Source organism: Bubalus bubalis, chromosome 1 (assembly GCF_019923935.1).
Source record: "Bubalus bubalis isolate 160015118507 breed Murrah chromosome 1, NDDB_SH_1, whole genome shotgun sequence".
Lineage (NCBI taxonomy): Eukaryota > Metazoa > Chordata > Mammalia > Artiodactyla > Bovidae > Bubalus > Bubalus bubalis.
In genome coordinates, this window is record NC_059157.1 from 31,247,135 (window position 1) to 31,318,318 (window position 71,184).

The following is a 71,184-nucleotide window of genomic DNA, read 5'->3' on the forward strand; positions in this document are numbered from 1 at the left end:
TCCCCCGTGGGGCGCCCCCTAGCCTTTCAACCATTCGGCTGTAGCAGCCGGGAAAGGCTGCGGCCCGGAACTTTCCCTGGGGCGGGAGACGGGGGAAGACTCGATTCCCGAGCCCGGAGCTCCGGACCGCCGGGGGAGGGACCTCCCCGGAGGCCGCCTTCGCAGTCCGCCCTCGCCCCCTCCCCCCCAGCACGTTCCAGTGCATCTGCGCTCAGGGGGTGGGGGCCTGAGGCGGGCTGGGCTGAAGGAAGCCCGGCCCTGTGGGCCCGCGGGAGTCCGGCCGCGGCCGGCCGCTCACTCCCCACGGCACCCCTCCCTCCACCGCCCGGCTGCACGCTCCCCGGGCCGGGGCGCCGAGGGGTCTGCGGCACCCGGCGGGCGAACACCCGGAACAAATGAGCTTGCTGCTTAAAAATGGCTGATTTCGTCTTCACAGCGGCTACAGCCGCTGGGTCTGCAGCGGGGGCTGACGAGCGGCCACCGCTCCCTTCCACCCTCAAGACCCCCCCACACAAGAAGTCCGCAGCGGGGGAAGGGGGAGGGCCGCGAACCCCACCTGCGGGGGCCCGCTGCCCCGGGTCCCACATGCCAGACCCCCACACACACTGTGTACACTCGGAGTGAGCTGGAAAAGTGGCACTTTCCCTGGGGCAGGCTCCGAGCGACCGTGCCCGGGCCCCGAGTCGGGGTGGAGGACCCGCGGCCCCTACCTTGATATTTGTTGTCCAGCTCCCGCAGCACGGACACGTTCCTCTGCATGTCGTGGGGCAGCGACTCCACACACTCGAGGTAGTCCTGCACGTAGCAGGTGAGGAGCCGGCTCCGCTCGCCGGTCAGGAGCGCGGCCGACGAGTAGAGTTGCTGCTGCTGCTGCTGCTGCCCTAACATCCTGCCGCTGCTGCCGCCGCCGCCGCCACCGCCGCCGCCGCCTCCGCATCCAGCAGCCACACATGCAACAGCCACGGCCGCCGCGGCTCCTCGGCTCGGCAGCCCGGCGCCGCGGGGACACCGGCCGCCGCTCGGGAGGGCACTGCTGAGTCCCCCGATCTCCGCTCCCTCCCCCCCGAAAGAAGCCCTCACTCCCCGCCCCCGCCGTAACAAGCCCAGGGGCGGGGCGAGATCGCGGCTCCCTCCTTCCCCCCTCCCTTCCCAGGACTAGAGCAGCGGGGACCCTCCCACTCCCGATCTCCCTTAGCGGAGCTGGCGCCGGGGTCCCGAGCGTTGACACTTCCGGTCCCCCCGGGAGGCCCCAGATGCTACCAGTGCCGCCCCGTAACTCGGATCCCTATGACAAGCCTCTCGCTGCCCGCTTTTCCCCCAATCACCCTCCCGCGCCTGCCGAAGAGTGTCTCTCGCTGGGCTGCCCCCGCCCCTCCGGCTGCGGCCGCCTCTGCGCCTGCGCAGGGCTCCCTCCAGAGGAGGCCCGGGGGCCCGCCCCTACCGCCCTACCGCAGGGTTCGCATTCTCCCGCCTTCCCTCCGCCACCCGGGCGATTGGTCTGTCAACTCTCGGCCCGGGCGGGGGGAGGGTGCGGAGGGCGGCCAAACGGCAGGCTGCGCCCCGCCTCTTCTTAAAGGGGCAGCACGGCCCGGCCCGCCTCTCTCCGCTCAGTGTCTGAATGGGACAGTAGCGCGAGGGCGGGCGACTGCTTTCCTTCCGCCCTTCCCTCAGGGAGGGGGAAGCTGGGTCCCGCTCCCTCGGCCCGGTGTTACCGACTTTCCGCCCCGCCCCCGCCCCCATCTGGTGGGGCCTAGCGCGGCTCCTGGAGAGCCTCAGAAAGCGGCAGCGGGCGGCCGCTTCCCGCCGCGACCCTGAGGGCGGCTAGCGGGGACGACGCGGCGGGCGCGGCTCTCGGGCATGCGCGGCGGCGGCGGCGGCGGCGGTGTGTCCGCCGGGCCGGCGCAGCGCTCGGGCCCCGTCCTCCTCCCGCCGCGGCCTTCAGGCTCCTGGCGCACCGGGGGCCGATCGCGGAGGTAGGCGGTGGCGCCCCCGCGGCCCCCTGCGTCTCTTTCTGCCTTAGGCCGCCGGCCTTTGGGATCTTCCCTCTCGGCTTCGTCCGGCGCCCGCCCTTGCGGGGGGTCTCCCGCCGCCCCAGGACCTGCAGGTTTGGTCCGCCCTCCAACTTTTGAAGACTCGCGTTTATGTTAGGCAGATTCTGCCCTGTACCTGTTTGTCCAACAGACAACTTTTTTTTTTTTTAATGTTTTACCCCCGGGGATCAGAACGTTTAAACTTGAAACATCGGAGGTGACGGCTTCCTGGCGGCGAGAGGGGCACGGTCAACTTAACATTTCGACCTAAAACAAAACCACTGTGGGCCCAGCTTGAAGGGGTGATGGAGACGCCAGGATAAACCTAATGAGTCAGGCACTTACCCTCGTCTTACGTGATCGACACTCACGGTTTAAATTTCTGTCTGGTGTTAAATGAAATGTCCAGCAGAGGAGTTGATTTGAATTCCGTATGGACTCGGTGTATATATAACAGCGTGTATCTTTTCAAAGAAATGGGTGTAAAGAGAACAAATACACGGGGAACTTTAACAATTGCCTGTGTAAACAAGCACTATTGTGAGTAGTACCTCTGCGTTAAAAAGAAAACCTGAATGGGCGATAAATTTGAATTTCTCCTTATATGCAGTTGGTTCGCAATGGTGGGCCACCTGTCTGGTGACCTATTTAGAGCCTTTTTGAAACAGCTGTTAATAGTACATAACCACTGACATGCAAAGAGCAATCTAGACCTTGATCTGGAGGATATTTTAAATTTCAAACCGAAAAAAAAGCACTCTTGGAAATTTGAGTCTTGGAAACAAGATAACATGGCTCAGGACTCAGAAACTGTCGTGTGTTTGTGCTGTGAGGCTTCAAGGTTTTGATCACTCTAATATTAAGTCAACCTAGGCAGTACAGTGTATTGTGTGATATTTTTGAGAACTGCGTAGGGATTTTCTTGTTGTCATTCTGGAAGTCTTTCAGATTAAGTGGCAAGGTCTTGTCAAAAAAGTCACTGCTAAGAATTGAATTTTAATCACCTTTTTCTTAAACTCTGCTAATTTGTGTACTAATATATTTAAATCAGCCAGTTTTTAATGAAGGACCCAAATAATACAAGATGCCCTATAATTTACTGATTCAGATTTGACACAAAATGCGCCTATAGATTTTATTCAGCCTAAGAAGTGATTTGCAGGCTGGTATGACACATTGTTAGAAACTAGAAATGAGAGAGAGAAAGCAATGATTCATAATACCTAAAGCACTCCCTCCAGGAACTATGAACAGCATGCGAGGAAGGAAGGATGAATATGGAAATGAAAACATTAGTTTCACCTTTCACAATTCTGTTGAACAGGCTGAAAGGAAGCAAAAAATCTAAATAATGACTTTTCAGCTTGTGTTGCTTTAAACCTATAAAGAACACTCTGATATGGTAATATATGTGTGTATGTGAATTGTTAGAGATGTGCTTTCTTGCTATGCTGATTTATAAAAGATAATCAACATTTATTCCTACCATAGTTGTGAAAGCAGAGTGTGGGGGGAGATTAAAAAAAAATCACTTACTCCCCAAACTCAGCCCTTGACCTTGGTTATTTATCATGTCCTTTTCTTCTCAATAGTCACTTAACTGGAAATTTGGGGCCTTTTCCTTTACCCTGCTAAATGCAATATTTAAAAGTCCCCAATTCTCCAAAATATAGAAGTTAATTGGTGACGTTTAATTGTATGAGTAAAGAAAAAAGGCATCTTATTTGCTTTTCGGTATGAAAGTGAAAAAGTACAAAAGTAACCTTAAAAAAGATAAGTTACTGACACCTTCAAATTAGTAGAACTGTCTGATGTTAACATTAATTTATAAATCTGTTACTGTAAGAGGTTCCTGGTAGGAAATTTTTAAGAGGTCCCTGGAAAAAAGTGAAAGTGAAAGTTGCTCAGTCCTGTCCGACTCTTTGCCACCCCATGAACTATACAGTCCATGGGGAATTCTCTAGGCCAGAATATGGAATGGGTACTCCTTCCCTTCTCCAGGGGATCTTCCCAACCCAGGGATCGAACCCAGGTCTCCTGCATTGCAGGTGGATTCTTTACCAGCTGAGCCACAAGGGAAGCCCAGGAGGTCCCTGGAGGCCCTTATTTATATTGTAAAGGGTTGGCAGGGTATTCGGGAGGCCCCTTCAAACTATGAAGGAGGGTTCCCAGGTGGTACAGTGGTAAAGAACCCACCTGCCAATGCAGGGGATGCACAGGTTCAAATCCTGGGGTCAAGAAGATCCCCTGGAGAAGGAAATGGCAACCCACTCCAGTATTCTTGCCTGGAAAATCCCGTGGACAGGTAACCTGGTGGGCTACAATCCACGGAGTCTCAAAAAGGTGCAACTAAACACACACTGAGCAACTAAAAACACCACTGAGCAACTGAACACACACAACTCTTAAAAAAAAACAAAAAACAACTCTCTGCAAACTGATGGAAAACTATTAACTAGCAAGCAGTGCTGAAGGTTTCCTAAAGACACCTCTTGAGAAAACTCAGCTACTGCTTGAGTTAGGCCAATTAAATTTGAAATCCTTTTCTTTTTTTCTACTTTTTAATATTTTTAAAAACTTTGGAAAATTTCAAGCACACACAAAAATAGAGGTAATAGTACAATAAATCCAAATATACCATTCACCAGCTTGAACATTTATCAATATATGGACCATAATATTTCACTCCCTTATCCTTTATGCATTATTATTTTTCTCCGTAAATACTTTAAATATGAACACAATCTACAACATCATTATCGTATTCAAAAGTTATCTATCATTTAATATCCAGACAATTGAAATTTCCCTATTGTCTAATTGATGCCTTTCACACTTGGTTTGTTTGACGAGTGTACTTGGCACAGTTGTTCCACACTGCATTTGGTTAGTGAGGCCTTTTTTAAACCACTAAAGCTAAGCTAAATCACTTCAGTCATGTCCGACTCTGTGCGACCCCATAGATGGCAGTCCACCAGGCTCTGCCGTCCCTGGGATTCTCCAGGCAAGAACACTGGAGTGGGTTGCCATTTCCTTCTCCAATGCATGAAAGTGAAAAGTGAAAGTGAAGTCGCTCAGTCGTGTCCAACTCTTCGAGACCCCATGGACTGCAGCCTACCAGGCTCCGTCCATGGGATTTTCCAGGCAAGAGTACTGGAGTGGGGTGCCATTGCCTTCTCCATTCTAACCACTAAGAGGCAGTTAATTCCCTATTTAATTCAGTGAAGCAGATAGCAGTGTTTTTCTAAAGATGTTTGGATTGTTGGAAAGCATTATGTAAAATATAGTGAAATTCAAAGAAATCACTTTTAAACAAAATCTTCATATTGAAAGTTTACTAATTGATAGCCCCCTGTAGAAATGCAAATTGATAGCCCCCTGTATCTATTGCAAATAAATCTTCTAAAAATCTAGGCATTTGTTTTAGAGTATAATTTGTCCTAGAAGTCCAAATGAAGCATTTTAATTATACTGAAAAAAACCTAAAACTTGAAATCAGTTCATTAGTACAATAGGCAACAACAATAACCGCAAATACTAAGAATCTACATCTCCAGTGAGCTCAATTTTAAAGCATTTTTGATTGCTTTATTATGTAAGTAGCATACCTTAATTGTGGGGCTTCCCAGGTAGCTCAGTGGTAAAGAATCCACCTGCCAATGCAGGAGATACAGGAGATGGAGTTTCAATCCTTGAGTCAGGAAGATGCCCTGGAGGAGGAAATGGCAACCCAGCTCTAGTATGCTTACCTGGAGAATCCCATGGACAGAGGAATCTGGCAGGCTACACAGTCCATGGGGTCACAAAGAGTCAGACACGACAGAGCACGAGAGCACACCTTAATTGTAGGAAAACAGAGCAAAAAAGAAGACATATAAAATCACTAAAAACTGGAAATGAGTCTTCTTGGTATCTAAGCAGACCCCCAAGATGATTCCATTTTAGTTTTTTGCTTTAAGGAAACACTTTGTCTAGGACTAAAGGACGAAGTTAAGAAAATACCAGATTCTCAGGATGGAATATTGCTAATGTTAGTATTGTTATCCTGTATGTTTATGAGGTAGACAGCACAGATTGGTGTACACAATCAATCCTGCTGTGGGTTATCGTGCTGTGCAGCAATTAGAATGACCACTAACAGCAAGAGACGATCCTAAAACCTTTTAACGGAGCTACTGTGAATGACTTGGTCTATCGTCATAGAAAATTCAGTATGATAAAATGTCATTCCCATAACTAAGAAGAAAAGCAAGCATGTATTATCCACTTTGGTTATCCCAGAGAGAAAAATAAAACATATGGTATGCTTTGCATATTGCTGACCAGAAAAACATTCAATATTCCCTGGATAGTTACCATAGTTACACAAGCCATTTATAACACCAAGAGGGGGAACTAGGTCACAGTATTGAAGGAGTTTGAATTATGCAATTATGTTTCCTAAAAGCAGGGGAAAGGGTTTAAAATTTAGGGAAGAGAGATTTATACTCATGTTCAAAATTGAAACTCTGGCCTAATTTTGCTGGGGAAACTTAGTAAATCTGTCCAAAATTAAATGGTTGATAATTGCAGGTGTAAATCATTTAACCTGTACAAATAATGAAATAGCTTGATCCATAAGTGTGGTAAAAGAGATGCCAGCACATTTTGTCCTTGTCCATACCCCTTTATCTCAGTGAGTGGTACCGTACCTTAAAATGTTTTTGCAGATATGCAATAAACCCAACAATAGCCTAGAATCGTAGAGTAGCCAAAATCTGTAAACTGAAGTTTTGACCTCTTACTTTTGCAAGTTTGAGATTAAAGCTTGGGGCAGTGCTTGACATATGCTATGCTTAATTTGTTGTAGAGATTCTCCTATTAATTTCATCAAATGGACAAAGAAGTGTGGTGAAGAGGTAATGTATTGAAAGCCATGGTAGCATAGGCTTAACCCTCTTTAAATTATGTGGTTTTTTTCTTTTTTACTAAGTACCTCAAAAAAGATGATTTTATTTAAGAACTGCCTGTTGTCTCAGAGCCCTGCACAGTGCTGAGTAAATATAGGTTGAATGAAGGAAAAACAAAAAAATTGCTCTCAAGGTTACACAATTTCAGATGGTCATTTTTAATCTGATCACTATAGACTTGTATAAGTAAAAGTCATTCAGTCATGTCTGACTCTTTGCAACCCCATTTTCCAGGTAAGAATACTGGAGTGGGATGCCATTTCCTTCTCCACAGACTTGTATAGTTAACACTAATCTTAGATCAGTGATGTCCCCCAAAGGAAGACAGGACAGGCAACAGGTGCCCTCACCCAGTAGCTGGGTGAGCCACTACTGATGTTAATTCATCGTAACCATTGTGTTGTTGCAGTAAGGGGCACCTCTTCCGGGTCCTGAGAGTGGGCTCTGTCTAACACTGGGAGATGAATTGTCCAAGGAGACACATGCTGACAAAGCAAGAGGATTTATTGGGAAGGGGGGCCCGAGTGGAGAGCAAAGGGGTAAGGGAACCCAGGAGACCAGCTCTGCTACGTGCATGGCCCACAGTCTTGGATCTTATGGTGATGGGATTAGCTTCCTGGTTGTCTCTGGCCAATCATTCTGACTCTGGGTCCTCCCTGGGTGTGTGAGCATTGCTCAGCCAAGACGGATTCCAGCAAGGGGGATTCTGGGAGGTTGGTAGGACAGGGACTGGCTTCTCTTCTCTGCTTTAGAACTTTTCTGAATTCTTCGGGTTGGTGGTAGCTTGTTAGTTCTGCCTTCCTTTGTAGGACCTCCTGTTTAAGATAACTCATGCAAATGGCTACTATGTGGCCTGGCCAGGGCAGGCAGTTTCAGCCAATGGTTCCCCTAACAATGTCTGTAGGGAAAGATGGTGAAGACGTTGAGAATCCCTGTTAAAGATCAACTCTAGACTAACTTCTTTTTACAGGTGATAATATGGGGATCACGGGCTTCCCTTGTGGCTCAGCTGGTAAAGAATCCACCTGCAATGCGGGAGACCTGGGTTTGATCCCTGGGTTGGGAAGATCCCCTGGAGAAGGGAAAGGCTGCCCACTCCAGTATTCTGGCCTGGAGAATTCCATGGGCTAGTCCATGGGGTTGCAAAGAGTTGGACACAACTGAGCGACTTTCACTTCACTTCACTTCAATATGGGGACCCAGATAAGTTAAGTAACTTGCCCAAGGTCACACTGTGATACATGAAATAATTATACACCTAAAAATTTAAGAGTAAAACAAATATTAGTTAATCTTGGCTCATAATCTTTGGAAAGGAGAACAGTACCCATAGAGGGGGTAAAAAATTAAGAACTTGCGATATTATAAAATTACTTTTTCTGAGAAGTCTTGCAGCAAATTTGACAAAATCACCTCTAAAGGAAAATTAGAATTTCCTGAATGGTAATTATCCAAATAATCACAAAATCAAAATTATGAGAAATCCTCCTATATTCCTTTAGACTGTTACTTATTTTCAAGGGCAAATGCCTCATGCCTTCAGCTCTGGTTAAAATAAAAATGGTCTTTTAAAAATAAAACTTATGCTACTGGCCCAGCTTCCCAGGTGGCTCAGATGGTAAAGTATCTGCCTGCAATGCAGGAGACCTGGGTTCAACCCCTGGCTCAGGAAAATCCCTTGGAGAAGGAAATGGCAACCCACTCCAGTACACTTGCCTGGAAAATTCCTTGGACGGAGGAGCCTGGTAGGCTCCAGTCCATGGGGTCACAAAGAGTTGGACACAACTGAGCGACTTCACTTTCACGCTACTGGCCAGGAGCTTTCTGCTAAATCTTTTGTTCCTTGTAATGATTCTAATTGATTACTTAATGAGGCTTTATTGGAGCTATTGTTTCATTAATTGCTCTTGGCATGATTAATTTAATGCACCATTTCAGTGAATATTGATTTAGCCTCTGAGGGTAACAGATTTTTAAAAATTGCTTATCTAATTTATTTCCATAAATTGGGGTTCTCTTGATTCTTTAATCTATGGAAACCAGTGTATCTCGATTTACTCAGTATATATGTTTCTGGAAAATTATAACCATATTTTGCTACAAGTGTTTTTAATTGGGCTAGTTCTATAAAATAGCCACATTTTGGAAATATTTATTTAACAAATAATTTATCTCATTTTCTTTTGTCTTCTAGACTGCCCTCAGTTTTTCCATTCTGCTGGAGAAAACACAAGATTGTGTTCCTCATTACCTACCTGCAGCTGAGGTGTGGCATCTTTTGCATGTTCTAACTCTGGTGTACATTCCAGATCCTTTAGCATAATACCCTTTGGTCATGGAAATGACATCATCAGGGAGACAACCTTGAAGAAATGCCTGAAGTGACAGTAGAAATATTTTTTCCTGTTACCTGCTGAAAGTAAATACTAGAATTAGATTAAAAGAACAAAGATATAAAAGATATGGGGGGAAATTTATGTGGAAAGTATTAGAGGCTGAAAAACTTTCTGTTATAGGAAAAATAGAAGAATCAGAGAAAGGAATGATTATTTGAGCCATTCATGGTGGTAGGTATAACATGAGAATTAAGATTTAGGGATCATGACATTTAAATTATATCTGTAGGAGCTATTCATAACACTTATGTATAACAAAAAATACAGTTGTAATTCAGGGTTGGACTAATAGCCTATCTAATGTAATCTTTGAAAAGTGGCATGTTGATTCAAAAATAATTTCAAAAGAGCCTACTGACTTCCTTACATGTTAGCTTTATTATTATTTTAAGTTTATTTTACTGAAGTATAGCTGATTTACAGTGCTATATTAATTTCTGTTCTACAGAAAAGTGATTCAGTTATACATATACACTCTTTTTCATATTCTTTTCCATTATGGTTTATTAAAGGATACTGAATATAGTTCCTTGATGTTAGCTTTAGAATTATTACTATTTACCATTCACATTAAGTATCTCTGGAAGAATAGTCCAGTGTTAATCTATAGTAATAGTTGCCTTGGCTTTACAGCCTGGGGATCTGGAGTCGGAGGGAGCACTGTTTTCACAAATATTATTTTGTACATTTGATTTTTTAAATATATTGCTTTAACAAAATATAAACTTTATTTTTAATATGAAAGAAGCAAAAAGATGTCCGTGCATCCTACAATAACAAAATGTATATGTATACTATTCACTGGAAAAGGAGCACATAGTGTTTAGCTTCAGTTCACTTTTAATGAGGATTTTTCTACTACTATTGCTGGTAATGTCTGTACTTTGCATACCAGCATTCTAATTGTGCACATATTGTTATACAAAGTTAACATTAAGAAATACCACAATTAGTAAGTTTGAAAATTTGAAGACATCACCCTTTAGAAACTGATCTAGACAGTTTTCACTCAGAAGTACATTTTTTGTGTGTGTGAAGTTTTTTTTAGCAGTTTAGGAGAAGTTCTGTTAGCTTTTTCCTCATTAGTATAGCCTTCAACTTGTTAAAAGCTTTCTTAATTTTTGTGCAATCTTACTTGAATACCTTAGGTTATCATTGTTATGCGTTAAATGTTTGAAAGTTCATATTCAGGCTGATGTTCTGTGTTCATGCCACGTATAAGTTGTGCCTACAACCACAGAAGGGACCTATGAACCGTGTCTACCACAGAAGGAGTCCGTCCCTGCTGTCCCTTACTGAGCTGTGGTCTTTACATGATTGAAATTTAAGCAGAAGTACCTAATGAAGAGGACTCTGAATATAGCAGCTGAAAAAGGAAAAAGATTGGGAGAAGAGTCCAGATGTCATAAAGCAAAGAGAGGATGAGGTACAGGAAGCAGTTATTATTATTTCTGTTCCATGGTTCAAAGGGTTCCAAGAGATAGATTCCATCCCACTGGGCATATTTTTCAGTTTGGGATAGGAATCAATTAATTTTTTAATAAAATTGATATTATATGTGTTACATATATAACACACAGGAAAATAACTGAATATAGTGACTTGAGTGGTTATGATACCTCATGTAAGGGATCTTTTTCAGAAACTATTCTTCGGTGTGTGATACGTTGCTTTCTAGAAAGAATGGGGCTGACAGCGCTTCTGTAATGAATAATGACCTGGGAAGAGAGAGATGGAGAAGCCAGGAAGGAGCAATTAACAAGGAAGTGAGGTTATAGGAAATAAAGGAGCTAGATATAGAAAATTTCCAGGTGGTAATATCAATTGGGTTTAGTAGGCTTCCCTGGTGGCTCAGATGGTAAAGAATCTGCCTACAATGTAGGAGACCCCAAGTTTGATCCCTAGGTTGGGAAGATCCCCTGGAGAAGGGCATGGCTACCCACTCCAGTATTCTTGCCTGGGAAATCCCATGGACCGAGAAGCCTGTAGGGCTACAGACCATGGGGTCACAAAGCGTCAGACACAACTGAGCACGTATCCTTCTTCCAAACAGCATTAACTGTTGCTTCCTAAATGTAGCCTACTTGTTTGTAAAGAACAGCCCACTGTAGAAATTGGAGTCTGGGAATGTGTTGGGAAGGGTAGATAGCCTAGAGGAAATGATTTAGATGTGCAGTAGTCTTAAAAACATTTTCCCACATGCCAGGACTTAGCTAGCTTCGTATTACTTCTGTCAGTAAGCTGGGAGTTGGTAATAACGGATAGCAAGGACGTACAGACCCTTGGGAGAAAAAGTTTCTGCAGCGGGTCTGGTTGCTTATTTCTTGCATGTCTCCAAGGAAACCATGACTGACCTGGCAGGCCCTGGGAATTTGGCCTGTGGAATGTTTTTTTTAGTGACGATTTTGTGGTGAACCCGGAGAAATGGAACACACCATACTGGCTTGTCAGGTTCCTTTGCACAACATGGTCACCTGGTCTCACGGCTGGGGACCTGAGTCTCAGCTGCTGTAGCTGATTGTACTGCATAATGTGTGTACTTTAACAGCTCCCCATAAAAATCTTGGACCCTGAGACTCAAATGGGCTTCCACAGGTAGAGGTATTTAACATATGCCTGTAGTTTGCTGCTAGAGAGAGAGAGAGGATTCTTTGCAGCTTCAGACCAAGGACATTGGAAGCCTGTAGTAACTTCTCTGGACTTCCCAGCTCATCTTTTCCGGTTACTTTGCTCTCTATCCTTTGCCATAAGAAGTCTTAGCCGTGTTCGTAATCTGCTGTTGACTCTTGTGAGTGGTTCTGGGCTCACCAAAGACAACAGCCACATCCAGAGTTCTGAAGAAATTTAAAACCCAATTTATCCATTCAAGTCTTGATAGGATTCACTGAAAAAAGAATAATTGACATATGCAAGTATGTGCTGTGTATGGATTTAAACAGAATCAAATCTTTGATCCATGTCCAGGAGACATTTATAGTCTTGTAGGGATACAGAAGAATGAATATAGAGTGTTAGGGAAATGCTTATAAGTATAAATAAAATCAAATTAGGAATAAATGTAGAAGCAAGGCAGAATAAGAGAAAATTGGTAGAAGTCAATCATGGTTTATGGAAGATGGTGCATATTCAAGAAGAAATATGGGACTATGTTGTCAAATAATGGCTTTTTTCCCTTCATATCTATTATGGCAGTATGTAAAAAAATATGAAATAAAACACATTTTTTTTCTTGGATTTTATCTGATGAGTGCTGAGTCCAACTAAACTTGGAATTATCTGTGTGGAATCAAAATTTGCACTAAATCAGAATGTACATATCTTATGGGATGATACTTTTTGAGCCCTACAGTTATTAACTACAGCTATGAGTTAATATGCTTTACTATTATCATTCCAAAGACTCCACCCAATTCCTTTTATAATCAATAAATTGTATCTGGTCATTTCTTCAGCTATTTAGTTAAACTGCTTTCAGCCAAAGAGTAAGAATGAACTTCAAAAGTTCTGCTTCTGGTATTAACCAGAGAGCTCCCATCAAATCACTCTTCTGCAAATAACAACTATAAATTCTGGATAAGATATTTTAAAAATACCAAGAGGCACTGGAGAGCAAGCAAAAGAAGGCAAATTCTGGAGGGAAGTCAATACTTAAAAGAATGAAATGGCACTCAGAAGTTTCCTATTTTTATGTCTTTTAGCCTGCAGCACCCAGTTCTGTAGGATGATGTAAACTTGGAAACTTGCAGATGTACTGGCTTGAAGAGCCAGAGAGTGGATTCCAGCACAACCACAGTGTGATACAGGGCCTAGAGTTAATATCATGTGCTGCTTTGACACTGGGTAGAAACAGGAAGGCTATGAATGGCCTAACTCCAAGTTCCCTTCCCCACTCTGCTCCCATGGTCCTAAAAGGTCCTGTAGCCAAACAACCCTTCTTGTTTTGAGGACCAGGTACATCCCTGCAAGCCCTGAATGGTGTCTGGTATCCTCCCCCAGGCTGAGTATGTGTGACTGTAAACTGCCATGAGTCTCATGACTAGTGCTTGGTGTCATGTGTCAGGCCTTTGCCATAACCCTAGGTTGGGAATCCTTGCCTCACCAAAGAGATGAAGAAGAGGCAATTAAAACAACAAAAAATGGAAAGTGGAGGAGAAATCCCAGAAAGAGAAAAGCCACAGAGAGGGAGCCTTAAAGTCTGTGTAGAAACTGCCCAAGTCTCTAGCTAACTCCTAAACTACCCAAATGCAAGGTGGACTCCAAGCAGCCCAGATAAACCCAAGAACACTGCACTGACTTGAGTTCAGTCAAGTCCACTGTAAACGAAGACAAAAAGACATTGCTGCTCTTTAGAGAAAATAACAGAAGTGAGAGCTCTAAAGTACATCATTCTCTACGTCCAGGATAGTATCTAAAACTACTAGACATACACAGAAGTAGGCAAATGTACCCTCTAAACCTAGTTCAATGGTGAATTAGCCCCACAGTGAATCAGTTGTTGGAATTCAGCACAAGGATTTCAAAGTAGCTGTCACAACTATGCTCAGGACTCCAAGCACACTTGTAATGAATGAAAATATGGAAAATCTCAGAAGAGTAAAGAAATTTTAAAAGAACTGAACGGTAATTATGGTACTGAAAAGTATAATGTCTGAAATAAAATTTACACTGCATAACCTTAAGAACAGAAGGAGGTATTTGCGAATTTGACAACAGATCAATAGAAATTCACTCTGAAGGTCTGAGAGGAAAATTGCTATAAAATGAAATAATGAGTAGTACCTCAGGGACCTATTATATAAGATAATACCAAAAGATCTAACATGTAGGGTTCTAGAAGGAAAAGAGAATGAGGCATGCAATTTTTAGTGTTCTATTTTATGTGAAGTGCTACAACATTAACTTTAAAAACACCGGATAGTTAGGACTTCCCCAGTGGTCCAGTGGTTAAGAGTTTGCCATGCAATGCAGAGGATGCAGGTTTGATCTCTGGTCTGGGAACTAAGATCCTACATGAGTTGTGGCAACTAAGACCCAACACAGCTAAATAAATAAGTAAATATTTTTAGGAAACACCTAAAAGTTAAGGATGTGTATTGTAAACCCTAGGACAACCACTCACACACACACACACACACACACACACACACAATCCTAAAAGTTTTGCTAAAATTAATCAATTAAAATGGAATTCTAAAAATTGTTCAAGAAGTAATGAGTTTATTCTAAAGAGAAAATAGGAGCTTCCCATAGCCTACTTTCATTCTATCTTTACTTTATCCAGAATGTTTTAATATATATATATATATTCTACCTCCTACTGTGCTTGAGAGTAACTAACCCAGAAATAGAGTTTTCTGTATTATCGCACATTTCCTTTTGAGTCATGTGTAAATTCTGTTCTTATAAACCCATTTAAAAATATATTAAAGGAGTTGCTACTTTACATCAAAAGGGTAATTTTAATGAATCCTTAGGTTTTTGTTTATAACATTTCGTATTTCACAAAATATTTTCATGCTTATTCTTCACACTGACACTGAAGCAGACAGCATTTCACAGATGAAGGAACTGGCTTGAATAGATTAAGTATCTAGGCTACATTCTAGCCCCAAGTAAAATAGCTCCTGAATGGTAGAGTCAGGTATTCTGGTTTCTAATAAAAATTTTTCCATTATCCTGATATAAATTAAAAGAATATTTTAATAATACAAATTCTCATGTTATTTGTTGTATAAATTTCGATTTTTAGAGAAGAGTCTTTTTCTTGAAGTGACACTTGTTTGCTTAACTGTTGCAATGTATTCAGCATTTTTACAAGTTATGAGAAATGTTTAGTATTCTCCATTATTGGGTAATAGTAATTGCTGCCAGCCTTGCCACCACAAACAACACAACAGTGAGTACTTGTGAAGTTACCCTGTGAACCATTTAAAATTTTCTCTAGGGTATATCTAGGAATGAAATTACTAGGTAATAGCATGTGGACTTTATCACTTTCATGTAATGCTTCCGAATTGATCTTGGAAAGGGCTTCACCAGTTAACACTCAGTTAACACCACTTAACAACATTTGGGGTGTTTCTTCTGTACATCCTCACCATCACTTGGTTCTATCCAACTTCCTAATCTTGGTCAGTTTACTGGGTAAAAACAAACACATAACTGTTTCACTTTGGATTTAATTACTGGTGAGGTTGAGAATCTCTTTATGAAAATTCTTTGACCATTTTCCTGTAGGGTTTCCTGTTTTTTCTTACTGGTTTGCATAATTTCTCTGCAGCTATTTTTCCCCTTATTGATTTTAAATACTATAAATATCTCTTACCAGTCTGTTAGCTATGTGTAAACATTGCCAGTATGTTTTCTTTGAACAAAACTACTTAATTTTGGTGTATTCATGTATCCGTTTGTGAATTGAGAGGCTTGTTTTAAGAAATTTTAAAGAAACTTTCCTCTTTTTAATATTTTCTAATCTTTTACACCTTTAATCCAACTGGGATTTATTTTTGTATATGGTGTATGGTAGAGAACAAAGTTTTATTTTTTTCTTCCTGAAGCAAACCATTTTTCCATGATCCATTAAATAATCCTTCTTTTCCGCTATGACTTGACTCAACCCTCATGCACACTCCTATTGAGTTTCCTTGTTTGTTTTGTCTGTCCCTTACCTGAAGTACAGTTTTTAAGTTTTGTTGGCTCAATACCACGTCTTAATATTTGATAGGTGAATCCCTCCTCTTTCTCAATTAGGGAGTTTGCGGAGGTTTATTTATTCGTAGATATTTTGACCTTCATTTGTCAAACTCCCATAAAAAATCTTGCTAGAATTTTATTGGAATTGCAGTACATTCATCGATAATTGTGGGGGGGCTAAACAGTTTTACAACGATGAGTCGTCCCAACCAAGAACATGCTATAAGTGGCAATTTAAGCAGGATTTCTTATCTTTCATTTATGATTTTTTAAATTTATTCAAACATCTTTAAAAAATACATGCAGATGATAAATCCAAACAGTAAAAAGGGATATACGGTGTAAGTATGTACAGTCTCATGCCTGTCTCCCCACCCCTCTTCCCAAAGAAAGCCAATTTCTTACCAGTCTTCCCAGAGATTTTCTATGCATATGTATGTTAGAATATAACATTTTAGCTGAGAGAAGAATTCTTTACGTGTTTTATTCTAAACAGACCACGATGCAAAAATTTCAGAGTGAATACATGAGTCTTGACCCCTTATCCACATTAAAGATTAAAAACAGGAAAGAAGCTATGTGAAGATTACTTTAAACTTAGCTGTGCTGTGGAGTCATTCAGAAAGTCAAGAGTGGACCACCCCCGCCGCGGGTCCCAGCAGCTCGGGCGGCGGGAGGAGCGGCAGCGGTCAGGCTACTCCGCTTCGCGAAGGCTCTCTGCGCGCCGCGGCCCTCAGGCACCCGGCTCTCGCCCGCCCCGTCGCCACGATGCCCAAGAGGAAGGTCAGCTCCGCCGAGGGGGCAGCGAAGGAGGAGCCCAAGAGGAGGTCGGCGAGGTTGTCAGCTAAACCGGCTCCTGTAAAAGTGGAAACGAAGCCAAAAAAGGCGGCGGGAAAGGATAAATCTTCAGACAAAAAAGTGCAAACAAAAGGGAAAAGAGGAGCAAAGGGAAAACAGGCGGAAGTGGCCAACCAGGAGACTAAAGAAGACTTACCTGCAGAAAATGGAGAGACTAAAAACGAGGAGAGCCCAGCCTCTGATGAAGCAGAAGAGAAAGAAGCCAAGTCTGATTAATAACCACACACCGAGTCCTGTCAGTGGTCCCTGTTTCCCTTCTTGTACAATCCAGAGGAATATTTTTATCAACTATTTTGTAAATGCAAGTTTTTTAGTAGCTCTAGAAACATTTTTAAAAAGGAGGGAATCCCACCTCATCCCATTTTTTAAGTGTAAATGCTTTTTTTTAAGAGGTGAAATCATTTGCTGGTTGTTTATTTTTTGGTACAACCAGAAAATAGTGGGATACTGGATACGGGAGGCTTTGATTGTCTTGGGTGTCAGCTTAACATTCCATAGATGCAGGTAGCTTTTATATCCTGTAACACAAAAGCATACTAAATGACAGTTGGAGTCAGTTGTGCATTTAATGTCTTGAACACTTTAAATTACTTCTCGTCCCATATTGTTTTGGTAGAATTATTTCCTACAGCAAACCACTTTTTGATCTTGGCTCTCCTGGTCAGAATTTTGTACACTATACTATAACATCTTTGGTCGTGGTAGTCCAGTTTTCCTAGTAACTTGGTTAATGTGCTGTGAACGATTGACAGTTTGGGTATGTAGTGTATATGATATTAAATTGTGAATCAGTGGGACTTATGATGTAACAACGTATCAATATTTGAAGATATTGGTACTTGATATCCTGTTAAGAAAAGTTTGCTCCAAATTTTAAGCTGGAAAGTCACTGGAATAACTGTTAAGAATAATAACTACATGATATTTTAGATTTTTGGTACATATGTGAAGAATTGTGTACAAATGGAAATGTCTGTGTAGTGATCCTCAAAACAACCAATAAAATCTCAGTTATAAAAGAAAAAAAAAAAAAAGGAAGTCAAGAGTGATTTCAGTGAGAACTGTCAAGAAGGTCTAATATGTTTGCTTATAAACCAAGGAGACAGTTCATTAACTGACTCACCTGCTGCTGCTGCTGCTAAGTCGCTTCAGTCGTGTCCGACTCTGTGGGACCCCATAGACGGCAGCCCACCAGGCGCCCCCGTCCCCAGGATTCTCCAGGCAAGAACACTGGAGTGGGTTGCCATTTCCTTCTCCAATGCATGAAAGTGAAAAGTGAAAGGGAAGTCGCTCAGTTGTGTCCTACTCCTAGCGACCCCATGGACTGCAGCCCACCAGGCCCCTCCGTCCATGGGATTTTCCAGGCAAGAATACTTGAGTGGGTTGCCATTGTTTTCTCCGAACTGACTCACCTAGAAAATCTTAAAAACGAAGAGATGAGTAGCTCCTGTGAAGGTAGGATTGAAGGAAGCTTTGCTGACACTTTGGGATCAGCTTGGTATCCTTGGCATTTGGCCTGAAGTTGCTCACGTATTTCCTGCAAATCAGATGAGGGGCACAGAGCCTATAAATGTCGAAAAGTCTGACCTCAAAGAACCATGGAACTCCAAAAAGAAAAAAGTCCCTGTGGAATGGACCATGGAAAATGTTATTTGCAGTGAAATGTCAGCAAGAGGAAAATACATTGTCTGAGCCTCGGTACAGTCATCTGTTCCTAGTCGCCTTCTCAGAAGGACAAAAGCGCCTGTGATATAAAAACATAGTCTTAAACTCTTGCTGTAACCGGGGAATGGGAAGCTGTCTGATTTAGTTATCAGATTTAAATCTCTTGTGATCAAACATACGCACATGGTCCTATTCCAGATCAAATGTTCTCCAGTAGTTGTGGTGAGGTCTTTTTATGGTAATGTGGAATATTGGGAACTATAGTCCCCAAAGTCTCACCAGGGTTCTCTCTTCCATGCTTTACAGTACAAAGTTCTGAGGCTTCCGTTGAGACTCTCAATTTACTGTTGAAAGTATGCAGACTCTCTCTTGCGGGCCTTCTCCCTATGAAGTGGGAAGAGATGCCCCTACTCTGGAGGAAACACTGGTCTGAGGCTCTTTAAGTTCCATCTTGCCACCTACAATTCTGAAACATGAAGGGACTGGATCTCCTTTTAATCAATATCAAAGATCGCCTGTACTACAGATATTTTTCTGTGTATAGTTTTTGAATAATTTTTTTTGTTGTGGTGCTGATGTTTGTTTGTTTGTTTGTTTTAGAGAGGGAAGGTTATAGAAATGACACTGGGGGCTTCATTGGTGATCCAATGGTTAAGACTTCATCTTCCACTGCAGGGGGTCAGGGTTTGATGCCTAATTGAGCTGAGATACCACATGCCTTGAGGCCAAAAAAACAAAACATGAAACAGAAGCAATATTGTAACAAATTTAGTAAAAACTTTAAAAATGGTTCACATTAAAGAAAAATCTAAAATAACACTAATTAAGGGTAGAAATTTTCAAAATAGGCAACACTAAAAAGAAATACATTGAATTTCCACATTTACAATCTATCACCCAAAGTACTTCTAACACTATTTTTATATGTCCTTCCAGTCTTTTTTTACCTGTTCCTTTTTTTTTTTTTACATAATTGAGCTGATAATATTTATTTATACTCATTTGTATATAATGACTAAATTTTTTTTTTTTTTTTTTGGTTTCATTGGGTCTTAGTTGTGGCACTCGGAAACTTTAGTTGTGGCATTTGGGATATAGTTCCCTGACCAGGGATAGAACCCAGGCCCCTGCATGGGGAGTGCAAAGTCTTAGCTACTGGCCCACCTGGGAAGTCCTAGTAATATTCTACCATATAAAAATATTATAATTTTTGGCCATTCAGGTTGTTTTGGGGTTTTCTATCTCATAAGACTGAGATGACCATCTGTATGCTTTTAGGTATTTTGGATTATGTCCTTAATAGAGGCCCCTTAAAACAGAATTATCGGGTAAAAGCTCTTGCTACATATTGATATTCAGCCAGACAGTCTCTTCTTTCCTTTCTTCCTTCCTCCTGTGAATCATTCAGCAATACCCACAGCAGCTGCTTCCCTTCTGTGCTTTATGTTGTACTCTTTGAGGTCTTGGATTTTTCTCAAATACCTATTTCAGTTGCAAAGTTCTTTGCACAAAACTGCCAGCTAACCCAATGGGCCCTCTCTATGTTTCCATATTAGCCCGAAGTTGAGAAAGAGAGAAAAGCTTAAGGTTCGCTTTTCATCTATCCTGCTTCCTAAACTCTTAGCTCTTCCCATCCATCTTTAACAACACAGATACAAATTAAAATATTTTACATGTTTCATCTTACGTAACCCTCACAACAACTACACTGAGTCAGTCTTATCTGTTTTATAGATGCAGAAATTGAGGCACAGAATTTAAATATTTTGCCCAAGGTCATATATTAAACTGTATATTTAAGACTTCAAGCCAGGCTTGTCTAGCTTCAAAATTCTTTCTACTATACCACTGTTCCTTCCTCATTAAAAGAAAACTCATTGAGCAAATGCCTTGTGGATTAAGTTCTCAAAGTATTATGTAGAGGATGAAAACTCTCATTTAAATTTTTGTGCCTGGGGCCTGTGAATAAGACTGACAAAAGACACACTCACAGGAGAAAAGGCATACAAATTTTGTTTGATGTTGTTCAGTCAATAAGTCATTTCTGACTCTTCGCGATCCCATGAACTGCATCATGCCAGGCTTCCCTGTCCTTTACTATCTCCTGGAGTTTGCTCAATCTCATGTCCATTTAGTTGGTGATGCCATCCAACCATCTCATCCTCTGTCGCCCCCTTCTCGTTTTGCCCTCAATCTTTCCCAGCATCAGGGTCTTTTCCAATGCATGGACTCTTCACATCAAGTGGCCAAAGTATTGAAACTTCAGCTTCAGCATCAGTCTTTCCAATGAATATTCAGGGTTGATTTCCTTTAGGATTAACTGGTTTGCTCTCCTTGAAGTCCCAGGAACTCTCAAGCCTTCTCCAAAACTACAGTTTGAAAGCATCAGTTCTTTGGCCCTCAGCCTTCTTTATTGTCTGTTTGATGTTAATATTTTAATATTTTCACATGCATGGAGACCTTCATATAAAGTGAATATCCAAAGAATCAATTAAATGCAGGGGGCTTATATACCATCTTAACAATGGGTGCTAAGTCCTAGAGAAGTGACAAGACAAAGCGAAAGGGGTTTGGACTTCTGTGGGTGGTAAGTTGTGGGGAAGTAAATATAGGAGGATAGTAATGGTAGATGGGTTACTGAGAAAGGTTTTATTTATGTGGACTCGGCGCCATCTCCGTCACCCATGACAAAAGTTGTTTTTCCCTTCCTGGTCCAGGAGAGGGTGACAGCCTCACAAAAGGAAACTTGTGCTCTGCTTTTAGACAGAAAAGGGGAGAGCAGAGAGTTTTTCTTGCATCTGCTGCTTCTCAGTTGCCCTCAACTCAAAACAATCCTTATGCCAAAGTGGCATATTTGGGGGTGGCATATTCTGATCCTCTTCAATTTTCCACTTCCCCTTGGTGTAATTAGATAAATAAAATCCAGATTTCTCTTTGTTTTCCTCTGTTACATTTTCCTTATGTTCAGGCAACTTGTTCTTTCAGTTCTTCCTTTAATCTTGGCTTCATAACTGTGAAACTGAAATTTTATCTAGGTAGCACAAAATAATTTTTTAAGAAGATTGCTGTTAATTAATAAAGCATTGCCTGCCGATCTAGGTACTGTTTTTAAATTAAGAAAATGGAATGAAATTGCATTTGTATGCTGTTTTAACAATCAATGGGCTTTCCTGGTGGCTCAGATAGTAAAGAATATGCCTGCAATGCAGGAGACCCAGGTTTGATCCCTGGGTTGGAAAGATCCCCTGGAGAAGGGAATGGCAACCCACTTCAGTATCCTTGCCTGGAGAATCCCATGGACAGAAGAGCCTAGAGGGCTACAGTCCATGGAGTTGCAATGAGTCAGACACAACTGAGGGGTTAACACTTCTTTGACAATAAAAGTAGTCTGATGCAAAAGGACTTATGAATATTTCCAAAACATGTGATATATTCTTACCCTTTTTCTTGTCCCCAGTAGAATTCAGTGCACATGCTTATTACTTTCTTGGCTTTGCAAGTGGGATTTTAGCTATAAAATTAAGCACATACTAATTGTTCATTCATTGTTGTGATTTTAAAACTCAATTAAGCCCAATTTAGATTTCTAATTAAGAAATTCCTAGTGTTCATCGATGGGTGAATGGATGAACAAAGTGTGCGGTATGTACATATAAAGGAAAGGAAAAGGAAGTCTTGGAAAGGTAGGCAAGTCTGATATGTGCTACAGTAGGGGCAGTACTGAAAGTATCATGCTAAATGAAATAAGCAAGTTACAAAAGGACACATAGGTTTCCACATGGAGAAATTCCACATATAGTACCTAGAGTAGTCAAATTCATAAAGACAGAAAGTAGAATACCATAGTTGCCAGGGGTAGAAGGCATGGGGCTGGCAAAGTTCTGGAGATGGATGGTATTGATGTTGGCTCAACAATATGAATGTACTTAATGCCACCGAACCATACACTTAAAAATGGTTTATTGCGTGTTATGTGTATTTTACTACAATTTAAAAAATTACCAAGCACCTACTTAAGTGCCAGTCGCTGATAAACAAGACAGTAAGGTGCCTAGTCTCATGAAGGCTCCATACTAGTCGAGGAAAAAATGACTAAGCAAAAAATAAGATAAAGAAGGACCTGTGATTCCTTGGGGTAAGGGATACTCTATTAAGAGTTAGTGATATTTATGCCCTGGTCACTCAGACGGTAAGGAGTCTGCTTGCAATGCAGGAGACCCAGGTTTGATCCCTGAGTCAGGAAGATCCCCTGGAGAAGGAAATGGCAACCCACTCTAGTGAAAAAGAGAGTTAGGGATATTTGAGATAAGACCCAAAGGATGAGAATGAACCTTTAGAGGCATTGCAGGGAAAGGAGGCAGCAAGTGTTAAAGTCCTGAAGAGGAAAAGAGAATGAGGCAGGGTGATCGAAGAAGCAGACAGAAGCCTTTCATGTACTGTCTGGAATCTTTTGAGTTTGTTCAAACAAGGATAGTCAAGGCTATGGTTTTTCCTGTGGTCATGTATGGATGTGAGAGGTGGACTGTAAAGAAGGCTGAGTGCCGAAGAATTGATGCTTTTGAACTGTGGTGTTGGAGAAGACTCTTGAGAGTCCCTTGGACTGCAAGGAGATCCAACCAGTCCATTCTGAAGGAGATCAGCCCTGGGATTTCTTTGGAAGGAATGATGCTAAAGCTAAAACTCCAGTACTTTGGCCACCTCATGCGAAGAGTTGACTCATTGGAAAAGACTCTGATGCTGGAAGGGATTGGGAACAGGAGGATAAGGGGACGACAGAGGATGAGATGGCTGGATGGCATCACTGACTCCATGGATGTGAGTCTGAGTGAACTCTGGGAGTTGGTGATGGACAGGGAGGCCTGGTGTACTGCAATTCATGGGGTTGCAAAGAGTCAGACACGGCTGAGCGACTGAACTGACACAAGGATAATGACCAATAAGATGAAGGGTCAGCAGACTTCTTCTGTAAAGGATCGGATAATGACTAATTTAGGCATTGCAGCCCAGAGGAAAACAAATAAATTCCTACAAAGACATTGGGAAGAGAAAAGTCTGACATGCTGTCTGTAATTTTAAGAAAATAGTGTAACTAATAGTAACCATTCTTTTGCTTCACTTGAAAGTGATCAGAGCATTTCCTAAACTATCATCCATCTAAAGGGAGGGCTGATCACAGGAAGAGGGGCTGGAAGTGAGAAATAAAGAGAAAAACACGAAGGCTGGCATATTTGGAAGAGATTATGTTGTTGCAGCTTGAACTACTGGCAGAATTGGAAGTAGGCAGCTTTGCTCCTGAAACCTGTTAGCACCATTCCATTCTCCAGTCAATGTAAACTCCTTAGGTGTTTGGCAGATAAGATGCCCAGTACATGTTTGATGAATGACATGTTTATCTGTGTTTCCTGCGTTTTTTATTCCCTGAGAAATCAGTGCCCTAATGCTGCCTCCTGGAGGCAGAGGGTTGTGTGCAATACGAAGACTTCTCAAGGAAGGAGGGAGAAGATTTAGAGAGCTAGGCTGCTATCAGACTCTCCTAAGATGAACTTTGTCCAAAAGAACTGGCTCTCTCCTCTCCCTTTTCATTAGTGTGACATCCACTGGTTATTACATCACAAGTCTTTTTTTGTGTGTGCTGATATTTAGCCAATTTTATTGATTGAATGATTTATTCTTTTTATAGGTCATGTCAGATTTTAGAGCATGTACTGTGTTTGTGATGGCCATCTCTTAACTATCAGAATGGAACAAAACATTGGAGGTTATTTTAATGAGAACAGTCTTCTCCAGGAAGTCTGTGATGACCAAAAAACTAGGAAATGGCAACCCACTCCAGTATTCTTGCCTGGAGAATCCCATGGGCGGGGGAAACTGGCGGGCTACAGTCCATGGGGTCGCAAAGAGTTGGACATGACTGAGTGACTAACACTTACTTCCTTACCTTCCACACAACGTCTTGCTCGGTGGTAAGGCACAACTCTTCATCGTAACCCAATGATGATGGCAAAGTGAGATTGTTAACGCTGTTCAGCAGCCACTCCCCAGTGGATTTAATCCGCAGACATCTGGTGGCAAAGGTGTCCACAGCATGGACAGCAGAGAGCCGCTTCAGCTGGGAGCAGTAGCAGCTTGACATCCAGGAGGAAGGAAAACAAGAGGTAAGTGCTTTGTGGGAAAGGTTCAAGCACCAGCCTGTTCTCATCACTTGTCTGGGGAAGTGTCTAAGGTAAAGCCCTTGCCCTCTTTTCTTTCCGGGGCATAATCATTTGAGATGTTGTTGGAGGAAAAGACTCTGAGAATGGGAAGAGGGTGTTCTCCACCACCTGGGTAGCTGGGTGCCTGTGACCATCCTCTTTCAGTGTGGGCCCTGGGAAGAACTCACTGGGCATCACAATAGCTAATTTTTCTTTAAGTCGACCTACAGGACATCTGTACCAGCATACCTTCCCCCCTTTCTGTGGTTAAAACATCCCTCTGGAGAATGACCCCTGAGGCCCTGAGAACTTTATTGTACTATCCCCACCCCCAACCTCCCCTCACACCTCTCTCCCCTCTAGCCTCATGGTCTCAGTTCAGATGTCAATCAACATGCCCAGCTCAAGACCACCTCTTTAGCTGGTCTGAGAGCTATTGCCAGCTCTGGAAACTCAGAAGTAACTCCCCTTTGTTCTGGTCCCGCAGCTCTAAACTCTAAAGTGAGGGCTTGGGAATCTTCTAACTTGATGAGAATATTCGAGGACCTGTCTGATCAGTGTACTTTGTACCATAAACTCAAGTAAATAAAAAACAAGTCAATCAACAAAATACAAATATTTTCTACCACTAAATCGCTAAGGCAATTCAAAAGAATATGCTTCTGGAACAAAAGGCCATTCCAAACGAGGTGCCCTAAAAATGTTTTGAAAGTAGTAGTATAATGCAATAAAGATGGTCTTTCCAAATAAAATTTTTCTTTGAAGTACACAAAATCAGGATTTGTAAATTTGTTTTTTTTTTCTTTAAACAGAACTGATTTGAGACGTTTACATATTATCTGCAGCAGGATGTGTGTTGCCATGTTCCTCGTGAACCTTTTACACCCTGAGATACTTGCACTGACATTCTAGGTGTTTAAAGTTAACGTGATTTTTCAAATGCCTATGATTATTTAACTATTATATACTTATATAACTATAAAGAATGTATAGATGATTGCTAGAATAGTTATGCATGCCTTTTGACCATTTGTCCAGCTCTACTTGAGAGCTACAACATTAAGGTGTATTTTGCTCAACAGTGAGAAGCTGACTTTCAACAATTTCGAGGTCAAGCAGGCAACAGGTAAATGAAGTCAGCCATAGAGCACTTACTTTCCATCCATTTCCACACCCTCCAGCCTCTTTAGGGCAAACTTGCAATTCTCCCCTATCTATTATGCTCCAAACAAAGTCTTGAAAAACTGTCAACAACTGGTTTGCCATTGAAGCTTCCATTTTGCTTCTATTACTTGACCCTTACGGTCTCTTATTTGAAGGTTCATGGAGTAAAAAGAGGTTCCCTTATTAGACTTTTGGGATTATATGGTTGAGGAAGTACTTGTGATCCAATATCACTAAATAAGTAAATCATCTTAATTTATCGACCTGCTCTGCAGAACTCATTTTTAAGTTGTACAACCTTCCACACAATGTCTTGCTCAGTGGTAAGGCACAATTCTTTATCATAACTCAAGTAGCCTTTACTTCACCTGGTATGATCTTTTAGGCTACTGTCTTGAAATAATTTCTCCCATAGAAGAATGTGTTGGCCAAAGTAATACCTGACCAAGTATAAATAGTGCCCCCAGCATTATCGTCACTTTAGCATATGCTGCCCCCAAGAACAGTGTGTTGGGATTTTCATCTTCATAAAACCACCAATGTTTCTTTCAAATTATTTTTTTTAAGTAAGAGTTTTCTAAGTTTACTTGTACAGCAATCTCAGAAATTCCAAAAAGGGCCACCTTGTTTCACACTCCAAGGACATCAGTGTCCTGCACAACATCCACAGTACTCCACCTGAATGCTGCCCCCCGATGTTGTGCAACTCAGCAGCTTTGGATTTAAGGTTGTTGGTTTATTTCTTCCCCGCCTCTAATATGCCATATTTATTTTGAACACCTTGAAAAACAAAAACACACAAAATATCCCAAGGATCATAAAACGTATTCCTTAATCATACCAAAGTATTAATACTATGAATTCAATTTACTTTATTATCTGTATTTCTATACTGTCTTCCCAGACTTTGAAAAGTCACCCCAAAACGAAGCAACTCTGGCAGGATAAGATAATGGGGATTTCTTACTCAAACCCTCTTTGTTTCAATCTCTTGGGCCCTCCTAAGGAAGGATGCATTCTCTGATTACAGCCGGGGGATAGATGAGGCAGGCTCATGGAAACTGTCATTACTTCCCCTGCTGTGATACTGACACAGGTGAAGTCCATGCCCCTCAGGATCCACTTGTCTCAAATTCCCGCTCCCCCTCTTTTGATGATGTTGTTCAGTCACTCAGTCATGTCCAACTCTGCAACCCCATGGACTGCAGCACGCCAGGCTTCCTTGTACTTCCCCATCTCCTGGAGCTTGCTCAAACTCCTGTCCATTGAGTCGGTGATGCCATCCAACCATCTCGTCCGTCCTCTGTCGTCCCCTTCTCCTCCTGCCCTCAATCTTTCCAGCATCAGGGTCTTTTCAAATGAGATGGCTCTTTGCATCAGGTGGCCAAAGTACTGGAGCTTCAGCTTTAGTCCTTCTAATGAATATTCCTCTATTTCTTTGCATTGATCGCTGAGGAAGGCTTTCTTATCTCTTGCTATTCTTTGGAACTCTGCATTCAGATGCTTATATCTTTCCTTTTCTCCTTTGCTTTTCGCTGCTCTTCTTTTCACAGCTATTTGTAAGGCCTCCTCAGACAGCCATTTTGCTTTTTTGCATTTCTTTTCCATGGGGATGGTCTTGATCCCTGTCTACTGTACTATGTCACGAACCTCTGTCCATAGTTCATCAGGCACTCTATCTATCAGATCTAGTCCCTTAAATCTTTTTCTTACTTCCACTGTACAATCATAAGGCATTTGATTTAGGTCATACCTGAATGGTCTAGTGGTTTTCCCTACTTTCTTCAATTTCAGTCTGCATTTGGCAATAAGGAGTTCATGATCTGAGCCACAGTCAGCTCCCGGTCTTGTTTTTGCTGACTGTATAGAGCTTCTCCATCTTTGGCTGCAAAGAATATAATCAATCTGATTTTGGTGTTGACCATCTGGTGATGTCCATGTGTAGAGTCTTCTCTCTTGTGTTGTTGGAAGAGGGTGTTTGCTATGACCAGTGCGTTCTCTTGGCAAAACTCTATTAGCCTTTGCCCCACTTCATTCTGTATTCCAAGGCCAAATTTGCCTGCCTGTTACTCCAAGTGTTTCTTGACTTCCTACTTTTGCATTCCAGTTCCCTATAATGAAAAGGACATCTTTTTGGGGTGTTAGTTCTAAAAGGTCTTGTAGGTTTTCATAGAACTGTTCAACTTCAGCTTCTTCAGTGTTACTGCTTGGGGCATAGACTTGGATTACTGTGATATTGAATGGTTTGCCTTGGAAACGAACAGAGATCATTCTGTAGTTTTTGAGATTGCATCCGAGTACTGCATTTTGGACTCTTTTCTTGACCATGATGGGCTCGATAAAGGACAGAAATGGTATGGAGCTAACAGAAGCAGAAGATACTAAGAAGAGGTGACAAGAATACACAGAAGACTTGTACAAAAAAAGATCTTCACGACCAAGATAATCACGATGGTGTGCTCACTCACCTAGAGCCAGATATCCTGGAATGTGAAGTCAAGTGGGCCTTAGAAAGCATCACTACAAACAAAGCAGTGGAGGTTATGGAATTCCAGTTGAGGTATTTCAAATCCTGGAAGATGATGCTGTGAAAGTGCTGCACTCAATATGCCAGCAAATCTGGAAAACTCAGCAGTGGCCACAGGACTGGAAATGGTCAGTTTTCATTGCAATCCCAAAGAAAGGCAATGCCAAAGAATGCTCAAACTACCACACAATTGCACTCATCTCACACGCTAGTAAAGTAATGCTCAAAATTCTCCAAACCAGGCTTCAGCAATACATGAACCGTGAACTTCCTGATGTTCAAGCTGGTTTTAGAAAAGGCAGAGGAATCAGAGATCAAATAGCCAACATCCGCTGGATCATGGAAAAAGCAAGAGAGTTCCAGAAAAGCATGTATTTCTGCTTTATTGACTGTGCCAAAGCCTTTGACTGTGTGGATCACAATAAACTGTGGAAAATTCTGAAAGAGATGGGAATACCAGACCACCTGACCTGCCTCTTGAGAAACCTATATGCAGGTCAGGAAGCAATAGTTAGAACGGGACATGGAACAACAGACTGGTTCCAAATAGGAAAAGGGGTCCGTTAAGGCTGTATATTGTCACCCTGCCTATTTAACTTCTATGCAGAGTATATCATGAGAAACACTGGGCTGGAAGAAGCACAAGCTGGAATCAAGATTGCTGGGAGAAACATCAATAACCTCAGATATACAGATGATACCACCCTTATGGCAGAAAGTGAAGAGGAACTCAAAAGCCTCTTGATGAAAGTGAAAGAGGAGAGTGAAAAAGTTGGCTTAAAGCTCAACATTCAGAAAACTAAGATCATGGCATCTGGTCCCATCACTTCATGGGAAATAGGTGGGGAAACAGTGGAAACAGTGTCAGACTTTACTTTTTGGGGCTCCAAAATCACTGCAGATGGTGACTGCAGCCATGAAATTAAAAGACGCTTACTCCTTGGAAGGAAAGTTATGACCAACCTAGATAGCATATTGAAAAGCAGAGACATTACTTTGCCAACAAAGGTCCGTCTAGTCAAGGCTATGGTTTTTCCAGTGGTCATGTATGGATGTGAGAGTTGGACTGTGAAGAAGGCTGAGAGGTAGAGTTGATGCTTTTGAACTGTGGTGTTGGAGAAGACTCTTGAGAGTCCCTTGGACTGCAAGGAGATCCAACCAGTCCATTCTAAAGGAGATCAGTCCTGGGTATTCTTTGGAAGGAATGATGCTAAAGCTGAAACTCCAGTACTTTGGCCACCTCATGCAAAGAGTTGACTCATTGGAAAAGACTCTGATGCTGGGAGGGATTGGGGGCAGGAGGAGAAGGGGATGACAGAGGATGAGATAGCTGGATGGCATCACTGACTCGATGGATGTGAGTTTGAGTGAACTCCGGGAGTTGGTGATGGAAAGGGAGGCCTGGCGTGCTGCAATTCATGGGGTCACAAAGAGTCGGACACAAATGAGCGACTGAACTGAACTGAACTGAACCGAATGAATATTCAGGATTGACTTCCTTTAGGATTGACTAGTTTGATCTCTTTGCAGTTCAAGGGACTCTCAAGAGTCTTCTCCAACACTACAGTTCAAAAGCATCAATTCTTCAGTGCTCAGCCTTCTCTTTGGTCCAACACTCACATCCATACATGACTACTGGAAAAACCATAGCTTTGACTAGACAGAACTTTGTTGGCAAAGTAAGGTCTCTGCTTTTGAATACACTGTCTAGGCTGGTCATAGCTTTTCTTCGAAGGAGCAGTTTCATGGCTGCAGTCACCGTCTGCAGTGATTTTGGAATCCAAGAAAGTAAAGTCTGTCACTGTTTCATTTCCCCATTTATTTGCCATGAAGTGATGGGACCGGATGCCATGATATTCATTTTTGAGTGCTGAGTTTTAAGCCAGATTTTTCACTCTCCTCTTTCACTTTCATCAAGAGGCTCTTTAGTTCCTCTTCACTTTCTGCCATAAGGGTGGTGTCATCTGCATATCTGAGGTTATTGATATTTCTCCTGGCAATCTTGATTCCAGCTTGTGCTTCATCCAACCCAGCATTTCGCATGATGTACTCTGCATATAAGTTAAATAAGCAGGGTGACAATATACAACCTTGACATACTCCTTCCCCCGTTTTGAACCAGTCCATTGTTCTGTGTCTGGTTCTAACTGTTGTTTCTTGACCTGCACACAAGTTTCTCAAGAGGAAGGTCAGGTGGTCTAGTATTCCCATCTCTTTAAGAATTTTCCAGTTTGTTGTGATCCACACAGTCAAAGGCTTTATTTAGCATAGTCAATGAAGCCAATATTTTTATGGAATTCTCTTGCTTTTTCTATGATTCAACAGATGTTGGCAATTTGATCTCTGGTTCCTCTGTTGTTTATAAATTCAGTTTGAACATCTGGAAGTTCTCAGTTCACGTACGGTTGAGGCCTAGCATGGAGAATTCTGAGCATTATTTTGCTAGTGTGTGAAATGATTGCACTTGTACAGTATTTTGAACATTCTTTGGCATTGTCTTTCTTTGGCATTGGAATTAAAACTGACCTTTTCCAGTCCTATGGCCACTGCTGAGTTTTCCAAATTTGCTGGCATATTGAGTGCAGCACTTCAACAGCATCATCTTTAGCTCAGCTGGAATTCTATCTTTTGACCCTCCTCAAAATCTGCCAGGGCTGAAATGGTGCATTTTCACTTCCTTGAAAGTCCTGTATGGACTTTGCTGAAGTCCCCTTATCCTTCTCTCCTTTTCTATATGATCCATGATGGTGGAATGACTGCCAGAGAATGCCAATTTCAGGGGAAAGGAATGAGTTTTCAAAATAGTATTTTGATTTTACCTGTATCGTATCTCTCTTCTTAATTTCATTCAATGTTTTGAAATGAAAAGTGATGACAAAGGTACACATACTTTATCCCATGTTGGTTTCCAAACTGGAGGCCACTGAGCATGTGTGTTCATTAAGTAATCCACCACAGTGCACACAGGTTAAGATTGACTAGAGATGCTTCTGTGAACCTGTTAGTTTTGATTTCATGAGAATCCTCTTTTTTTATCAGCTAGTGTAGAAAAAGATTTAACAAACAAATGGTAAAGTGTAATGGGATGGGTTTTATTACATATGAAATTTGTTTCAACCATTGGTTACATCATTGATTATACACCACTGCCTCTGTAGACTGTGCCTTTAAAATTCTACAAATAGAATGTTTAGAAACTATTTCCTAACAATTATTTCAGATACATATGAGCAACTTCCTTTTAAGTTTACTTCTTTAGAAACTTCCTAATTTAAATTTTTAAATAAAATTTTTCAAATTTCCTTCCAAGTGTGATTACACTTACTATTTTCTAGGATACAAACAAGTATCATGGGACAGCATGTCTCACTGGTTGACATTCAGTGCCTCAAATTAGAACCAACTCGAAAGTTATTACCAACCTAGACAGCATGTTAAAAGCAGAGACATTATTTTGTCAACAAAGATCTGCCTAGTCAAGGCTATGGTTTTTCCAGTAGTCATGTATGGATGTGAGAGTTGGACTATAAAAAAAGCTGAGTGCTGAAAAATTGATGGTTTTGAACTCTGGCGTTGGATAAGACTCTTGAGAGTCCCTTGGACTGCAAGGAGATCCAACCAGTCCATCCTAAAGATCAGTCCTGGGTGTTCATTGGAAGGACTGATGTTGAAGCTGAAACTCAAACTTTGGCCACCTGATGCGAAGAGCTGACTCATTTGAAAAGACCCTGATGCTGGGAAAGATTGAGGGCAGGAGGAGAAGGGGACGACAGAGGATGAGATGGCTGGATAGCATCACTGACTCAATGGACGTGAGTCTCAGTGAACTCTGGGAGCTGGTGATGGACAGGGAGGCCTGGCATGCTGTGGTTCATGGGGTCGCAAAGAGTCGGACACGACTGAGTGACTGAACTAAACATTGTTTAGTCTTCTAGAACACTGGATTTGAGTTCCTATTTCAACATTTACTCATCCTGTGATTTGAGGAGGACAAGTCAAAATGGTCATCAGTTTTCTCATTCGTGAAATAGGATCAACAACAGCAATCCAACTACGGGTAAGGAGACTGACTTAAGTAAGTTGTCCATAAAGCATCAGCATATTGCAGGCACCCAGTGAATGGTAGCTGTCCTCATGGTGCATTCTTGCAGTGCTCATAGTTTTGTTTTTTAGAGCTAGATGATCTCATTATGTGGGCCTTTATAAATTATTGGGCTTTATATATGAACTTCTGCCATTATATTTCACAAAAAGAAAAAAATGATAGCTATTTTGGGAGTTATCTAAATGTTAATTTATGTGATGGTCCCTTTAGCCTGAATCTCTACTAATTGCAAATTCTAATCACATTATTACTTTAAAACAGATTAATTCAAGAGTAAATTGGAGGCTTTCTGCTCCATCCATTGAAATACCTGTTGCAGAAGGAAGCTGGCATCTACACAAGGTCTCATCTATTGCTAAACCCCTTTCAGTCCAAGGAGATGCCAAGGAATTGAGAACAGAAGGTAGAGGAATTCAGCCATGGGGTATGGCTGCCCTCTTTCTAAGTAGGTCGGCTCCTGTCAATTTTACACACAGGATTCCATCTTTTAAGAAATATGACTAAAAGTTTGAAAACCACTGATTGCATATTCAGAGTTTGGATTTTATCATTTCAATATCCAAGCCCTGCTAAACTGACAAACATGAAAACAGTCATAAGGAAAACACTAGGTGATCATATTCTCGCACAGTTGTATTTATACTTCAAGTTTTATGTATATTATATATATATAAAAAACAGTGCCACTTCTATATCATAGTACAGCTTTATAGCTATGTATGCTTACTGTTTATGCTGTTTGGTTGTTCCTAACACCTTCCAAGAATTCTGATACTACTCATGAAAATTTCAAGATCACATAAAGTGTTTAAGGATTGGCATATGAAATCTCTAGTTTTTACTCAAAGGAATATCCTGTATCTAACCCTTCCTGTTTGGTATTACCTTCTGCCACCTCCCTGCACCACCACCCCCTCCCCCAGCCCCGCCCCCACCCCCCCCCCACCAAGTTAAGTCAGTTTTGTTTGGGAGCTTGTCCACTAAGTACACTATTTTTCTTGCTGTGTAAACCACAAAGGAATAAAGAGAAATTTAAAAATTAGTATTTTAAGACAATGATCTTTCTCCAGTAGTCTTTTTAAAGAAAAACAAAAAAGTGGAGAGTAAAGCTGGTAGTAAGGAAAGAAATGGAGAAAGGAATGGTTCTAGCTGAATGGCAACTAAGCTACATTCACTGAAATTTCTATCCATTTTCTTTTGCAGAGGGAGTAGCAACATTAGTGACTTGACACCCCTGCCTTTATCTATTTGTTTAAACCGCAGAAAGCTACAAAGAATTCCTTTAATCATCAACCACACAAATTTCTTTTAAGTCATGCTTAAACAGATACCCATCGATTTGTCAGCATCTAGGAAGTGAGTCAATAGATGGCACCACTTTTTAAGACAAAGTCGACAAATTCCTCTCAAACTACACAAGATGCCTGGTTCCCAGCCGCTGCTTGCTTTGGTTACCTTCTCATTTCTCAGGAAATCAAAGAGAAAAGAGAAATCTGTACCAAGGAAAGTTGTACTTGCCAAGGAAAATAGATGGCCCTTTTATATCTAATTAAAAATGGAGCATGCTTTTGATAATGTATCAAAAGCCTTGGAATTACATGTTATCCTCATGACAATTATTTCAGCCAATGGCAGCAGTGGAAGGCCCCCAAAATTTGGGTTAAAAACTCGTAACAATACCATTTTTTAAAGTCAACTTTATCAGGGGAGAAAAAAAAATTCCTGGACTTTAGCACCATCGAGGGAAGTTAGTTTTAGGACAGCATCTTCTCTCAGATTTAGAAGAAAAACCAGAATTTCCCATCCCAATATCTCATTTTATTCAGTAAACTTGATTGCAAATTATTTTATTAGCAAACTTCAACTGCACCCATATGGGACAATTCCCTAGTTAAGAATATTCAAGACATGCAAGTACTAAGGAGAAGCAGTACAAATATTCAGTTCAGTTCAGTCGCTCAGTCATGTCCGACTCTTTGTGACCCCATGAATCGCAGCATGCCAAGCCTCCCTGGCCATCACCAACTAGTCAATCTAATTACACTAGGACCACAGCCTTGTCTAACTCAATGAAACTAAGCCATGCCCTGTGGGGCCACCCAAGACAGGCGGGTCATGGTGGAGAGGTCTGACAGAATGTGGTCCACTGGAGAAGGGAATGGCAAACCACTTCAGTATTTTTGCCTTGAGAACCCCATGAACAGTATAAAAAGTACAAATATTAGGGCTCCTAAAGTGACTCTTCATGGGAAATAGATGGAGAAACAGTGGAAACAGTGTCAGACTTTATTTTTGGGGGCTCCAAAATCACTGCAGATGGTGACTGCAGCCATGAAATTAAAAGACGCTTACTCCTTGGAAGGAAAGTTATGACCAAACTAGATAGCATATTGAAAAGGAGACATTACTTTGCCAACAAAGGTCTGTCTAGTCAAGGCTATGGTTTTTCCAGTGGTCATGTATGGATGTGAGAGTTGGACTGTGAAGAAAGCTGAGCGCTGAAGAATTGATGCTTTTGAACTGTGGTGTTGGAGAAGACTCTTGAGAGTCCCTTGGACTGCAAGGAGATCCAACCAGTCCATTCTAAAGGAGATCAGCCCTGGGTGTTCTTTGGAAGGAGTGATGCTTAAAGCTGAAACTCCAGTACTTTGGCCACCTCATGGGAAGAGTTGACTCATTGGAAAAGACTCTGATGCTGGGAGGGATTGGGGGCAGGAGGAGAAGGGGACGACAGAGGATGAGATGGCTGGATGGCATCACTGACTCGATGGACGTGAGTTTGAGTGAACTCCGGGAGTTGGTGATGGACAGGGAGGCCTGGTGTGCTGCGATTTATGGGGTCGCAAAGAGTCGGACACAACTGAGCAGTCGACTGAGCTGAACTGAAAGTGACTCAGTTCAAGGAAATGAGCCTTTGGAATAATGTGGTCACTTAAAACCAGTAGGAAACCAGTCTGAGGAATTTTCAGAAATGTTGGCCTTTAGAGAAGTGAGAAAGATTGTTAAGCAATAAAACACAGTGAGCTTGGACTCTGGAATCAGATAGGATCTTGAATTTGATCTTTGACCACATTACTTTTTCAGTTTATCTGAAAATGGGCCAAATGATAAAAGCTACTCATCAGAATCTGAGAAAATGAGAACACATATCCAGGCAATTCCTCAGTTATGGTGCGCTTTGCAGGTATTACCTTGTTTGTTCCCGTAAGTTCTGAGGCAGCTCATCTATTTTACAGATGACGTTAAAAGGTTGAAATCCCAGTTACATGCCTACTTAAAGGGGCAGAGCCAAGATTCTATCTCAAGAATAAGATTCCAAAGCTGCTTTTCTTCTGCCCTATGCTATTATGAAGAACTGTAAAATATGTGTTTCTCTTAAACCAGGGATTCTTTAAATTTTAATAGTGATAGCAAATGTTTATAAATTAGATGTGTTTTTACACTAAGCAGCTTCCTCCAGTTCTACCATATAAAAAGTTTACTGTAATTTAAAACATTTTCAATTGCTTTTATATTAACTTGAAATTAAGCCAATTTAGGCAATTATTAAACCATCTAATTTAGATACATTACAGAAATTTATTCTTGTAATCACTGACCCACAAATTACAAGGCTGAGGAAACAGGTAATTAAAACAGCTTTCACAACACTCATGTTAATGCTCCTCACAATATATAAAAGCAACCCATTCACAGAATATAGATTTTAAACTTTGGTATCCAATTTAACATGCTCAAAAATGAATCATTTTTAAGTTATCCAGTGAAATAAAAATTATTATTTCAAGTATATGTACTGTCTTCTATTATTTCTAAAATATAAAATTTAGAAATAACTTCTGCATACTTAAATTTTACTATTTATGTCCAATTTTCCTACTCCAACCCAACTGCCATGTAAAAGGTCATGTCCTGGTTTTTCTCGGTACATTATCACATCAATGGTCAAAGTGCAGCAATTTTAGAAAGCCAGAAGGCCAGAGAGTAATCCAGTCTGAATCACTTAGGACACAGAAGCAGGACTTCATTTCATTACCAACAAATGTAATTCAATTGAATAGGCTCATTAAAGAGCTGAGCTTAGCTTTTCTACTGCCTGCCCAGTGTTTTTCTGAGATTTGTAAACAAAAATACAACACCTAGTTCTGCTTCTAGATTTGCAAACTGTTAACCTCACTATCCATAGAAAACTGCATCAAGCTGTGAAAAATTACCCAGTTGTAACTTACAATGACTAGTAACATGAAGCCTATTCGTAAGAATTGGTTCTGACTTCGGGGCTGAAAAAAAAAAACAAAACAAAACCACAACTTCTTGAAAAGGTAAAATAGCTTAAAGCATTTAATATCTAAACAAATCAATCCGTTAATTATAGTAGTCACAAAATATGCTTAATATAGAAACCCACATTTATGTCTTTAAGAAAAAGGGTAAATTGTAGTTTACCTCAAAACATAAATTAACCCACTTAAAGAATCTGCAGAGGTCAAAATCATGGTGAATTTCAAACAACTTCAGAATAAAATAAACAAGTATTTTACACTGCTTTATATCTTAAAAATGCTTACAACTTCTCATAAAAATAGTCTGAGGCAACTATTTTCTCTTATTCTTTAACAGACGTTCAGTATTATGGGCAACATTCTTAAAACCTTAAGCTTCACACACTTTCAGACATTCAAATACTATGGTCCCCTTTTCTTTGATGTTAAAGTTTATTCAGCTAGGAAAAGAAAAAGCATGGTAGACAACTTATACATTTTTCACCAAATTGAAAGTAGTACAAAAATTTCAAGACTACAGAACTACACATCGTACCTAATGTGTCATTAAAAATAGAAGACGGTATTTTCTTCAGCAAATAAAACAGCATACTGGTATGCCGGTAATGCATAAACCTTTTAATGTATACTGTCATTCACAAATTATTTACAACTTCCACTGTGTGAAGAGAACTAGAATGTAAATTTTCTGCAAAACTGGAAAAAAGCAATACAAAATTTGTGAAAGCTTGTGTTTCATATACAAAAGTAAGCCAGTTTGTCTCTTCAAATACCAGATAATGTACACACTATTTTGGACATATTACAGTAATTCTTGAGGATGTTTTAATGCCGGAGGCAAGTTTACAGGCCTTGATTCTTCATCGAGGAGTACTAAGTCTTCTATTTCACTGCCTCTATATTTCCTTTTACATATTTTTACCACTACCTTTTTCTTGAGAAATAACTTCAAGGCTTCTCTTGATGCAACTGCTTTAGCATTTTCTTTGCTTTTTCCACAGCCAGTGCCCAAGTACACAGACTTACATCTCAATTCACAAACAATACTTTCTTGAGAACTCTTGTTTTGAGGCAGATCTGCCAGTTCTTTTAGCGGGACAAAAAACACATCCAGTGTGGCTTTCAGAGCCTCGATAGCTGCATTTAAGAGCTCGCCATGATTCACATTGGGACTAAAGCCACCGACAGCCACCAACTTCCATGCCACTGTTTTATACAGTCTATTGAAAAATGGTTGTTTCTGTTTCACATCTTCGTTGGTTAACTTGCAACAAGAGAACTTGACAGAACTCTCACTCGACTGTGAAGTACTTTTGGAAGGCAGCTGTGCCGTGCTGGTCTGAGAACTACTCTTAGAAGCCAGCTGGGACACACTTGCCATGGCAGTGTTTTTGGAGACCAGAGAGCCACTGGTCTGGGAGCTGTTCTTGGAAGCTAACAGTGACGCAGCTACCTGTGAAGCGCTTTTGGAAGTCAGCATTGTGTTCACTGAGGTGTTGCTCTTGGGGGTTAGTGAAGATGTGCCTGATGACGAACTGTTTTTAGAAACCGATGATGAAACACTTGCCTCTGAACTGGCTTTAGAAGTTAACCCGCTGGAAGCTGTCTCTGAACTAGGTTTAGAAGACAACAGTGGCAACTCTACTTCTGAGCTTCCTGAGGAGCCCAACAAGGGTACCTCAATCTCTGAGACGCTCTGAGAGGCTGAGGTGGACGAGCCTTCCAAAGCACTCTTTTTCGGCGATCCACTTTGTTGTCTGGAATCAGTGGACTGGGTTACATGACTATTCACACTGGATTTCAACAATGAAGAAACAAATGATGCTGAACCATGTTTCTCTGGAACTTCTGGTTCAGAAGCTTTTCCAGACCCTACCGCTGTCACCTGAGAGGCAGTGCTGCTGCTGCTTTGGCTGGCAACTGCGCGCTCTCCATCACTTGTGGCGCTGCTATTCTGACTCGGGGTGCTGGAGCTCGGAGCTGAGTTCCCACTATTCTGTGATTTGGAAGAGGAACCCGAACAGGTTGAGCTGCTCTCCTGCTGACCTGATGTTTTAGCAGGAATTTTCAGATGATCTTGCTCAACTGCAGAATTGTTTTTCCCTTCTATGGCTCGTTTTTTGGCTGGCTCTTCTACCCCTTCTGAAAAAAAGGAAAGCAGATATATAAGTCTACTTCACACACACACATCAGCTCAAAATGTACAAGACAGATACACATATTAAAACAAAGGCACAAGGTAAGGTGAAATTACTTCAGGATTTGTAGATTCTTTAAAAAGTGTGGAATAACTTCATTAATTCTTAAAACAGCGTTGAATAACATCAATAATTTCTAACATTAAAACATTAACAGCATAGGTAACATTTGACACTTCGAAATCTCATGGCAGTCAAAGGAAACTATCAAATTCAAAGCCTAAAGCATATAAACACATAATTTAACATTCCAACTTGATTAATAACATTATAAAAATTATAACTCATTAAAAAATTAGTAACGATAATTCCTAATTACATCAAACTTAAGTTCTAAACTCCTATGTATGTTCACATCTATGATCTGCTAACCATTGCTACTCGATATCCCTCTTTTCTTCACCTTGGCAACCAGTTCGTCTCTTGTGATATGGATTGGAGCATCTGTCACTTTGATGCCTTCAGCCATACTAAGTATTTTATCCATAACTTTTTGAGGGTACCTGGAACAAGAAGGGAGAGACGCTTCAGAAAGTGTTTCTGCTCCGCTGCCACCTTTAGGGTACAAAAACTGCAGGCCACAGGAACTGCATTTCCTGGTAGTAAACAAGAAACTGAACCAACCGCCGAAACTTTCGGTTTCCTGGAACTTCGCACACAAACGCCCAGGGTCTGGGAGGCGGGGCCCTTTCTTACAATCCTAATTTAGATTTAGTGTCACTTTCCCCCCAAGAGCATTGTCAGCTCATCGCCAACGACACCAATGGAAGCTCTCCCACGCTACGGGGGCACCTCCAGACCGTGAATCGTGTCGGCTTCTGCCAAGAGACGCCCTTCTCGCCCTTAGAGGGCAGCAAGTCCCGCGGATTCCCGCGCTTCACCACTCCCCCTCTCGGCCGACGGCTCCGGGCCTCGGGAGAGCTGCTCGGGGACGCGGGCTCACTCACCGGCACCCGAGGAAGACGTGGTTGGCCCAGGCCATGGAAAAGGAGATGAGCTGCTGCAGCTGCCGATTGCGGGTCCCGCTCTCGGCATCGGCGGCCTCCTCCCGGGGAGCGGAGGCAGCGCCGCCGGCGGGGGCCAGGTCCCCGGCGTTGCGGAGCAGAAACTCTCGGCGGTGGCGCCAGTGTTTGTCGGTCTCGCCGTCGCAGCGCAGCGCCTCCACCCAGGCGGCCACCCGCGGGTTCTGGCTCAGGTATTCCGACACCTCCTGCGCCATGTTGGGCCTGCGGGTCGCGGAGGCCGGGAGAGGACTCTGAGCCGGCAGGCAGGCGGGGGGCGCGGGGTGAGCGGCCCTGTCACTGCGGCCTGCACCGGCAGCCCTCCAGAGAACGCCCCTCCAGAGGCCCAAACAACAGCGCCGGGAGCAGCTGAACCGCCCACTTCCGCCCGCCGCCGGCTCCTTCCCTTTTATAACCTCGTAGCCGCCGAGCGCACGCGCGTCCTTCCGGCGCGAGCCGGCCCTCCCAGGACGCTTTGCGGCGCGCGAGCTGCCGCGACGCCGCGGCCCCGACGGCAGCGGGGGGAGGGGAGGCGGAGCGAGGGCAGGCGGGCGCGCGCCTCCCGCCCCAAGAGGGCGGTTCGCCTGTGGGTTGGCTTGGGGTACTCTCGACCTCTGCGCCCGCCTCCCCGTTCCGGGTCGGCTTTGTGACGCCGCGCGCTCCGGCTTCCTCCCTCCCGCGCCTGGCCCGCCACTCCTGGGGGCGGCCGAGGGCAGCTGGGAATGCGGACTGGCTGGGTGGGGCCGGCCGAGTCCTCGCGTCTAGCGCGCGTCCCCGCCGACTCGAGCTGCTGTCCCAGCGCGAGGTCTGGCGTCTCGGCCCCAGGACGCTGGTTTCGAGCAGAGCCAAAATAAAGCTCGCTTTCATCTTTCGGTTATGTGGAAAACAACATCCAGCGCCGTTTCGAATATAGATAGGCGAGGCATTTTGAAGCCGTTCGGGTCTCGGGGCATTTAGGGATGTGCAGGTGCATATTCGTTTAAATTGTGCTAATAAAGATAAATGATAACTTTTATCCAGGTCGATGTTGCTCTGTGGAGCCCAGTCTTTGAAACCAGCCCTGACCCCGCAGATTTGGGTTTGGTTTCCGCAGTTCAACTCAAGCTGTACTGCTTCCTCTTGGGTGGATTTTTGGTCAGTATCAAACGCTGCACCAGGAACTTCTGTCTCCGTATTTCGTTAAATTTATAAAGAGTAACGCCTAGCTGGACGGAAAGAAGTGCATTTGTCTCCATGACCCCAACTTTACCCTCTTAGAGCACTTTTTTCTTTGCATTTTTTTTTTTTCCATTTTAGAATGTCCACACTTAACATTACTCCCGACTTGCTTATGTTTCCAATATTAGGTGTTGAGATGGTTGGATGGCATCACCGACTCAATAGGCATGAGTTTGAGTAAACTCCGGGAGCTGGTGATGGACAGGGAGGCCTGGCATGCTGCAGTCCATGGGGTCACAAAGAGTTGGACAACTGAGCGACTGAACTGAACTGAACTGAACTGAGGCAGAGTCAACAGTCCCTCCCTCTCAGCCTACCCTACCCTCATTGGTTTTCACAAGTTCCCTTCTCTCCTTTTCTCTCTGAATCCTTCCTCCCTCTAGTCCAGCAATTTGTCTCCTAATAGTGAGAAGGCAGGTTTTTTTTTTAGTACGATATATGCTATTCTTAACTTCGTGGTCCGTGATCTATGCCCTGAACCTTCATATGCAAAGTAAACCTTAAAATGTCTTTTAGGTCAAGCATCTGGCTCCTTCAAATAACAAATAATCCAGCTTTCAGCCCAAAATGCTTTTATTATAATTTTAACAATCAATTTTGAAATCCAGGCTCTATTTGAGTGCCCTCCAAAGCAACATGGCTGGACTGCTACAGGGAAAAAAAAGAAAAGAAAATTCTTGGTTTAAAATGTCCAGATATCCAGTATCCTTGCCTGGAAAATCCCATCGACAGAGGAGCCTGTGGGCTGCAGTTCATGGGGTCACAAAGAGTGGGACATGACTTAGAGACTGAGCACTCTACAGTAATGCTAATCTGAAATTATGTTATTTGAGGAAAACCGCAAATAACTCAATTTACTAAGTTATTAAGTACCCCAAACTAGCAATCATGTTTTCTCTATATTACAAATAAAAGTAATTTATTTTTGAATAGCTAGGAACATTGAAAGGTCATTTTTATTTCTTAGACTGTTTATATATATACACACACACACATATAATTTGAAGTCATTAAATGTAAATCATTAGCCTCTTTTTTGGTGAAGTAGAATCTGCGTATTTTTTTAAAAAGTAAGAGGAAAACAAATATCGTATATTAATGCATAGATGTGGATTCTAGAAAAATGATACTGATGAACCTATTTGCAGGACAGGAATAAAGATGCAGACTTAAGAGAATGGACTTGTGAACTCACGGGGGAAGGAGAGGTTGTATAGCACAGGGAGCTCAGTTCAGTGCTCTGTGATGAGCTAGAAGGGTGGCATGTGTGGGAGGGAGGCTCAGGAAGGACGCTCAAGAGGGAGGGGTATATGGATACATATAGCTGATTCACCTGGTTATACAGGAGACACTAACACAACACTGTAAAGCAATTATATTCCAAAAAAAAAAAAAAAAAAAATGTCCAGATATCATCTAGGTGTGGAATCATACTTGCTGTCTCCCCCATGCCAGATAATTCATCAAAGGAAAAACCAAGAGGTTCTTTAGTTCTTCTTCACTTTCTGCCATAAAGGGGTGTCATCTGCATATCTGAGGTTATTGATATTTCTCCCAGCAATCTTGATTCCAGCTTGTGCTTCTTCCAGCCCAGCGTTTCTCATGATGTACTCTGCATATAAGTTGAATAAGCAGGGTGACAATATACAGCCTTGAGGTATTCCTTTTCCTATGTGGAACTTGTCTGTTGCTCCATATCCAGTTCTAACTGTTGCTTCCTGACCTGTGTACGGATCTCTCAGGAGGCAGGTCAGGTGGTCTGGTATTCCCATCTCTTGCAGAATTTTCCACAGTTTATTGTGATCCACACAGTCAAAGGCTTTGGCATAGTCAATAAAGCCAAAATAGATGTTTTTCTGGAACTCTCTTGCTTTTTCCATGATCCAGCGGATGTTAGCAATTTGATCTCTGGTTCCTCTGCCTTTTCTAAAACCAGCTTGAACATCTGGAAGTTCACAGTTCATGTATTGTTAAAGCCTGGCTTGGAGGCTCTGCCTGGACCTTTGGAAAAAGACAAGCCACTAGTGGCCTGAACCAGGTTGGGATGGCCTTTAGGAGAGAAGTGAGCACAGAGAAGACCAAGAAATCACCTGACATGAGATTAAAGGGGTCAGACAAACTTATTAAGATTAGGAGGCCATCACGTGAGACAAGATTAAGGGCTTCCCTGGGGGCTCAGACGGTAAAGAATCTGCCTGTAATGCAGGAGACCCAGGTTAGATCCCTGGGTTGGGAAATCCCCTGGAGAAGGGCATGACAACCCGCTCCAGTATTCTTGCCGGGAAAATCCCATGGACAGAGGACCCTGAGCGACTAACACACACACACACACACACAAGCCGTGCTCATGCCCTAATCTTGTCAGAGACCCCCACCTTTTGAACTCCTGTTCAAACCCCTTAGCAAGTTCTCCAGGGTTGAGACACAGTTTTTCGAGGCAGAAGTCTAGTCTGTCGCCTTTAGCCTGGTAAAGCAATAAAACTATCTACCCTTTTTTACTTCTCCCAAAACTCTGTTTCCAGGATTTGATTCAGCATTGGTGTACAGGGCGGCCGAGCTTTTGATAACATAATCACAGTGGTGATGTGTGTGTGTCCTGAAAGTCAATGACGAGAATGTTTTAAGAAGAGCATAGTCCCCTGTGTCAGAAGCTGTTCTGTGAACAGAGAGAAACCATTTAAAATGGAGTGGAGGAAAATGGCTACAGAACTCGTGGCGGGCTGAGCACACTGGCCCCTCTGGAAGCCAGCACTGCGGTCCCCGGGCTGATCCGGCCCCTCCAGAACATGGAGGACGTTGAGGAGCTTCTTCACCCACCTCCTGCTACCCTCCCGCTACCTCAGCAGAAACTGGGAGGTGGACGTGACGGCCCAGCTGGGCGAATGTCTCGAGGAGCTGGACCAGATCTGCGTTTCTTTTGACAAAGGCAAAACCACAATGAGCTTCACTGAAGCGGCACAGTTGATGCAAGGCTCCTTTGGATCTCCAGTCAGAAGGCGGACTAGCTCTACTCCCTGGCGCACCAGGCTCTCGACTTCATCTATGGCCAGAAGCGGGCCAAGCAGCCCTTCTTCGAGCCGGAAGATGGGACCGTAGGGGAGGCGCCTCAACTCTAGGGCCCCCCAGGAGGTGGCGCATAAGTTCCTGTCGTTGGACGACCTCTCTGACTCCTGTGTTAACGCGGCTCTCGGGGTGACCAGGTCCCCATTGGGACCGTCATCAGCGTCCTGCCCGATGCCCCGGTAGCCCCTGACGAGATGAAGAATAGTAACCCCCTGTACAGCCGGCAGGGGGAGGTCCTGGCCCGCCGGAAGGATTTTAGGATGAATCCCCGCCCCAGAATAACGTTCTTGTTGGAGCCGGTGGGAGTGTCCCTCATGGAGGCGCTGCTGCCAAGGAACCAGAAGGAGCCTGGTAGGGTTGAGGAGCAGCCCATGGAAGTCTCTGTGTGGGGGAGTCCCGGCCCGGTGCTCCGCATCTTCCAGGAGCCAGGCACCTCTCCGGAGGGCCCAGTGCCCAGAAGCTGGGGTGCGGAAAAGGCTGAAGAGAATGCAGAGCGGACAGCGGAGCCCACGGAGGCCTCAGACCCTGAGGTCCCGATCCAGCCTCAAGAGCCCACTCCGGGAGCGGAAGGAGGCCTTGGAGCCTGCATCCTGGCTGAAGGAGACCCCAGACCCCTGGCAGCACCTGGAGCCCTTCGAGTCCCTGGATTCTGAGCGCTGCAGGAAAGGGAGGCCCTACTCCCTGCCTCCCACGCGGAGGAGGTGCCAGGACAGAAGCGAAAGAGGAAGAGTGGCGTCAAGCTGCAGGACTTCCACTAGTGGTACTCGGCCCCACGCCGGCAGCAGGAGGCCCTGGCGAAAGGGCCCTTCCTTCGCAGCCATGGAGGTTCTGTACTGGAAGCATGTGAGGGAGCAGCTGGAGACACTCCAGAAGCTGCGGAGGAGGAAGGTGGCTGAGCAGTGCCACTTCCAAGGGCTGAGGAGGGGCCGTGGTCTGTGGAGGAAGACTGCCGGTAGGACTCCCTGGAAGACCTGGGAGCAGCAGATGACTTCCTAGAGCCCGAGGAGTACACAGAGCCCAAGGGGGCAGAGCCCCGGGGGAAAAGGCAGAGAGGGAAGCGGCAGCCACACCAGTGTCCCTGTGCTGGGAGGAGCTGGTCCAAAAGAATGTGGAGCTCTTCGTCACCACCTGGAAGCAGGAGCTCATCCAGGAGACAGAGCTGAAGCAGCACGTCCGGGACTGGGAGGACACCATCCAGACCCTGCTCCAGGAACAGGAGGAGCACATGCCCTTTGACATCCATACCTGTGGGGACCAGGTCTCGAGGTTCAGCCAACTCAACCAGTGGCGTCCCTTTGCAAAGCTGGTGGCAGGCCAGGCTGCTTTTGAAGTGTGTCGCTCCATGCTGGCCTCCTTGTAGCTGGCTAATGACCACACAGTGGAGATCACCCAGCAGCTGGGGCTAGAGGTGGCCATGGCCACCATGTCCCTGAGACTGCTCACATACCAGCGGGCCCATGAACACTTCCAGACCTACAGTGCCCCCTCCACGGTGCCGCCCTGAGTGGGGAGCACCAGGGTTGGGCCCTGGAGCCCATCCCCCACAGATGCTGGGCATGCATCGGCTCAGTCCACTTTGCTTCCTGGCTGGCCCAGCCTAATAAAGTGTTGTCATCTCACCAGTCCCTTAAAAAAAATAAATAAATAAGATGAAGTGGGGAGGCCAGAAGGGAGCCTGCTCAAGCCGTTACACTCAAGGTCAATTGCTGACCCAGTAAGAAAACGTGCCTTTGCGCCTTCAACAGGAAACAGGCTATTACTTCACAACCCAGCTGGGGGATGAATTTCTCCTCCCCAGGCAACAACCTAGTCAATGAGAGACTGAAAATCAGCCAAGGAACTCAAGCTTGGTAACAACCTAGAGGGGTGGAATGGGAAAGAGGTGAGTGGGATGTTCAAGTGGGAGGGGACATGGGTAAACCTACAGCTGATTCATGTTGATGTTTGGTAGAAACCAACACAATACTTGAACACAATTATCCATCAATTAAAAATGAAAAATTTAAAAAGCCACTACACTTCAAACTTCCAGTTTCCTCCAATGGACTCTTTGTTTATACTAGCCCTACCCAACTCCTTCTCCTCTATAAAACAGCCCTCCTCTCCTTTGGTTTTTGGACTTGCCTATTTTTTCTATCTGGCCTATATACTTCCCTGGTGGCTCAGATGGTAAAGCGTCTGTCTACAATCCTAGGAGATCTGGGTTCAAGCTCTGGGTTGGGAAGATCCCTGGAGAAGGAAATGGCAATCCAAATTTGCATGTTCTAAATTGCAATCCTTTGCTGTGCCTGAGTAAATCCATTTTTACTGGGAAAACAACTGACTGTCTTATTGTTTTAGGTCAACCCTGTGGAGAAATCAAAAGCGAGGAGTACTGGTATTAATGATCCAGTGGCTTCCCAGGAGGCTCAGTGGTAAAGAATCCGCCTGCCAATGCAGGAGACATGGATTCAATCCCTACTCTAGTATTCTTTCCGGGAAAATCCCATGGACAGAGGGACCTGGTGGGCTAAAGTCCATGGGGTCACAAAGAGGCTGACATGACAGAGCACACAGAACACACACATTAGAGACTGGAACCATTGGCTTAGCAAAAGTAGTTTTGGTGGAGTGATGGAGGCAGACTCTGTCTTGGAGTAACTTCAGGAGTAGGAAGCAGAGACACTGGCTGTGAAAGAGAGAAGAGAGAGGAAGCTAGAGAGGGTCATGGATCCAGGCAGTTTTTAAATTTAAGATGAGAGTAGCTTCACTGTGGGTACCAGCTGACTGGAAGGAGCTAAAGGAGAGAGGGTTTGAGGATACGGTCGAAAAGGGTATTAAAAGAAAATTTCTGAAGAAGTCAGAGGGTCTGGGATCCAACATGGAGGAGGAGAGATTAACCTCAGGTAGATGGAGAAATCTTGCCTCCATTTTAAAAGAAAAAAAAGTTTGTAAAGATTGGAGATGGGAGGTGAGATGGAGTCTGTGTGATGGAGTAGAGAATGCTTGAAATGGACGTTTTGGAGAACAGGGAGCAAGCTGCCTAGATAAACAGTTAAGTTCTGGTAAATTTTTTTAAAATTGTAAATTATACATACATACAAAAAGGAAATGTCTAAAGAGAATTGAAAGTGAAAACATCCCTCCCTTCTCAGCCTGGTTGCCCTCTATAGAGATTATAATTAATATCAGTCTCTGTCTTGGTTTCTTTGGGGAGCTATTTTCATAACTCCACTTTATATGCTTACATTGTGTGTGTGTGTGTGTGTGTGTGTGTGTGCACGCATGCGCACACTCAGTCATGTCTGATGACTCTTTGTGACCCCATGGACTATAGCCTAATAGGCTCCTCTGTCCATGGAATTCTCCAGGCAAGAATAGTGGGGTCGTTCCAACCCAGGGAAGGAAACCGCATCTCCTGCGTTGGCAGGTGGATTCTGTACCTCTAGCGCCACCTGGGAAGCCCATACTTACATTATTTCTTGATTTTTCAACTTTATGCATTTCATTTCACTTCTGAATGTGAAAAATGATAAATCTGTATCACTTACACAGTCTCTTCCCTCACCCAATGTTTGTTAAATATTTCGTGTTCTTCTGTTGGTCACGTGTCACACATTTAAATATTATATTTAATCTTTAATTTCTTAATCTATCAGCTTTAGATAGTTAGCTCTTGATTCCCATGTAAGGTAAAAAATTCTGGGGCAGAGGCCATATAACAGATATTTGGACATTCAGAAAAATCTAGCTTGAAGAGAAAATCTAACCCCTAGTGGTGAACTGGCCTCAGGTAGAGAATTCTAAAGTGTTCCTCCATTTTGTTTTTGCATTAAGCCTTGACATTAATAAATGTCAATAAATGTGTTTGCTGCTGTGCGAGTTAAATAGGGTTGTGAAGTTGCATCTTTCATGAGGGTTAGTTTCTAAAAAATCAGCATATAAAATGAAAGTCAAATAAGACATGATAGCACTCTGCTTTCTTTTCCTGTGGCATAGCAATAACCTCAATTTTAGAAGGGCTTCTTGGATATCTACTGATGTGAAGAAGTAGGGTAACTGTGGGCTTCCTCTACAGGTTCACAAATTCTAGTTTGATTAATTTTAGTTGCACGTGACAAAACTAATTATGAGTTAAAACAGCTTCTGCTTAAACAGAAAAGGGGAATTTATTGGCTATATTACCGATACTCCAGGAAGTAGACTTTTGGGATCCAGGTACTCAATGTAATCAGGAAGCCTGTTTCTTTTCACCTCTAGGCTTTGCTTTCTCTGTGTTAGCCTCAATCTCAGATGAGCTCTTCTTGCATAATGGCAAGATGGTCCCCAGCGGCCCATAGCATGTACATCTGCCAGAGCTCAGCAAAGACTTTGGAAAGAGCCTTTCCTGGTAGTTTCTGTGATCAGCCGGAGGTCCTTTTGGGAATTCATTCATTCTGTTGAGGCATATTTTTATTCCTCAAGCAGTCTAGCCAGGAATGTGAAGTATTCTGGTTGTGCAGGTCTGAGTCATGTGTCTACCCTAAGAACAATAAAACATCTGAGTAGGGTCAATATTATGCAAGAGAAACAACAAAATCAATAAATAAAGAATTCACACTCAAAAAAGTGGGAGTAACAGCTGTATGCACTGTAGGATCACCAAATACCAGAAAATATTTTAAAGAAATGATGATAATAATGTTTCAGATGGCACAAGATAATCCTCCTGTGGGAAGCCCTTTTATAAAATGACTTCCTTTCCTCCACATTTTAGCCAAGGCGATAAAACCTTTTTCACAGCAATTAGTATAATTCCTTACCTAATACTGGGCTTCCCAGGTAGTGCTAGTTGCAAAGGACCCGCCTGCCAATGCAGGAGACAAAGAGATGCAAGTTTGATCCCTGGGTCAGGAAGATCCCCTGGAGGAGGAAATGGCAACCCACTCCAGTATTCTTGCCTGGAGAATCCTATGGACAGAGGAGCATATAGATCCTTCCGGAAAACAATTTCATTTTTTTAGCCTTCATGTTCCTCCTAATGCTGATAAGATGAGGTCATTATTACCTGTACTTTCCCATACGTTTGTGACAGTCTTTCCTTGTGCCTTATCCTTAGGTGTAAATCTAGGAATGAGATACAGATAGAGATCAGACAAGAGTTGGTACTTAAAGAAGCGCAGTTCAAGCTCCCATAAAAGAATAAACTTGATCCTGGCTCTTTGAAATCATGGAAAGTTAGCACCAGAAGGGGACCATGAGATCGTGTTCATTTCATACGTGAGGGAGCTAACGGTGAGAGTGGTTAAATAATTGCCCAAGGTCAAACAGTGGGTTAATGGGAAAGCAAGAATGAGAAACTAAGAAAAACAGTCAGCCTGTTGACTTTTGGTCTAGGACCCTGTCCCCTGTCATATATTGCTCCCTGCTGCTGTGCTCAGTCATGTCCGACTTTCTGCAACCCCACAGACTATAGCTCCTCTGTAGGTTGGTCATAACTTTCCTTCCCAGGAGTAAGTGTCTTTAATTTCATGGCTGCAATCACCATCTGCAGTGATTTTGGAGCCCAAAAAAATAAAGTCTGACACTGTACCCACTGTTTCCCTATCTATTTCCCATGAAGTGATGGGACCAGATGCCATGATCTTCGTGTTCTGAATGTTGAGCTTTAAGCCCACTTTTTCACTCCTCTTTCACTTTCATCAAGAGGCTTTTTAGTTCCTCTTCACTTTCTGCCATAAGGTGGTGTCATCTGCATATCTGAGGTTATTGATATTTCTCCCGGCAATCTTGATTCCAGCTTGTGCTTCTTCCAGCCCAGCGTTTCTCATGATATACTCTGCATAGAACTTAAATAAGCAGGGTGACAATATACAGCCTTGAAGTACTCCTTTTCCTACGTGGAACCAGTCTGTTGTTCCATGTTGAGTTCTAACTATTGCTTCCTGACCTGCATATAGGTTTCTCAAGAGACAGGTCAGGTGGTCTGGTATTCCCATCTCTTTCAGAATTTTCCACAGTTTACTGTGATCCAGACATTAAAATGCAGAGATATTACTTTGCAAACAAAGGTCCATCTAGTCAAGGCTATGGTTTTTCCAATGGTCATGTATGGATGTGAGAGTTGGACTATAAAGAAAGCTGAGCCCTGAAGAATCGATGCTTTTGAACTGTGGTGCTGGAGAAGACTCTTGTGAGTCCCTTGGACAGCAAGGAGATCCAACAGTCCATCCTAAAGGAGACCAGTCCTGGGTGTTCATTGGAAGAACTGATGCTGAAGCTAAAACTCCAGTACTTTGGCCACCTGATGTGAAGAGTTGACTCATTGGAAAAGACTCTGATGCTGGGAGGGATTGGGGGCAGGAGGAGAAGGGGGCGGCAGAGGGTGAGATGGATGGATGGCATCACCAACTCAACTCACATGAGTTTGAGTGAACTCCAGGAGTTGGTGATGGACAGGGAGGCCTGGTGTGCTGTGACTCATGGAGTCACAAAGAGTCAGACATGACTGAGTGACTGAACTGAACTGATGTGGAAGTTCCCAGGCAAGAATACTGGAGTGGGTTGCCATTGCTCCTTGGTGAAGTCTAATAAATTCTGATTAAGTGTCAAGGTGTAGTGGCTGAAAAGAAATAGGAACTAAATCAACACTTGCTAAGTCCAGGCACTAAAATAGGACAACAATATTCCACTTAATTCTTGGGCAATTTGAAAACTAGGAAGAGGAAACATTGAAATGTGTGCTTCATTATGCTCTGGACTCCAATACATGAAAGTATGGTTGCCTTGGAACCATGGGCAGGGGAGGAGGTAGAAAGGTGCGTTCCTGGAGGGATCCAGGATGCCAAATGAGAGGCTGGTACTTCGCCTAACTTAGTGGTTAAGAACAACCATTTGGTGATCAGACATTCCTAGGGTTGAATTCTGGCTCCATTATATATCACCTTTGCCGCCTTGGGCAAATTGTTTAACTTCTGCAAGTCTTTGTTTTCTTTTTTTTAGGTATTTTTATTTATTTTCTTATGGCTGTGCTGGGTCTTCATTGCTGTGGGGGCTTTCTCTACTTGCAGCAAGCAGGGGCTACTCTCTAATTGCAGTTCTTCAACTTCTAACTGCTGTGGCTTCTCTGGTGGAGCGCAGGCTCTAGGGCGGGGGCTTCGGTAGTTGTGCACATGGGCTCAGTAGCTGTGGTTCCCAGGCTCTAGAGCACAGGCTCAGTAGCTGTGGAGCATGGGCTTAGTTGCTCCGAGGAGTAAGGGATCTTTCCAGAGCCGGGATCAAATTGGTGTCTCTTGCATTGACAGCTGGATTCTTTACTACTGAGCCACCAGGGAAGCCCCAAGTCTTTGTTTTCTTAATTTTAAAACAAGGATAATGGTACATACGAATTATAAGGAATAAATAAGATCACATTGATAGTACTTCTTTTGCCTTCTACATTCCGCTGCAACTTGCAAAAGGCAGAGACCACAGCTCCCCTCCCCTCCCCCGCCCCCCATCACAAACTGGCCAAATGGTAACAGAAATCAGAGCCAACTCTGGAATTCCTGAGGAAAATGGGCAAAGGAAGCATCTTTAGCTATATCTGTCACAGGAAGGGGACCCCCTTCCAGAGCCTGACAGTGGGCTCTTGCCTAACTCTCTGAAATGAACTGTCCAAGGAGACACATGTACTGACAAATCAAAAGGCTTTGTTGGGAATGGGAACTCGGGTGGAAGGCAGGAGGGTAAGGGAACCCAGGAGGACTTGTTCTGCCACGTGGCTCACAGTTTCAGGTTTTATGGTGATGGGATTAGCTTCCCGGTTGTCTCTGGCCAATCATTCTGACAGAGGGTCCTCCCTGGGGGTGTGTGCATTGCTCAGCCAAGATGGATTCCAGCAAGGAGAATTCTGGGAGGTTGGTAGGACACAGGGACTGGCGTCTCCTCTCTCCTCTTGACCCTTCCCGAATTCTTCAGTTTGGTGGTAGCTTGTTAGTTCTGCATTCCTTACCAGGACCTCCTGTGTAAAGTAACTCATACAAGTGGTTACTATCTTGCGTGGTCAGGGCAGACAGTTTTAGTCAGTGAGGCTCCCCTTGACCTATCTACCAAGACCCCTCAGATATTAATGTTAGACACTACTTTTAAATTTTTAATCAGCAATTTATTTAACCCCGAGGAATAAGTAGAGTAGTAGTGTGAAAAATCTGCAAGCTTATAAGGAATATCTGGGTCAATGGATTCAATCCTTCATTCTTTCATTCTAGCAAGTACCTATTAACTCCCTACCAAGGGTCATATCAATGAGATCAATGTTATAATATATAATTGGGGGTAGGAATAAAGCTGAGGGGCAGAAAACTGTTCAGCAAGTGGTCTAAACAGAAAGAATGTGCGGAAAGCCTTTGATGGGCTACCAAAGGCTACACTTAAAAATCCCATCTTCTTCCTGTCTCCCCTTCTATGCAAATGTTGGTTGAATAAGGATGAGTTTTTAAAAACCTCAATTAATTTTAAGGAAGGAAACGAAGTAAGTGTTTTTCTTCTCACCAGGGAAGGCAATTTTGATGTTAAACACCTCATTGATAGTGGTAATACCATGCAGTTAATTTTGAAGATGGGAACAAAAGAAGTGTTTTCATTCTCACTAGGCAAGGCAGTTTTAAACACCTCATTGAGGGTAGTACTGCTAGACTTGATTATAGCTCCTCTTGACATGACAATACCGAACGTAGGGTGAAATCTATCAGCACTTCGATGAGTTTTCACCCCCCAACCCCCACCAGCAAAGCCACATTTTCTCTATTTCTTGAAAGGAGTATTGGAGAGCTGCGCAATCCAATTATTTTTACAACGCTAAGTCCCATGGAAATGAATTCAGAGCTTACTCCATTGATTTCAGTAGGGCTTGGTGTGGTGATATTGATTCCACAGGGCTTTGATACAGAGTGAAGAGAGTGGGCCAATTTTTATACACATGTATTTATTTTTCCAAGCTCAAGCTTAAGAGGATCAGAATGCGCTTTTTATCATGCCTTATGACATTATGACACTAGAACTAGCAAGCAGGGAGGGGAAAGAACATAGTTCTGTTACCTCCATAGCCATGAATTTACCCATTTTTTGTGCAGAAAATCTGAGTGCACTTTTCAGTAAACATGTGACAGGAATCAGACATTAGGCTTCAGCTTGGAGTCACAAGAGGAGATTGAAGGGTTGGACTATTCGGCAGCTCAGACTGGCCATATCAATGCCTGGGTGACTCCGGACCTACTGTCCTCCTTTTTTTTTTCCTTTTTTTTGAAAGACAAGGGTCATAGTTCTCTAGTTATTGGTTCCAAGAGAGGAGATGTAATATATCCATTTGAACAACTTTGAAGAATTACTTTAATTCTCTTCTGACATCATGGAATTCTATTTCTGGTGGTTTCCATAGCTGATGCCCTTTCCTCGTTTTTAGGAACAAGGAGCCATCAGAAGACAGGATCAGAGAGGCCCTTGAGCAGTGCCTAGCACTTGATTTCCAGGCCGGTATTCTTTCTACCAGCTCTAGTTTTTGAAAAGGGGTTAGCCTCTCATCTCGAGAGGTCCCTGAATCAGACAGAAAGAAACTATCATTTCCAGGGAACCCATTGATTTACAGTGAACCTCGTGTGGGGACTTCACAGTGGCTGAAAAGGCAAGGAGAAGATGGAGACCTGCTCACAACACAAGGCAAAAAAGTCTGGAGCGACAGCTGCCACCTAAGGTGTGATTCCCTCCCTTGGGAGATTCCAGAATGGGGCCCACATGAGCTCAGTGGGGAGAGTGCAGTGGCGCCTGGGAGCTCTGTTGTAATTCTTCCTTGGGGAGGGAGGGGAGCTTTTTCATTTAGCAACTGCCTTTCATTCTTGCCAAGCATTCTTTCTTGAGTCTTTCCTGTAAGCAAGACATAGGTTTTGACTATTCTAAGGGTTTTTTTTTTTTTTTTTTTTTTTAACAAAAGAAGCATGGTCAAGCAATAAGATAACTGAGCAACTTCACTTTCACTTTTCAAGGGTTTTTGGTTTTTGTTTTTGTTTTTCAAAAGAAGCATTGTCAAGCAATAAGATAATGTTGGCTATGTGTTTTGTACTGAAATCGCCTCCAAGACAAAAGCACGATAGAAATATAAAGCATGATAGAAATATAAAGCATGCCCTTCTATTTATTTTGTTCCAGAATAATAATATGATACTGCATTCTCTTTGACCATATCAGGCCATTTTTCTCTAGGGACAGCGCTCTCTCTCCCAATACATCTGAGAAGGAGCTTCAGTAACCCCAAGGGTGACTATTAAATATAACCGCAAGTGTGAAGTCTGTCCCTTTAAGGTCTATAGAATCCCACTCCTGGATCTTTTAGTTTGTCTCCCAGGCAGCCCGAGACTTTCATCCCTTCTCGGTTCTTGCTGGGCTTTCAGGAATCCAGAGAAGTTGCTGATTGCTCCCGGCTTCAGTTCTTTCTGCGCTTCAGTCCCGGTGCCGCCTCCTCTGAAGCCTGGTGGGTTCTGCCCCCGGCCAGTGCCAGGGCCCCAGCGTTTAAAAGGGCCCGAAGCAGGAAAGCGGAGGAGTCGCGCCGCCCAGCGGAAAACCCGCCAAAGCACAGGATAGGGCTCACCCCCTCTTTCCAGGTCTTTCTCACTATTCTGGATTAGCTGGTGGGAAGGAGCGGGAGGGGAGAGCTATGTATCCCTAGGGTGAGATATTTACAAGTAATGCTACTATGAACCTTAGGGTGCATGTATCTTTTTGAATTAGTGTTTTGGGTTTTTTGTTGTTGTTGTTGTTTTTCCCGGACAGACGTCCAAGAGTGGAATTGCTGCGTTTGGGGGTAGCTCTATTTTTCGTTCTTTGAGAAACGTCTATGCTCTTTTCCACAGTGACTGCACCAATTTGCATTTCCAGCAACAATGTACAAGGGTTCCCTTTTCTCCAAACCCTCACCAACATTTGTTATTTGTGGTCTTTTTGATAACAGCCGTTCTGACAGATGGAAAGTGATATCTCATTGTGATTTTGATTTGCAATTCCCTAATGATCAGCACGGAGAAGGCAATGGCAACCCACTCCAGTACTCTTGCCTGGAAAATCCCATGGGTGGAGGAGCCTGGTAGGCTGCAGTCCACGGGGTCCCAAAGAGTCAGACATGACTGAGCGACTTCACTTTCACTTTTCACTTTCATTCTTTGGAGAAGGAAATGGCAACCCACTCCAGTGTTCTTGCCTGGAGAATCCCGGGGATCGGGGAGCCTGGTGGGCTGCTGTTTATGGGGTCGCACAGAGTCGAACATGACTGAAGCGACTTAGCAGCAGTAGCAATGATCAGCAAGGTTGAGTTTCTTTTCCTGTGGCTGCTGGCCATCTGCATGTCCTCTTTGAAAAAATGTCTGTTCAGGTCTTCCGCCCATTTAAAAAAATCAGCTTGTTTGTTTTTTTCTTGATGTTGAGTTGTATGAGCTGTTTATATATTTTTGGATAGTCATGCCTTATCAGTCATATCATTTACAAACATTTTCTCAACTTATCATTTTCTTAAAGACTCTTAGACACCATCATGAATATTGGTGATCACTCCTTGGCATGTTGGGGGACTGTACAGGTGGCTCCAGTGAGATGGCCTTCCAACCACTGTCTGCGATGGGTGAGACCTTGTGTTGGCCGTGGGGGTCACGAAGATGGCTGAGGCACTGTCTGTGCTCTCAAGGAGCTTACTATACAGCACGGAAGCAAGAATACACATTTTAAAAATGTTTATAAAATACTTAAAAATACCAGATGGATGCTGCAGGTGCCTTAGTGCTTCAAAGGTAAAAGAGACACCAGGGTGTCTTGGGGAGAGGGGCTAGGTCTGGACCTTGAAGGAAAGCATGGTCTTGGGTCAGAGCAAGGGGAGGCGGTGAGCAGAGGGCAGCGTGAGGAAGGCGCTGGAGATGTGATGGGAACGATGAGTGGACCTACCAGGAACCAGCTGTTAGAACTTGGGTGAGTTACTTAACCTTCCCAAGTCCCACCTGCCTCCTGTACCCCCTCCCAGGGTTGTGATGAGGATAAAATGAAATCATCCACACGAATTTCATGGCCTAGTACCCAGCACTGTGTGAATGTTCAATAAATATGTCTACAGTTCATAATACAGACTCTGGGCCTTTTGCAGCTGTTGTTGTTTTGTCTCTAAGTCGTGTCTGACTCGTTGTGACTGTAGCACTCCAGGCCTGTCTGTCCATGGGGTTTCCCAGGCAAGAAGACTGGAGTGAATTGCCATTTCCTCCTCCACAGGATCTTCCCAATCCAGGGATTGCACCCATGTCTCCTACACTTGCAGGTGGGTTCTTTACTGCTGAGCCACCAAGGAAGCCCCTTTTGCAGGTGAAAGCCATGTTCATCTGGCCTCTCTGATCTCAGGATTTCAAAAGATGTTAGACACATACCTAATAGCAGATATGACTTTTCTTTATCTTCTACATAAGACCTTGGAGGCTCAGTCAACAGGCAGTGGTAGAACCAGGAATACACCTGAGGTCACATGTTTAGAGCTGAGATGGGATGTCGCAGATGCATTAATGAAGTGGTTTTCAAACTTGAGTGTTCGTAAAACTCACATGAGAAAATTTCTCAAAATTTCCTGAGCCCCACCCAAAGAAGATTCTGATTTAGAAGATCTGGGCGTGGCCTCTGGATTCTGAGTTTTAAACTAGGTTTTCAGGAACTTCCCTGGTGGTCGGGTGGCTAAGACCCCACACTCCCAATTCGGGGTGCTGAAAGGTTGTTGTTGAATGAAAAGACGCCAGGATTTTTGGCCTCTGGAGGAGAAGAATTCAATCTGGGGCCAGAGACGAGGCTTGATCGCTTAGAGCTTTTGTATAATAAAGTTTCATTAAAGTATAAAGGAGATAGAGAAAGTTTTTGACATAGGCATCAGAAAGGGGCAGAAAGAGTACCCCCCTGCTAGTCTTCAGCTGGATGTTGTATAGTCACTAGCAGTCTATTAATGAAAGAAAGGAATGTCTTAAAACTCAGAATGGCACCAGGCCCCTCACCAATAAGATGCATTTTGGGATAATCTTGGCACCAAATGGTTCATCCTGGGCCATAAAATGATTAACTTGAATCTTATAGAAGGACAGATTACCATACAAATAGTTTTATTTACATAGATTAGGGGAACAATATCTGAGTATAACATGTTGCTTTGTCAAGTAGGTTCTGAGCCATGAGGCGGAACTGACTTGAAGACAGAGTTTTAGGTAAATGCATAGCACATTAGCGTCAGTTCAGTTCAGTTCAGTTGCTCAGTCGTGTTCGACTCTTTGCAACCCCTTGAATCGCAGCACGCCAGGCCTCCCTGTCCATCAGCAACTCCCGGAGTTCACTCAAACTCATGTCCATCAAGTTGGTGATGCCATCCAGCCATCTCATCCTCTGTCGTCCCCTTTTCCTCCTGCCCCCAATTCCTCCCAGCATCAGGGTCTTTTCCAATGAGTCAACCCTTCTCATGAGGTGGCCAAAGTATTGGAGTTTCAGCTTCAGCATCGGTCCTTCCAATGAACACCCAGGACTGGTCTCCTTTAGGATGGACTGGTTGGATCTCTTTGCAGTCCAAGGGACTCTCAAGAGTCTTCTCCAGCACCACAGTTCAAAAACGTCAATTCTTTGGCACTCAGCTTGCTTCACAGTCCAACTCTCACATCCATACATGACCGCTGGAAAAACCATAGCCTTGATTAGACGGACCTTTGTTGGCAAAGTAATGTCTCTGCTTTTCAATATGCTATCTAGGTTGGTCATAACTTTCCTTCCAAGGAGTAAGCATCTTTTAATTTCATGGCTGCAGTCACCATCTGAGTGATTTTGGAGCCCCCAAAAATAAAGTCTGACACTGTTTCTGCTGTTTCCCCATCTATTTCCCATGAAGTGATGGGACAAGATGCCATGATCTTAGTTTTCTGAATGTTGAGCTTTAAGCCAACCTTTTTACTCTCCTCTTTCACTTTCATCAAGAGGCTTTTGAGTTCCTCTTCACTTTCTGCCATAAGGGTGGTGTCATCTGCGTATCTGAGGTTATTGATATTTCTCCCGGCAACCTTGATTCCAGCTTGTGCTTCTTCCAGCCCAGTGTTTCTCATGATGTTCTCTGCATATAAGTTAAATAAGCAGGGTGACAATATACAGCCTTGATGTACTCCTTATCCTATTTGGAGCCAGTCTGTTGTTCCATGTCCAGTTCTAACTGTTGCTTCCTGACCTGCATATAGGTTTCTCAAGAGACAGGTCAGGTGGTCTGGTATTCCCATCTCTTTCAGAATTTTCCACAGTTTATTGTGATCCACACAGTCAAAGGCTTTGGCATAGTCAATAAAGCAGAAATACATGTTTTTCTGGAACTCTCTTGCTTTTTCCATGATCCAGCGGATGTTGGCAATTTGGTCTCTGGTTCCCCTGCCTTTTCTAAAACCAGCTTGAACATCAGGAAATTCACGGTTCACGTATTGCTGAAGCCTGGCTTGGAGAATTTTGAGCATTACTTTACTAGCGTGTGAGATGAGTGCAATTGTGCGGTAGTTTGAGCATTCTTTGGCATTGCCTTTCTTTGGGATTGCAATGAAAACTGTCCTTTTCCAGTCCTGTGGCCACTGCTGAGTTTTCCAAATTTGCTGGCATATTGAATGCAGCACTTTCACAGCATCATCTTTCAGGATTTGAAATAGCTCAACTGGAATTCCATCACCTCCACTAGCTTTGTTCGTAGTGATGCTTTCTAAGGCCCACTTGACTTCACATTCCAGGATGTCTGGCTCTAGGTCAGTGATTACACCATCGTGATTATCTGGGTCGTGAAGCTCTTTTTTGTACAGTTCTTTGTATTCTTGCCATCTCTTCTTAATATCTTCTGCCTCTGTTAGGTCCGTACCATTTCTATCCTTTATCGAGCCCATCTTGGCATGAAATGTTCCCTTGGTATCTCTAATTTTCTTGAAGAGATCTCTAGTCTTTCCTATTCTGTTGTTTTCCTTTATTTCTTTGTATTGATCACTGAGGAAGGCTTTCTTAACTCTCCTTGCTATTCTTTGGAACTTTGCATTCAGAGTGCAAGGAATGGTGGCTGCGCGGGTGCAGGGAGGCCGAGAGGAACTACTCCACGTTCAAGGTCAGGAGGGGTGGCAGTGAGGAGATACCCCTCGTCCAAGGTAAGGAGCAGTGGCTGCGCTTTGCTGGAGCAGCCATGAAGAGATACCCCATGTCCAAGGTGGGAGAAACCCAAGTAAGATGGTAGGTGTTGCGAGAGGGCATCAGAGGGCAGATACCCTGAAACCATAATCACAGAAAACTAGCCAGTCTGATCACATGGACCACAGCCTTGTCTAACTCAATGAAACTAAGCCATGCAGTGTGGGGCCACCCAAGACGGACAGGTCATGGTGGAGAGGTCTGACAGAATGTGGTCCACTGGAGAAGGGAATGGCAAACCACTTCAGTATTCTTGCCTTGAGAACCCCACAAACAGTATGAAAAGGCAAAATGATAGGATACTGAAAGGGGAACTCCCCGGGTTGGTAGGTGCCCAATATGCTACTGGAGATCAGTGGAGAAATAACTCCAGAAAGAATGAAGGGATGGAGCCAAAGCAAAAAGAATACCCAGTTGTGGATGTGACTGGTGATAGAAGCAAGGTCCAATGCTGTAAAGAGCAATATTTCATAGGAATCTGGAATGTCAGGTCCATGAATCAAGGCAAATTGGAAGTGGTCAAACAGGAGATGGCAAGAGTGAATGTCGACATTCTGGGAATCAGCGAACTAAAATGGTCTGGAATGGGTGAATTTAATTTAGATGACCATTATATCTACTATTGTGGGCAGGAATCCCTTAGAAGAAATGGAGTAGCCATTTCTTGGCATAGAAATGGTCATCAAAAAAGTCCTAAATGCAGTACTTGGATGCAATCTCAAAACGACAGAATGATCTCTATTAGTTTCTAAGGCAAACCATTCAATATCCAAGCCTATGCCCCAACCAGTAACGCTGAAGAAGCTGAAGTTGAATGGTTCTATGAAGACCTACAAGACCCTTTAGAACTAACACCCAGAAAAGATGTCCTTTGCATTATAGGGGACTGGAATGCAAAAGTAGAAAGTCAAGAAACACCTGGAGTAACAGGCAAATTTGGCCTTGGAATATGGAATGAAGCAGGGCAAAGGCTAATAGAGTTTTGCCAAGAGAACACACTGGTCATAGCAAACACCCTCTTCCAACAACACAAGGGAAGACTCTACACATGGACATCACCAGATGGTCAACACCAAAATCAGATTGATTATATTCTTTGCAGCCAAAGATGGAGAAGCTCTATACAGTCAGCAAAAACAAGACCGGGAGCTGACTGTGGCTCAGATCATTAACTCCTTATTGCCAAATTCAGACTTAAATTGAAGAAAGTAGGGAAAACCACTAGACCATTCAGGTATGACCTAAATCAAATCTCTTATGATTATACAGTAGAAGTGAGAAATAGATTTAAGGGCCTAGATCTGATAGATAGAGTGCCTGATGAACTATGGACAGAGGTCTGTGACATTGTACAGCAGACAGGGATCAAGACCATCCCCATGGAAAAGAAATGCCAAAAAGCAAAATGGCTGTCTGGGGAGGCCTTACAAATAGTTGTGAAAAGAAGAGAAGGGAAAAGCACATTAGCATAGCTTAAGACAAACATTTTCATAAGAAAAATGCATTGGTTATCTCAAGGTTTGAGAATAGTTAACTTCAGGTGAGACCAGGTGTCATTATGGACGGACAGTATTTTAAGAGAAACCTTTTAAATTTGTATAGAGAAGAAAAAAATATCACTGGTTTGTTTCCTCCTGCTGCTTAAGAAAGATAAAAATGTCATTCCCCCCTTTTCTTTTAGAAGAATTATGTTGCCTAGGGAAAAGGGGTGTCGTTCTTGTCCCATAACTTTCTGAGCTGACAAGGGGCGTTGTCCCTAAATTGGTGAGGCAACATATTCTCCTAATCCTCATATTGAGGATATCTGATCCAGGGGCCCCAAACAGTAGTTGGAAGAAGCTGTAGCAGTAGCAGGACTTTAAGCAACCATTTGTAACTTAAAAGCTTTTATGCGGCTAGAAGCAAATCTAGCTACACAGTTACAGATGCAGGGAGCAAACAGCAAAAACAAAACAATCAGAATTATTGTAATTAAGATAGTTTTCCACCCTGGGGAACTAGTTAACGTCTCCCAAAGTGAGGCAATTGAGGCTTCAGGAGTATCCATGGCCCCAATCATCTTGTTCATGCGTTTAGTAAAATAAGTAACATTCGTGCTCGTATCAGGTATATATGTACAGCACTGGGTATGAATAATGGCACAAGTTCCTCCTTGTGCAGCTGTCAGAATATCTAGAGCCAATCTGTTTTGTAAAACCACCTTTCTAATTTGTGCTTGTTCAGCATTAAGAGCTGAAATAGCTTTTTGAGAAGCTTGTAATGCCTGTTGAGTGAAATTAGTCAAAGCATCCACTCGTAGCATAACATCTGTAGCTCCCAAAGAGGGAACAAACGCTGCAGCCAAATAATCATATCAGTGAAATATAGACCTTGCCCACCGAGTTTTAAGGTGGGGTAAATTAGCAGGCTTTTCTGGAAGCTCTGAAAATATAAAGCCATGAGTAAAGGCTAGACCCAGGGTGCATCTCCCTATCCAACCAGGGGGAAGCCATGCCCATAGGCAAGACATATGCCCACATATCCAATAAGTCAAGGCAGCGTGACTGAGATATCCAGTCCCAATTAGTAACTGGCCAGACAAAGGGAGGACCTGAACTGGGGTTGGAAAACACGGGAATGATTATGTTGCATATTTTCTGAGGCAAAAATCTCAATTGTTTTTAATCATTGTAATTAAGTTGTTGGCTAACTTTTGGGGATGGTTTTGTGTATTTTCAGCATATAGGGGCAGTAGATATTTAGACGTGCTTTTTTAGGAGTTAGTCGTATAACCTCATTTCATATTTGATAAACATCAGGTAAAAAACCATTAGATCTAGACCTATTTGCCTTATGTGTAGCAAAATAGTCATTGAACCGAGACAATGTATAATCAAAATTAAAAGTCACATTAGGTCTATAGTTAAAGTGCAGTGTTGCACCAGTCTATTTTAGGGTTGTTAGATGTCATCAGATGAAGAAGAGGCATCACATATGATTGTTGTCGGAGGTATTCACAGACTTGGAGAAAGTCTTTTTTTTTTTTTTTTTTTTTGTGGTGAAAGAAAGTACAGCATTTATTTGCAGGGTGTCAAGCAAGAGAATGTGCAGCAAATATTTAAAGGACCTGAACTCCCAAGTTTTCAGGCAGGCGATTTTTAAGATTAAAAATAAGGGTAAGTATCTTAAATGCGTGATTAACTCCTGGATTCTTCAGATTGTTCAGTCTTTTTTTTGAAGTGGAGATGTCCACCACGGGAAGCCTTCCACTGATGAAGAGGGGAGTGCTCCGCAGACCCAGCAGTTATACCGATTGTGGAATGCAGTGTAGGAGTGAGCCCAGGACAGGAAGGCATTGTCTTGAGGATCAAACGGCAGACGCAGGATTTTTGGAGCCAGCAGAAGTAAGCTCACATAGGTTATCAGGCCCATCTGAAAAGTACAAAGTCAGAGCATAGATAGTAAAGACATAAAATGAAGTCACTTAGTTTTGGTCAGGGTGCCACCTCTTAACTCGAGAGTTATGTACCCACGAATCAATTTCTGGCACTTTGACAGGTGTGGGAGAAGAAAGAATAACCTGGTAAGGGCCTTCCCAGAGGGGCTCGAGAGATGGGCCCCCAGATCCCAGTGTTTTTATGAGGACCTTGGTTCTTGGCTCAAATAGAGCCTTGTTTGACTCAGAGGCTGGGGCAGGAATCATCTCCCGGAGTTTTGTTAATGTCTGTTGAAAAGCTGAGAGCTGAGTTACATAACTAGTTAATTTCAAGGCTTCAGGGTCTATAACAATGTCTGTGTGTAAGAAAGGCTTTCCATAAATCCATTCAAAGGGGGACAGTCCCTCCTTTTAGGGGGCAGTTCGAGGCCTCATTAAAGTTATGGGTAGGACTTTAGTCTAATTGTGTTTCTTGAGTTAATTTGTGCAGATGTCTTTTGATAATGTCATTAGCTTTTTCAACCTTTCCTGAGGATTGGGGTCTCCAGGAGCAGTGTAAGTGATATTCTATTCCTAGAGCTTTAGACACCCCCTGAGTTACAGCAGCTTTAAAGGCGGAGCCGTTGTCACTCTGAAGGCTCCGTGGCAGCCCAAACCTGGGGATAATTTCATGGATTAAAATCTTTATAACCTCCTTAGCCTGTTCACTATGACAGGGAAAAGCCCCAATCCATCCAGTAAAAGTATCTACCCAAACTTGTAAGCAAGAATATCTATTAGCTTTTGGCATATGAGTCAAGTCAATTTCCCAGTCCTCTCTAGGATACTTCAGATCTGTCATCTGTAATCAAAATCTGTAATCCAGATTTTGTTAGCTTTTCAGTGTTTGGGTTATTTTTTCTGACAAACTTTACACCTTTTTATGATGTTCTTTAAAGTTTTCATTACATTTTTACCTTCAAACAAATGAGAAGCCATTTGGTAAGTACTCTCTGTACCCAAATGAAAACTCTGATGTAAACCCTTAAGAATTTTCTGCTGAGCATTTTCAGGAATTATTAATTGTCGATCCTCGGACTGTAACCATCCTTTATCAGTAATCTTTGCTCCTCTCTTCTCATATCTTTCTAATTCTTCCTCAGTATATTGTGGTTTTTCCTGTTCCACAGGACCTGTCCAGATCAAAGAGGTCTGCAGTGAAGGAAGGGGTTTCGTAAAGTGCCGCTTTTCTGGCTTGACAGTCAGCCAACTGATTATCTTCGGCTACTTTACTCTGATCCCTGCTGTGCCCTTTGTAATGTATAACAGCTACTTTTTTGGACAATATATAGCAGTTAAAAGTCTGGATCTCTCTGAAATGTTTAGTAGGTTCTCCTGTTGTTTTAAACTGTCTTTCTTTCTGTATTGTAGCATGAGTATGTAAAGTCAAATAAGCATACTTAGAATAAGTGTAGATATTTACTCGCTGTTGCTTTGTTTAATTCTAGAGCTCGGGTCAGAGCCACAAGCTCCGCTAACGGCACTGGTTCCCTGGGGGAGAGATTTTGCTTTTAAAACCTGTTCAGCAGTCACCATGGCCTAACCTGCTTTACGCTTTCCATCCTAAGCAAAAGAACTGCCATCTGTAAATATTTCCACGTCAGGATTGTCTAATGGGGTATCCATTAGATCCTCCCGAGCTGCATAGTTTAAAGTTAGGAATTGGGAACCATCGTGATCAGGTGTTTCATTTTCCTTCTCAGGAAGGAAAGTGGCAGGATTTAAATTTCCACAAACTTTAAGCTTAATTATTGGTCTTTTTAACAACAATGACTGATATTTAAGATGCCTACTGTCTGTCATCCATATATTAACCTTAGAATTTAAGATTCCACTCACATCATGAGAAGTCAGTACAGTAAGGTTTTGTCTATTAATTATTTTAAAGCTTCAGGTGCTAATAAAGCCGCTGTCCCAATTACTGTTAGGTAGTGGGGCCACCCGCATGAAATTACATCTAATTTTCTCTTTAGATAAGCAATAGGTTGTTGGTGAGGCCCTCAGGGTTGTGTCAAAACTCCCAAGGCCACACCTTTTCTTTCAGTGACAAACAAATTAAATTTTGACCCTGTGGGCAAGCTCAGAGCTGGAGCTTGTAGGAGAGCAGTCTGAAGAACCTTAAAAGCCTTTTGAGTTTCTGAAGACCAAACCAGTTTGTCGGTTTGGGCCTGTTGAATTTCAGCTATAAGTTTATATAAAGGCCAGGCAAGTTCCCCATAACCCGGAATCTAAATGTGACAGTAACCTGTGATTTCCAAAAATCTTCTCAATTGTCTTAAAGTCATAGGTAGGGGATAATTTAGTATAGGTTTAATTTTCTCAGGGCCTATCACCCTAGTCCCTTCTGATATGATTAGGCCCAGATATCTAACCGATTGTTGACAAAGCTGAGCAGCCTGCCAGAAAGTTTAAGAAACCTTCGGAGGCTCGCGAACAAGCTTTTTCTGTCTCAGCACAGAGCAAAATATCATCTACATATTGTAACACCACCACTTCAGAACTATTAAAGTTTTGTAGATCCCGTGACAAACTTTGTCCAAATAAGTGAGGACTGTCACGAAATCCCTGGGGCAAAACTGTCCAGGTTAACTGAGAAGCTGGGTGCGTGGGGTCTTCAAAGGCAAATAGAAATTGACTTTCCTCTGCCAAAGGCACTGAATAGAAGGCATCTTTCAAATCAATTACTGAGAAATATTTGGCTCGTTCAGGAATTTCAGACAACAGACTATAAGGATGAGGAACCACGGGGTGTAAAGGAACTACAGCCTCATTTATTATTCGTAAATCTTAAACTAGTCTCCATTTACCATTTGATTTCTTTATACCCAAAATAGGAGTGTTGCAGGGACTGTTACAGGGAATTAATAGTCCCTGCTCTTTTAAATTTTTGATGATGGGTTTTAACCCTTCCTTAACCTCAGGTTTCAGTGGATACTGTTTCTTATGTGGAAATAAGTGCGGGTCTTTGAACTTGACAACTACAGGAATAGCATTTTGTGCTCGACCCACAGATTGTCTATCAACCCATACTCTAGGATTTAGATTTTGTTTAACTAAAGGGAGGGAAAGGAAGGGTCCATATTCATGAAAACAGAGGCATGGACCTTGTTCAGTATGCTGCTAAGTCGTTTCAGTCGTGTCCGACTCTGTGCGACTCCATAGACGGCAGCCCACCAGGCTCCCCCGTCCCTGGGATTCTCCAGGCAAGAACACTGGAGTGGGTTGCCATTTCCTTCTCCAATGCATGAAGGTAAAAGTGAAGTCCCTCAGTCGTGTCCAACTCTGTGCGACCCCATGGACTGCAGCCTACCAGGCTCCTCCACCCATGGGATTTTCCAGGCAAGAGTACTGGAGTGGGTTGCCATTGCCTTCTCCGTATCCCTCCCCAAAAGGGGTGAGGGAGATTCTAGCATGAACAGAAACTCGTGTGAAAATAGCACATAATCCCAGTTACAAGATAAAGAATAGCTGAAATAATACCTTTTGGCTCTTCTCGACAGTCTCATTACGGAAACGGATTGGGAAGAAAGTGGGCCAGGGTCTTTACTAAGTACAGAGTAAGTTGTCCCAGTATCTAAAAGGAAATCGACGGATTGGCCCCCCACAATTATTAATACCTGGGGTTCCTCAGGTGTAATTAGGACGGGAGCTTGTGTGGGGACCCCCGGGCACCTTCAGTCTTGATTGTCTTGAGAGTCTGACCCCCGGAGACCTATGCCTCTGGGGGCAGTCTCTCTTCCAGTGTGGTCCTTTGTGGACCGGACATGGAGCCGGGGGTGGCTTAGATGCCTGAGGGCAATCCCGCTTGAGGTGCCCCTCTTTTTCACAGTAATAGCAAGCCCATCTCTTTTCACCTGGGTCCCTCTGGGCATTTTTCTCAGGCTGTTTAAGAACGTTTTTTATAGCCATTGTAAAGGCTTCCGCCTTTTCCTTTGTCTTTTTCTGCCTTTCTTTCTTTTCCTTATACTTCCTACCATAATAGACTGTCTGAGCCAGTTGTAACAGAGTATTTTATTTAAAGACTGATTTGGTCTATACGCCTATTTTAATAGCTTACAGCAGATATCTGGAGCCGACTGAGTGAGAAATCTATCCTTTAAGATCACTTCTTTTCTTGTTCTTTACAGAACTGGTCTAATTGTAAAACAGTATTGTACTTAAGGGAGAAGGCAATGGCAACCCACTCCAGTACTCTTGCCTGGAAAATCCCATGGACGGAGAAGCCTGGTAGGCTGCACTCCATGGGGTTGCTAAGAGTCGGGCATGACAGAGTGACTTCACTTTCACTTTTCACTTTCATGCATTGGAGAAAGAAATGGCAACCCACTCCAGTGTTCTTGCCTGGAGAATCCCAGGGACGGGGGAGCCTGGAGCGTTGCCGTCTATGGGGTCGCACGGAGTCGGACACGACTGAAGCGACTTAGCAGCAGCAGCAGCATTATACTTAAGAGACCCTCCAACTGGCCACCATTTGCCATCCTCCAGTGGGTACTGCGGCCATGCAGTATCACATAGGAAGACCAGGTGTGCCTTCTTTAAGCCCTGGGGATCAAATCTATCCCAGTTTTTCAGGATACAGTTCAAAGGAGTGAGGCTGGAATTGTTAGCTCCCATCTGTAAGAGAGAAAAAAGGTGACCAGCGCCATCTTTTTACTGGAGGCGTCCCTCCCTGCTCTAGATGGGGGTGTAGACAGACTTTACACCAAAAGCTTTTCCTTCCTGGTCGGACTTAGTCTGTTCCTTATCCACGCAGGCGCCATACTAGTCCCTCCTGGTTCTACCACCGAGACGGGGTGGGGATGTTCCAGGGGTAGACCTGATGGCATCCCTACCTGACGTCCAGCTCTTCACCATTAACCTTGCTTGCCTCTGATGCCACCCAGGGTGCAATCAGAGTAACCTTCTGGAATGCCTCCCAAGCTAAGACTGCTGCGGGAGACATTCGTTACCTGAGTGCCTGTGCATGACCCTGAGTATATTCTTGACCACAGTAAAGACTGATATGAACATAAAACTGAGATGTTCCTTACAAGCATCACCACACCAGTATAAGAGCCTCCCCTGGTCCACTAAGAGCCAGCGTTACCAAAGGAAAAAAAACCCATTGCAGTCCCACTCTGAGTAACCTTTAACCTCAGAGATGTTCTTGGAGCTAGAGCTCCATCTAGCTTCCTAACTTTCAGTTCCTAGTGAGGCTAGGTGCTTTCCTGACTACCAATCCAAGTTTGGGACCTAAGCCACAGTACACAGTAACAGTATAGATCACAAGTCCCTTCAAAGTCTATGATCTGATAGATTAAGTTAGTACTTCTAATTCCCAAGGAGTTATGAAATGGTTGAAGGGACCGAAAAGTTTGACCATGAAAGGGGAGTTCGGTCCACACGCTTTGCCCATTTCTGTTCGGTTCCCGGAGGAGACATTGGGTGCCTCCTGGCATTGGCAAGTCGGTATAAACCCCCGACAGGTTTCTGCCATAAGCCGTATGAGATCACCATGGAACCGCAGAGCAGGGTTCCTCACTTGCTTTGTGCAGGGCATGTCGTTCATTCACACAAGCACACCGAAGAGTTAGTAAAACACAGCAGAAAACGTGTCACTAAGAGAACAAAGAACTAGCGCTCCAAGCATCCTTACTTTGTCCTGAAGGATCCCAGACAAGCCCCCAAGATGAAAGGTTGTTGCTGATGGAAAAGACGCCGGGATTCTTGGCCTCCAGAGGAGAATAATCCAGGGCCAGAGACGAGGCTTGATGGCTCAGAGCTTTTGTATAATAAGTTTTATTAAAGTATAAAGGAGATAGAGAAAGCTTCTGACATAGGCATCAGATGGGGGGCAGAAAGAGTACCCCCCTGCTAGTCTTCAGCTGGATGTTATATAGTCACTAGCAGTCTGTTAATGAAAGAAACTGCTAAGTCACTTTAGTCGTGTCTGACTCTGTGCGACCCCATAGACGGCAGCCCACTAGGCTCCTCTGTCCCTGGGATTCTCCAGGCAAGAATACTGGAATGGGTTGCCATTTCCTTCTCCAATGTATGAAAGTGAAAAGTGAAAGTGAAGTTGCTCAGTCATGCCCGACTCTTAGCGACCCCATGGACTGCAGCCTACCAGGCTCCTCTGTCCATGGGATTTTCCAGGCAAGAGTACTGGAGTGGGTTGCCATTGCCTTCTCCAATGAAAGAAAGGAATGTCTTAAAACTCAGAATGGCACCAGGCCCCTCACCCATAAGATGCGTTTTGGAATAATCTTGGCACCAAATGGTTCATCCTGGGTCATAAAATGATTAACTTGAATCTTATAGAAGGACAGATTACCATACAAATAGTTTCGTTTACATAGATTAGGGGAAAAATATCTGAGTATAACATGTTGCTTTGTCAAGCAGGTTCTGAGCCATGAGGTGGAACTGACTTGAGGACAGAGTTTGGGGTAAAAGCATAGCACATTAGCATAGCTTAAGACAAACATTTCCATAAGAAAAATGGTTATCTCAATGTTTGAGAATAGTTAACTTCAGGTGAAACCAGTTGTCATTATGGCAACACAGTATTTTAAGAGAAACCTCCTTTTAAATTTGTATACTGCTGCTGCTGCTAAGTCACTTCAGTCATGTCCGACTCTGTGTGACCCCATAGACAGCAGCCCACCAGGCTCCCCCATCCCTGGGATTCTCCAGGCAAGAACACTGGAGTGGGTTGCCATTTCCTTCTCCAATGCATGAAAGTGAAAAGTGAAAGAGAAGTCGCTCAGTCGTGTCCGACTCTTCGCTACCCCATGGACTGCAGCCTACCAGGCTCCTCCATCCATGGGATTTTCCAGGCAAGAGTACTGGAATGGGGTGCCATCGCCTTCTCCATTAAATTTGTATAGAGAAGGAAAAAAATATCGCTAGTTTGCTTCCTCCTGCTGCTTAAGAGATAAAAATGTCTGACACTTGCAGGCTATTTCCTCCGTTTGGAGACCCCTGGCCTTCCTGCCTGTTACTCTCTCAGTGCCTGGGTGCAATCCTTGGTTGGGGAACTGGATACCACATGCTGCAACTAAAAGTTCTGATGCTGCAACTAAGACCTGGCACAGCCAAATCAGTCAATAAAAATAAATAAACTAGGCTTTCAGGTGGAACATCTACCACACTTCAAGAAATACTGGTCTCCTTAACAGTCAGAACAAAGCTGGGTCTTCTGTTTGGGGCTTGGCCCCTGCATGACCGACAGAAGCATCTCCAGGCTTTTTTATCCAGTGGTGAAATGTACATAATTTACATTACAAAATTTTGTCTTCTGGGGGAAAGGCACAACAGAACACAGACTCAAATGTCTTAGGCTGACTCAGGATTATTAATGAAGCAAAATTGATTTCTCCAAAAAGCAAAGCAGGTCCCCAAGGGGCGAGACAAGAAGGAACCTTTCAGCTGCCCCTGCCAGGATCCCTGATCCTGGGACAAGTTGTAAAAGGCTTGGAATTGGCAGATCCATGGCCTGAACCCACCCCCCACTGCTGGCAGCTCCAGGTGTTTCTTGGCATCCCTCCCATTGCTGACTCCATACATGTGGAAATTAATTTAGGACGAATGGCCATACCCCAATGTTGAGTCTTCTCATCCAGAAAGATGGCAGGCCTTAATCTGGATGAGCTGTTCACCTACATTTCAGCTTTTCTTTCCTCCCCAGGTGGGACAGGTGTAGGGACTGGATGGAAAAGGTGGTGCTCGCCCTGTCAAGGCAGAACCGCACCCCCTTATGCTGCAGTTAAAGGGTGAACCATCCAGACCACATTTCTGCTTGGGGAGGCTTCCCTGATGCTCAGCTCATGTACACCCTTGTTCATTGGGGGTTTACCGGGTGTTGCTTGCCTGGAGAATTCCAGGGATGGGGGAGCCTGGTGGGCTGCCGTCTATGGGGTCGCACAGAGTCGGACACGACTGAAGTGACTTAGCAGCAGCAGCAGCAGCTAGTGGTAAAGAACCTGCCTGCCAATGCAAAAGACAAGAGACACTGGTTCGATGCCTGGGTTGGGAAGATCCCCTGGAGGAGGGCATGGCAACCCACTCCAGTATTCTTGCCTGGAGAATCCCATGGACCAAGGAGCCTGGAGGGCTACAGTCCATGGGGTCTCAGAGTCAGACAGGATTGATGCAACTTAGCATGCTTGCTCATCAGGTCCATTCTTTCCCAAGGTCAATGATGGAAGGATCTCCCCACCCT

The 71,184-nt window shown here is 43.4% G+C and overlaps 3 protein-coding genes, 1 long non-coding RNA gene and 1 pseudogene across 5 annotated transcripts in view; 3 read left to right on the top strand and 2 right to left on the bottom strand.

The window, feature by feature from the left end:
- The window catches only part of ING2 (inhibitor of growth family member 2), a 5,729-nt gene extending 4,697 nt beyond the window's left edge, over positions 1-1,032 (bottom strand). The window contains exon 1 of the mRNA XM_006075130.3: positions 711-1,032. Within this exon, the coding sequence (XP_006075192.3) occupies positions 711-888 (178 nt within the window). The 5' untranslated portion in view covers positions 889-1,032. The remainder of the gene's footprint in view (positions 1-710) is intronic.
- Positions 1,033-16,698: 15,666 nt separating this feature from the next.
- Positions 16,699-17,960, top strand: LOC112577795 (non-histone chromosomal protein HMG-14). The gene has a single exon (XM_025286384.3). The coding sequence runs from the start codon at positions 16,837-16,839 to the stop codon at positions 17,140-17,142; it is 306 nt and encodes a 101-aa protein (XP_025142169.1). The 5' UTR covers positions 16,699-16,836; the 3' UTR covers positions 17,143-17,960.
- An 18,932-nt stretch (positions 17,961-36,892) lies between these two features.
- Positions 36,893-40,443, bottom strand: LOC102392296 (CDKN2A interacting protein). 2 transcript variants are annotated; one of them, XM_006075131.3, is made up of 3 exons: positions 40,007-40,438; positions 39,432-39,562; positions 36,893-39,003 (listed from the first exon to the last, which is right to left on the bottom strand). In XM_006075131.3, exons 1-3 carry the CDS (start codon positions 40,276-40,278, stop codon positions 37,664-37,666), a joined length of 1,743 nt encoding a protein of 580 aa, XP_006075193.1. In that variant the 5' UTR covers positions 40,279-40,438; the 3' UTR covers positions 36,893-37,663. The 2 variants fall into 2 exon arrangements, with proteins under 2 accessions (XP_006075193.1, XP_025136124.1); XM_025280339.2 differs by having other exon boundaries at positions 38,898-39,003; positions 39,463-39,562; positions 40,007-40,443.
- Positions 40,444-40,451: 8 nt separating this feature from the next.
- Positions 40,452-42,313, top strand: LOC112583701. Its single transcript, XR_006549257.1, has 2 exons — positions 40,452-41,027; positions 41,407-42,313. It is a non-coding gene; the product is annotated as an uncharacterized LOC112583701 (long non-coding RNA).
- Positions 42,314-44,047: 1,734 nt separating this feature from the next.
- Positions 44,048-47,637, top strand: LOC102393895 (annotated as a pseudogene).
- The last annotated feature ends 23,547 nt before the right edge of the window (positions 47,638-71,184 follow it).

Bases quoted from the DNA above. Each gene is read 5' to 3' on its own strand.
- LOC112577795 (XM_025286384.3), top strand. From the start codon at position 16,837: ATGCCCAAGAGGAAGGTCAGCTCCGCCGAGGGGGCAGCGAAGGAGGAG.
- LOC102392296 (XM_006075131.3), bottom strand. From the start codon at position 40,278: ATGGCGCAGGAGGTGTCGGAATACCTGAGCCAGAACCCGCGGGTGGCC. The intron at 39,563-40,006 runs GTGAGTGAGCCC...TTCTTGTTCCAG, and splicing joins CACGTCTTCCTCGGGTGCCG to GTACCCTCAAAAAGTTATGG. The intron at 39,004-39,431 runs GTTAGCAGATCA...CCTTTTTTTCAG, and splicing joins AGGGATATCGAGTAGCAATG to AAGGGGTAGAAGAGCCAGCC.